Raw genomic sequence first — 72089 nt, forward strand, 5'->3', positions numbered from 1 at the left:
CATAGCTTTGATAAGATGGACCTTTGTTGGCAATGTCTCTGCTTTTTAATAAGCTCTTTAGATTGGTCATAACTTTTCTTCCAAGAAGCAACTGTCTTTTAATTTCATGTCCGCAGTCACCATCTGCAGTGATTTTTGGAGCCCCCCAAAATAAGGCTTGTTACTGTTTCCACTGTTTCCCCATCTATTTGCCATGAAGTGATGGGGAAAGATGCCATGACCTTAGTTTTCGGAATGTTGAGTTTTAAGCCAACTTTTTCACCAAGAGGTTCTTTAGTTCTTCTGCACTTTCTGCCAAAAGTGTGGTGTCATCTGCATATCTGAGGTTATTGATATTTCTCCTGGCAATCTTGATTCCAGCTTGTGCTTTATCCAGCTCAGCATTTCTCATGAGGTACTCTGCATATAAGTTAAAGTAGCAGGGTGACAATATACAACCTCAATGTACTCCTTTCCCGATTTGAAACCAGTCTGTTGTTCCATGTCCAATTCTAACTGTTGCTTCTTGACCCTCATACAGATCTCTCAGGAGGCAGGTCAGTTGGTCTGGTATTCCCATCTTTTTCAAAATTTTCCACAGTTTATTGTGATCCACACAGTCAAAGGCTTTGACATAATCAATAAAGCAGAAGTAGATGTTTTTCTGGAACTCTCTTGCTTTTTCAATGATCCAGCAGATGTTGGCAATTTGATCTCTGGTTCCTCTGCCTTTTTAAAATCCAGCTTGAACAGGCGATGGTCCATAGAATCACAAAGAGTTGGACATGACTGCAGTGACATAACAGGCACACACACACACACACTCTTAAGTTGCTATTTTAATTGAAATGCATGTTGCTTGTAAAGTTGAGAATATTTTGATTTTTTTTTTGGTTTTTAGTTAAGATAAGGTGTCTGTGAATTTGACCTCTTAAATTTGCAAAATTCTAAAATGAACTTACAGTTGTATATTTCTATATAGCTTTATCATAGTGGAAAGAAGCTAGGATTTGTTAATATTTTGCTTTTTGAGTTTTTTATCTGTTTCATTTTCCTTCAGCCTTATGAGAGTCCTAATTAGACCATTAAATGATTTTAATACCCTTTTTAATAATACAGAAAAGCACTCCAACTGTGATATCTATTTTTGAAAAATTAGATTTTTCACTAAGATTTGAATTGAACTCATATTCTGCAATGAATCAATAAAGATTTTAGTGAATATACTGTATGTTTTTTTCCCAGCAAGTCATAGATTGAAAAAGAGTTTAAAAAGTAATGCCCAAATTCTCAGAGAACTAGGGCATCATTGTGGTTGTGGGGATGAGATTTATAAACTGAGAATGATTAGGAAGCAATCGGTCTCTGAAATCTTTGGGTTAGTAACCCAATCTCCTAAGGCTTCAGTTTTCTCACTGATGGTATAAGTGAGATATAGGATAATAATTTTACCTTACTGACATGCCATGAAGATTTAATGAGATAATATGTAAAACATTTCTTCTGAGTTAACCAGATGCATAGTTTCCTCTCTTTTATTCCATAAGGTGGAATACTGTCTCATGTGTCGTCCTCTTAATAGTCTTGGAGCCTAACACAAATTTTGTTTAGGCCAGGCACTAAATATGGGTTTAGTGAATAATGCATTTTCCTGGAGGATACAGTGCAGACCACAGTAGCTTTAGGAATTTTTTTTTTTTTTAAGCCTGAAACAGAGCAAGATTTGTGGTTAAATTTAACTTTTAGTTGGCACTAGAGGAAATGTAGTGTTTTTATAGGAGAAGATGAAAAGGAAAGAAATTCCAGGATGAAGGTATATCATAAACAAAGGTACAGAAATGAGAGGAAAATAAGTATAGATTAATAAAATGCCTTGCATCCATATACAAGAAAATATTTATTGATAAAATAGCAAATTTTAAAATTAGCCCTAATTTTTTAAATTGTATGTGCCAAGAGAAATTTCTAAAGCTTAGAGCTTCAGGTTTCCTGCTGGCCTGTAACTGCAGATAAGAAACTTAATATATTTTAGAATAGCATTGTTGTCTTTAAAAGAGAAATGAGAAAAGTTATCCAAACTGATATTCTTTATTTTTCTATTTGAAAAATTATTTGCTACTTACAATGATTGTTGTTCAGAAGTGGAAAATTGATTGGCAAACTCTTTTCAGTTTCCTTCTTTTGCATCACATTAACTCCTTGCATAATTTTAGTTCTAAGTTGAATATCTATGCCTCTGACCAAATTCAAAGTGATGGTTGTTGTTCAGTCACTCAGTTGTGTCTGGCTCTTTGTGATCCCATGGACTGCAGCATGCAAGGCTTCCCTGTCCTTCACTGTCTTCTGGAATTTGCTCAGATTCCTGTCTGTCGAGTTGGTGATGCCATCCAACCATCTTATCTTCTTTTGTCCCCTTCTCCTCCTGCCCTCAGTCTTGCCCAGCCTCAGGGTCTTTTCCAGCATCAGGGTCTTTTCCAATGAGTCAGCTCTTTGCATCAGGTGGCCAAATTACTGGAGCTTCACCTTCAGCATCAGTCCTTTCAATGAATATTCAGGTTTGATTTCCTTTAGGATTGACTTGTTTGATCTCCCTGTTGTCCAAGGGACTCTCAACAGTCTACTCCAGCACCATAATTTAAAAGTATCGATTCTTCAGCGCTCAGCCTTCTTTATGGTCCAAGTCTCACATCCATGCATGACTACTGGAAAAGCCATAGTTTTGACTATATGGACCTTTGTCAGCAAAGTGATGTCTCTGCTTTTTAATATGCTGTCTAGGTTTGTCATAATTTTTCTTCCATGGAGCAAGTGTCTTTTAGCCTTTTAGATTGAACTGAAATGGAGGACCACAGCCTTGATTTTATTAATACCATATAGATTCCATTTTCCTTTTACATGCAAATCTACAATTATATAGTTAAAATCTCTTTGTTTCTGATTACTTTATAAATTAGCAATTGTCAACACAATGATTTTGGAGCAAGAGAATAGGCATAGCCATCTAAAATATGCTGAGGACCAATGAATGGATTAATGGTCAAAGTAAAATCAGTAATGAGCTTGAAGTAGGACCAGAGATTGCTCTTCTTAGGCCCTGATTCAGAAAGCTTTTGGTTTTTAGCTTTAGGTGACTTTATGGTCACTTGCTTTCTGATCCTGCTTTGTGTGAGTCTGACACAAACATTTTGCATGTCAAAAGTTGACTGACACTTTCTCTATATACATTTTAGTGTCAAGGCTAAACCCATCAATGAACAGAAAGTCTTTCTCAAATAACAGTGTGTTTGTTTACTGGTTTCTGCTGTCTACTTTGAGAATGTTAGATTATCAAAAAGATATTAGAAACCTAACTTTAGTCATAGAAATAAAATAAAACCATGATTTATTATTTTATAAGGTTCAATCAATATGATGTTGGTAGTGACAATTGAATAAATTGTTAGAGAACTAAAGTATCAAACTTGGCATGATCTATTAATGATGACTGTTGATGGACATTCATTAGTCTTATCTGCATATAAAATTTTATGCAAGATGTGAAATCATTGTTATCAGAAATCTAATGTGTCTTGCATAAATTTTCTTTTAATTCTTAGTAAAATCCATTGTAAGATATTCAGGAATGTCTTTTTGACAAATACAAAAGGCGTAGAAAGATCACATCATATTGCTCCATCATTATAATACCATATTCTTTATGCATGTCATAGCTTTCAAAGCATTTTTACTACATTATCTCATGGAGGAGAAGAAAGATCACTGGACAAGAAATTGAGAACAATGATTTAATCTCGGTTCTGCTATTAAGTTGACTGACCTGGAGTAAGTCTCTTAAGTTTTCTGGGCCTTTATTTTCTCATTAATGAAATGGAAGAGTTTGACTAGATCATACCTCAGGTTTTTTGTATTGCAAAATAGTTGACTTTTAAAAATCACTCCTAAGGTAGCCTTTTGCAACAAGGTGAAGCAGATATTTTTGTCCTACTTTGAAAACAAGAAACCTGAGGTTTGGAGTTTGCTGAATAGTCAGAAAATTTTGGAGCCTGGCTTCAATACTAGAAATCTGAGTATTTTACTACTATAGAGGGTCTTTCATAAAATTTGTGTACTTAAATGTGATTTGGCTAATCTGCTAAGTTATTGCTCTGAATACTTTAATATTTACACCTTAAATGTCATCAACAGTTTTCAACAAAATAATTAGAAAGCTATTAATATATGTGTACTTATGTAACCTTTTAGTTGCCTCTATAATTAACAAGGAGTAATCATATATGGAGAAGATTTTGGACTTTGTCATGGAAAACTAGTTATGTTGAGGCATTGATAGCTAAAGCATAATTATAAGTCAATGGGAGCTAAAGTTGAAAACTTACTCTTTGCCCCTGAAGAAGTATTACTCTCTTTTACTCTACCCCATCAAGCAAAGTGAGAGGAAACAAATATATTAGTATTGATAATTGGGTACATACATGCTAAGTCATTTCAGTTGTGTCCAGCTCTTTGCGAACCTATGGACTGTAGCCTGCCAGGTTCCTTTGTCCGTGAGATTCTTCAGACAAGAATACTGGAGTGGGTTGCCATGCCCTCCTCCAGGGGATCTTCCTGACCCAGGGATCTAACTCATGGCTTATTTGTCTCCTGCATTGGCAGGCAGATTCATTACCACTAGCGCCCCCTGGGAAGTCTTAACTGAAAATTAGTTAGGCTAAATTAATCTATGAATGATGAAATTTATTTGTTTCCCAGTGTACATATGCCTAACACCTAACACCTCTGAGGCTTCCCAGGTGGCTCAATAAAAAAGAATCTGCCAAGTAGGAGATACAGGTTTGATCCGTGAGTTGGGAAGATCCCCTGAAGAAGGAAATGGCAACCAACTTCAGTATTCTTGCTTGGGAAATCCCACAGACAGAGGAGCTTGGTGGGCTATAGTCCATGGGGTTGCAAAGAGTCGGACATGGCTTAGCAACTAAACAACACCTCTGAAGGTAGTGGGAGATCTTGATTTTTATCTTCCCTGAGGTTTGTTTTGATCCTGTTCTTAACCTTTGAAAATGTTCTTTAACAATTAACTTCTCACAATCCCTTTTATTAGTAATTAACATTATAATGTGAGCTTTATGAGGACAGAGATTTTGTCTTTTTTGTTCTTCTTATATTCCCAGTGCCTAAACCGTGTCCGGCACGTAGTAGGTGCTCAATAAGTATTTGTTGAATAAATACATAAAAATCACCTCCAAGTTAGCTCTTATTATGAAAAGAAAAAAGAGACCCCTAGTGTCTTTTACAACCTAGAGAACTGCAAAAACATTTGTGAGTAGAAGTAATTTAAATCTGAGAGGTTTCTTTTCTTTGTTTTAACTGAGTTTTTTCCTCCCTAACAAGTTGATATGCAATATTTGAAGCTGAACTTTTTGTTGTTATTTCAACATATCACTTGGAAGTTAAAGTATTTAAAATAAGAAACACATTTAATTTAGGTAATCATAATTTTGTTCTCTAGAAAGTTTGTGTCTCTTCCTTCATTATTTATATGGCTTTCCCATTGTTACACTGTTTGCAGAGAAGGCAAATTTAGGAATGACATTTTTTCCTATCTTTTATAACTTCTCAGGTGTACTAATTAATCTTTTTTCTCTCTTCCTTCCCCCCAACTCCCACTTGTACTTCCTTTTTTTCTGATTGTGTGCTTTCCCCTCCATACAATCAAAATGAAATTGACGTGAATGATGAAAAATATAACTAAAGGGGTGAGGGAAGGTCAGGTACCTGGGGACTTGAACCCAGGTCACCATCTTTACACTGCAGTCTGCGTTTCTGGATTTACACAGGTGAAGTGTTGACCTAGAAGTACAGTGTATGGAACAAACTACTACAGCTTTAAGCTGTAGAGGTTTATCAAAAAAGAGCAGGAACAAAGGCAAGCAGATGGCTAAAGATGAAGGTCACATCAGATTGAGAAGTTTGTCAAAATGTGATGACATAGGTAATCTGTAAACTGTTATTGCGCTTAGCTGGAGGTGCTGAAAAACATTTTGAAATTACAAAAAACACTGGAGTCACCAGCATAGAGGCAGGAATGATAGCCTGGAGTGGTTCTGGTCTATGGATGAATGCCAGATGTGGAAAGCGACATATCTGGAATTAATGATATTAAACATGCTTTTCTTTTATGCTCAATAATAACTCTATTATGATTGATACAAACCGCAGACACTTTATCTAGTACAAATGGAATCGTCTGTCATTGACTATATTAAATCATCAATTTCTGCATGATGAGGATCGTTTAGGGTAACTAATCATCTGTCTCGTTCTGAAGTCTTTAAGGCTGATCAGATAACGTTTGAATACTGCCTGAGCAACCATGACAATCTAACCCTTCCATGTAAGGATTGAGAGGGGCCCATTATGCCGTCAAAGCCTGTGGAAATATCACAGCTCTTTCTCTACATAATACCCTGCTGTAAATAAATCACTCTCCACCGCAAACTTTATTGATCACAGGCACTTCCATGCTTGTGTCTAGTGAAGTCTCTACAGAATAAAATGCTGCTTTATATTTTGTCTTGTCAAAATATTAAACGGCTCTGTCAAGCGGAGTCAGGCTAGCGGTGATGGTGTAATTCTGCTGTAGCCCTTCTCATTCCCTCCTTCTATCTCAGCTGCCAAGCTTACAAAGCAGGATTTTTTTTTTTATAAACTTTCCAATTATAGTCGTGTAAGATTATGAAGCCTTAAGATAAAGTGTCCTAATTTAGAGTGGTGTGGTACTGAACTGCTAGGAGAGCAGCTGTTAGATAAAACAGCATTTCTCACAAGGAAAAAGATAACCTGGCTTATTTATATACACAACTTTAATAGGTAGTTGAGATTAGGCTAAAAAAAAAAATCTCTTTAATTTCACTTTCCAAAATGGAGGAATCAAAATTAATTTGCACCAAAGCACTTATTGCTTATACTTAAAAATGATGTGCTATGATTTAAACCAGCTTGAGGGGTCGGGATTGAGTTAACATGGAAGTCCATCATTAATACAACACGTTTTCCAAAAGACATGGATAGGTTATCCAGCCCCTAAGCGGTATTACATACTGCAGTATGTTTGTGGCAACACCCAGGAACAACAAACGGATTAAAAGTGTAATTTACTGCCTGCTAATGTTGAATTTCCTGGGCAGCATATGGTTTTAATGCAATGTAAAGTAGTTTCATCCTTTATCCTTTTTAAAGAGGTGGGATTTTAGTCTCAATAGGGAAAAAGAAAGAGACTGAAGTCACTTAGAGAAGAGTAAAAGATTTAGTGTACTGGGCCATTAGTGCCGCTTGGAGGACACCGAGTTTGATCTTTATTCCCTTTTGGAAGATCATTAACTCTTTTAGACGTTTAGCAAATAACCTCTTCAAGGCTTGGAGGAGTTTATATACCACCATAAGAGAACATTTTGCTCCTGTCTTGCCTGTTTCCAAGCCAGATATTTATTGAAGCTTCTGTGTGGCCATGTTTAAAAAGAAGTTAAGCTGTAAAATGAATTGATAATCCTAGACAGCAAATTTATTTTGGAGCCATAAAAATTGGGTGCCACCAAAAATGAGTGCGAGTCTAACCATGGACCTCTGTGTACACCTCTGTTCCTGCCTAGAAGAGATTCTAATGAAGAGAGAAGAGAGCTTAGCTTTTAAGCACAGGGCTAAACCCACTGGCATATTTCAAAAACGTAAGTAAACAGGTTTTTTGATGGTAATAAATTTGAACCATCAACAACCTTAGCTTAATTCAAGTTCTAATTCATCTCTGTCCCCTAACCGGTATTTTTTCAAGTACTATACAACAGGCAGTAAACATCAAAGATATTGGTATCCATCAGTACTTTTTTTTTTTTTTTTTAACAATAGGAAGCCCATTAAATCCTACTGAATTCTGTAGTCGTCTTCTAAGTAACTATTGCTGCCTAATTCTTGGGAGTAAAATGAAACGTGCAAGTATTTGTAAATGTATTATTGAAAGTCGTTTGAAGTTGGAGCCACTTTTCCCATATTCAGCAGACATCTACTAAATCTCTCCTCTTACTAGATACTCCTTGCCTCACTAGAAACAACTTCTGACCTTGAGAGGCTCAGGGTTTATTGAGAGAGATACACTTGTAAACAAGCAACAACAATACAGAATGAGAAAACGATGTGGGTGCCGACTCTGTTAGTGTTCATTTTGTATTTAACCCTAAGATGCGTGTTAGTTGTCCACAGTGGTTTAAATAGATGTCTGTAGTTTTTGCCTACTCATTTTCTTACAACAGCTGCTTGATTTTTTTTTTTTTTTCTCTTTACTTATCTCAGACTAGAAGGAATGGATCTCACTTCTACTGTGCCTGCCCAGGGGTGGGGACATAATGCAGGCAGTCTAGAGTCTTCTGGCTGCAGTTACTCATTCAGGGACTGACAAAAGTCACACAGTCAAGAAGGGGCAGAGCTGGGTTTTTAATCACCCGTAAAGACCCTGAGCACATGCTCCTAGCCACTATGCTTTACTCCTTTCTGTCTATCCAGTGTAGAAGACAAACTGGGCGAAATATTGAAGGTAAAAAGACTCTAGCCAGTTGACAGATTCATTGCTGGGACTTTTACTAAACCATTGTTTTTTGCTGATTTGCTAAGCTGATATGCCTGGGGCTATAAAAGGGCCACCTTTATGAAGAAAGAATCTACCAGAGAATGAAGCCAAATTCAGAAGGGGAGCTTAGAGGTGAAGAAGCGAAGTAAGAGTGGAGAAATTGAAATGAGCTGGCTGGTATTTGATCCCCTGACTCCATTCTAACATCTATCCCTGAATTTTTTAGTTAGGAGAGCCAACAACAATCAGCTGCTTGTGCTGAAGCTAGTTTGTGTTGGGTGTCTCTACTAATTAATAATGTGGTTAAAAAGATGAATATATGTCTACTTTTAAGGTTCAATTAAAAAAAAAGTAAAGAAGCACCTTTAAAAGATTTCAGAATACCCTTTGGTGGTGGTGGCAGAGACTAATAGGGAGGACACTTACATGGGGAAGTTATCATTTATGATCTTCAAAATAGGACTTTAATTTTGTGCTGACTTTAGTATTGGATCAGAGACTTTTATGTAATGAAGCTCTAACTGATAAATGTTCGCTGTAATTTCTGTTAGAAGACTTAAAAAATCTATTATCTAAATATTTGCCTTCCTTCTATTTAGTGAATAGTTTCTCCTAGTTTCTGAGTTCCCCTGGTTTGCACAGCAGACACTTTAGTATATGAAGGTATCTTTTAATATCCTGGGAGGTAGCTCATTTTAGTCACCAGAAAACCAGTTATCATATCATACCTGAAAGTGTTAATGCAGTTTCCTCAAGTACCTAGCATACTCCTGGGGAGTAGCTTACACTGTGGGAGAATCTAGGTCAATGTGTATGACTGAAAATAGCTTAACAGTGGATCCAATATGAATTGAAAAAATAATGAGATGAGATCCTAGCCAGGAGATACCCTGACTTGACTGATACTGGGTCTAAAAATCAAGCATTGTAGGTATTGGAACAGGAGGACTGGTCAGCACAATTGTCTTTTATGGCCTTACTGAACTATTTTAAAAGAGCACCGGATGCTTAGATTCAAATTTGGTCAAAGATGTTACCAAAAAGACAAAAATCCTGCTCCATACAGAGGCAGGTTGCAGTTTGGAAAGGGGGAAGTAAAAACTTCTAGTTAAGTGACACTACATCTCTAGGCAATTTCAAGTTTTTGTTCAGAATCCCATTACTATCGCCTGAAGATATTACATTTCCTCAGGTTAATAATTTCACTGTAAAGAAAAAAATTCAAACTTCTCACTGTTCTGAAATTTGGCAAACGGAGGGATTATGTAGGAGAGTGAACAAAGCATTCTTTTTTATTTTGAAAAAAAGAAGGCTTAAGAATGCTTTGTCAACCTTTATAATATAAAATGCTTGAATGATGGTTATCATATCCCTGGTTTTTATTATTGGGAAATAGTTTACTGATAAGATAAATATACATAATGTAAGATAATTTATCTTAAAATAGAAAGTATATATATATATATGTATATAAGTGTATATATATATACACACAGAGAGAAATATTAAAATAGAGTATGTATGTATTACTATATAATATATATATTATATACTTATAATTTATATATAATTATATAAATTATGTATATTTAGCTTATTTATATACACCAATATAGCACCTTCCCTAGCGGGTCAGTTAGTAATGAATCCACCTGCAATGCAGGAGACCCAGGTTCAATCCCTGGATGGGGAAGATCCCCCTGGAGAATGAAATGACAACCCACTCCAGTATTCTTGCCTGGAAAATCCCATGGACAGATGAGTCTGGTGGGCTACAGTCCATGAGGTCTCAAAGAGTAAAGCATGACTTAGCAACTAAACCATCACACAAATAGATATATAAATATATGCATATATTTTTAATATACGTATATATGTATTTTTTCCTTTGGCCATGCTGTATTGTGTGCAGGATCTTAGTTCTTCAACCAGGGATCAAACTCGCACCCCCTGCAGTAGAAGCATGGAGCCCTAACCACTGGACTGCCAAGGAATTTCCAATAATAGTTTATATCAACAAAACATTTAAAATACTGTTTTTTCACCAATACATGATTAAATAGTTGGCAATAATGTCAGTAATAAATGCTGGTCTATCATTATGCTGTCTAGGTAGTGTCTCTGAAAAGGGAAAGTGTCTTATTTTTTATCAAATCTAACTACTCAATTCCTTTTCAGTTAAACTGAGCAAATAGCGGTTGAGTATCTGCTTTTCTCTGGTAAACTTGCCAGATAGCACTACCAATATTGTATGATATACAAAGGTGCTTAAGACGTGGTTGCTATGTCGTAGAGCTTTCAGGCTTATTGTATCATTAGGGGTGGTTGGTAAGGGGGTGAGGTAAGGAAGCAGAAAGGACTGAAATGAATATAATGTAAAGCAAACCAAAATAAGTGCTAAATAGAGGCACAAGTGCTAGGGGAGACACAATAAAAAGTAATTAATTCTGACTAAGAGAGACATTGCTTTGCTGACAAAAGTCTGTCCAGTCACAGCTGTGGCTTTTCCAGTAGTCATGTGTGGGTGTGAGAGTTGGACCATACAGAAAGCTGAGTGCCAAAGAACTGATGCTTTGGAACTGTGGTGTTGGAGAAGACTCTTGAGAGTTGTTTGGACTGCAAGGAGATCAAACCAGTTAATCCTAAAGGAAATCAGTCCTGAATATTCATTGTAAGGACTGATGTTGAGGCTGTGGCAACCTGATGCGAAGAACTGACTCATTTGAAAAGACCCTGATGCTGGGAAAGATTGAAGGCAGGAAGAGAAGGGGACAACAGAGGATGAGATGGTTGGATGGTATCACCAACTTGATAGGCATAAGTTTGAACAAGCTCTGGGAGCTGGTGATGAACAGGGAAGCCTGGCATGCTACAGTCCATAGGGTCGCAAACAGTCAGACATGACTGAGCAACTGAACTGAAGAGACACAGGGATACCCTCACAGAAATAGCCTTGACATTGAATGTGTAAGTCTTTAAGATGTGGAATAGGTCTCCCAAGTTGAAAATATAATAATCAAAGGCATGGAAACGTAAAAGTAAATGTTGTAATTAGGGACACTGAATTAATATGGTATTTTTAGAATTTATGAATTGAGAAAAATTGAACTAGGTAGTGGTAAAGATAGGTTGAGTTCAAACTGTTGAATGTCTTAAATAGGAAGGAGTTCAAGTATTGTTCTGTTGGCACTGGGGAGGCATGGATGGGGAGTGACATGATTTAGTCTGAATTTTTAGAATATTAGTCTTAACAGTAAGATAGCACTCCAGTGTTCTTGCCTGGAGAATCCCAGGAATGGAGGAGCCTGGTGGGCTGCCGTCTGTGGGGTCGCACAGAGTTGGACACGACAGAAGTGACTTAGCAGCAGCAGCTAGCATTTATGGAGTGCTTAGTAAGTGTTGAGAAGGCAGTGGCACCCCACTTCAGTACTCTTGCCTGGAAAATCCCATGGACGGAAGAGCCTGGAAGGCTGCAGTCCATGGGGTCGCTGAGGGTCGGACACGACTGAGTGACTTCACTTTCATGCGTTGGAGAAGGAAATGGCAACCCACTCCAGTGTTCTTGCCTGGAGAATCCCAGGGATGGGGGAGCCTGGTGGGCTGCCGTCTATGGGGTCGCTTAGAGTCAGACAGGACTGAAGTGACTTCGCAGTAGTAAGTGTCAGGTATTGATGGGCATGTGTTAGTTCAGTCAAATTTGGAAAATTCAGCAGTGGCCACAGGACTGGAAAAGGTCAGTTTTCATTCCAATCCCAAAGAAAGGCAATGCCAAAGAATGCTCAAACTACCACACAATTGCACTCATTTCACACGCTAGTAAAGTAATGCTCAAAATTCTCCGAGCCAGGCTTCAGCAATATGTGAACCGTGAACTTCCAGATGTTCAAGCTGGTTTTAGAAAAACCAGAGGAACCAGAGATCAAATAGCCAACATCCACTGGATCATCGAAAAAGCAAGAGTGTTCCGGAAAAACATCTATTTCTGCGCTATTGACTATGCCAAAGCCTTTGACTGTGTGGATCACAGTAAACTGGAAAATTCTGAAAGAGATGGGAATACCAGACCACCTGACCTCCCTCTTGAGAAACCTGTATGTAGGTCAGGAAGCAACAGTTAGAACTGGACATGGAACAACGGACTGGTTCCAAATCGGAAAAGAAGTATGTCAAGGCTGTATATTGTCACCCTGCTTATTTAACTTATATGCAGAGTACATCATGAGAAATGCTGGGCTGGAGGAAGCACAAGCTGGAATCAAGATTGAGCATGTGTAATGTATGTTAACTCAATTAACCCTCACCATAGTTCCTTATGCAGTTAATATTATTAGCCTCCTTTTACAATGAGATACAGGAAGGTTAAGCAATTTGATAATGGTAGAGTTAGGAAAAAACAGAGCCAGATTTTTGTCCAGGCATAATGTCTTCAGAATCTGTGTTCCTTAACCATTATGCTATCTCAGTCTTTCCAATGTAGAAAGTGAAGTGACTAAATGAAATACTGGAAGCAGAAAGGCCATTCAGTGAGTCTAAGAGAATGATGGTAAAGGCCTGAATGGAAAGTTAGCAATAGAAATGAAAGTAGAAGGAGAAATCTCAGAAATGCCACAGAGGAAGAAGTGAATGACTTGGGCAATTAAATGGCTATCAAGAGAGAAAGAGAGGAAATAAAAATGACTTGCAGATTTCAAAATGGAAGAAGGTGATGAATGCCAATAACAAAGATAGGGAATGCAGGGAGCAGGTTGAGAGGGGACAGATGATATGTTTGTTTGCTAACTTGCTAAGTTAAGGTGTTTTTATTTCTGTGGATATGTCAAGTAGGCATTTGGAAATGAAGATTTGATTTTCAGAAGTGGGATTAAGGCTAGACAGAGATTCTAGACATTTGAATAGTCATTCAATCAAAACATACATTGAGTACCCACTACCTGCCTAATTCTGCATTACAGAAATGGTGGTAAACAAATAGACATGGTCTCTGTCTCCATGGATCTTACCATGGAAGACAGATATTGTACAAACTGACATATAATTTCAATGGTTGCTGGTTCTATGAAGAAAAAGTTAATGATAGAATTAGGCATTATAGCAGAGATCTGACTTTAATTATGGGAAATTGAAAGATTTTTCTGAAGATGTTTATATAGAAACCTGAAGAAAAAGAGACTTACCTGGGCTAAGGATGCTGGATATATAGTTCAGGCAGAAGGAACAGCATGTATGGAAATGCTGAGCTAAGAGAAAGTTGTAAGTATTCATGGAACTCAGAGAATCTGAGAGGAGCTGAAGGTTAGAGAATAAAAGGGAGATAAACTCGGAGATGAAATTGTAAAGGGAGTGAAAGACTAGATCATACAAGGCTTTTTAGACCATGCTAAGGATTTTAGGATTTAAGATAGTGGCAAATTATAGATGACTTTTAAGATTTGTATTGTGTGTGTGTGTGTGTGTGTGTGTGTGTGTGTGTGTGTGCTTTCTCAAAGGTGAGGTAGATAATGGAGATCAAAAAAGGAGATGGTTTAATTAAGAGCTTATATCAGTAATACCAGTGAGAGGAAATTGTCTGGTATTCCAGTTGTTAGGACTCTGCGTTGTTACTGCGGAGGGCCCAGGTTCAATTCCTGGTTGATAACTAAGATCCCACAAGCTGTGGCGGCATCACCAAAAACTATAAAGAAAAAAAATAATACCAGTGAGAGATGACAGGGATTGGATTGGATGGTAGTTGTGTAAAGGAGAAGTAGAGGTAGAGTTGGGAGACTTGGTGATGAATCATAGATAGAAAGTAAGAGAGAAGGAGGTATGAAAGTGGATTTCTTTCGAGAATAATTGAGTAGATGGGAATGCCATCGTCCTAGGCTGGAAAAACTTAAAAATAGAGCCCAGTTTTTGAAAATGTAAGTTTAAGGTACCTATAATAATTCTGACTGGAGATAATGTGTAGATGGCTTATGCAGTTTTTTGAGCTCAGAATACAAGGTGTAGGCAGTTACAGAGATATAGAAATATCTAGCACACAGAAGGTATTTAAAGACATACCAGTTGATGATATTGCTAGGACAAGGTAGAAGAGTGAGGAGACAGATCTGAGCCCAGACTTGAGGCACATCAACATTTACAGATAGGGTAGAAGGTAAGGTGACACTAGTCAAAGTGGAGTTAAAATTATGTAGAAGAGTCTGAGATGAGCCAAGAGAGTCCAGTGTCGTGGAAACAAGCTATGTAGGCCAGTATTTTACTTATATTTCTAATAAGTCAGGAAAGATAAGTGCAGACCAGTGTCCATTAGATAGCATCATGGGTATCACAGGTGACCTAAATGAAGTTTGTTTTGGTCTATGGGATCCAAAGTCAGGCTGGATTGAGCTGAAGAGTGAATGGGAGATGAGGAAGTGGAGGAAACGCAAACAGGCAATGCCTTCCAGAAGTTTAATTTTAAAAGAGAAAAAAAACCAAAAACCATATATATATATATATATATATAAAGCATGTGCTGGAAGGAGATGTAGAGAAAAGGGAAGCTGCTTGTTGTATTTTGTTTTAAATGGAAGAACCATAAAACATATTTCAACGCCTAGGGAAAAAATTTGGTAGAAAGGGAAAGATTAAATAGAACAGGAGATGAAAACAGATGTACAAAGCCCTGGAGAAGGCTGAAACTGATGAGATCTGTAAAGATGGAGGAATGGGTCTTTGTTTTTTTATAGGAAAGATACATACCTATGTTGTACAGGAGTGTTAAAATAAGGACAGGGCAGATGCAGGTGGGCTTAGAGATTGATAGGGGGAGGGTGCTGGTGGTGGTGTTCATTCACTAAGTTGTGTTTGACTCTTTGTGAGCCCATAGACTGTAACCTGCCAGGCTTCCCTGTCCTTTTCTATCTCCCAGAGTTTGCACAAATTCATCTCCATTGAGTCCGTGATGCTATCTTACCACCTCATCCTCTGCTACCCTCTTCTCCCTTTGCCTTCCGATACTTCTGGCCACCTGATGTGAAGAGCTAACTCATTAAAAAAGACCCTGATGCTGGGAAAGATTGAAAGCAAAAGATGGAGGTATTTCTGACCTAAAGCTTTTTTTTCCCTCTGAGATATATGAAGCAGGGTTATACATGATGATGTAGAAATGCAGCCTTTAAGAGTGCAAGAAGTGGTCTAAATCTAGAAGGTATTGAGGGGAAAAAAATGTTTTGAGATCAGAAATTTAGAGAATCTCCACATTTAAAGGATCAAGGGGAGAAAGAGAAATGTGTGCAGAAGAATCAGATTGGATGGACACAGAAACAGGAGAGAAAAAAGCCTAGGTTGTAACTGAAAAAGTTCCAGAAGTCTCCAGAAGGAGCTGCCTGCTGCCAAGTCGCTTCAGTCGTGTCCGACTCTGTGCGACCCCATGGACTGCAGCCTACCAGGCTTCTCCGTCCCTGGGATTCTCCAGGCAAGAACACTGGAGTGGGTTGCCATTTCCTTCTCCAATGCATGAAAGTAGAAAGTGAAAGTGAAGTCGCTCAGTCGTGTCTGACTCTTAGCGACCCCATGGACTACAGCCTACCAGGCTCCTCCATCCATGGGATTTTCCGGGCAACAGTACTGGAGTGGGGTGCCATTGCCTTTTCCCCTCCAGAAGGAGAGTCAATATTAAATGGCCTGACACAAACTATTGGGATGATAGTATTTTTTTTTAAAGTTTGTGTCATACAACCAGAACCGTATTAAGTGTTTCACATGAATTAGTCCGTGTCAAAGGCTATGGAGAATGTAATATTACCTGTAGATGTACCAAGTGACTTGTCTACGCACAAACAGCAAAGCGTTATAGTGGAGCTTTTAATGTGAGGATGATAGAACCTGAAGCCTCTGAACCTACCCTTCTGGATACTGTCTCAAAAGGCTAATTAATATATATTGGGACCTCGCTATTATCAGATATCTTACTAAACATTTTATTTCTGGAAGGGTTTATAACCCTGTAGATAAATAAATAGAGCTGTACAGCATAGGAACTTACATAAGGTAGAAGAATATTATATGCTTCAAAATGATAGTAAAGTGTTTTACTAAACCCATAAATAAACAGTATGATTAAGTGCTTATTCTTTACATTCAGAATTGAAAGATGGGATGGGGGTCAGTTAGGGTGAGACTAACATATTCTCTTACCTGTAAGAGTTTACAAGCGAAGACTGACTCCATACAACTAAAGAACAATGGAACAATCATTAAAAATAAATATATGAATAAAATATTGATACTAAGTAAATGCAAAGGTAGTGCTGAGCAAATAGAACAGTTTAGGAGTTGTTGTTCAGGTAGGATCAAGATTAGCATACCTCTGCCCTGAAGTAGGGCCACTTGATGGAATTCCTGGAGCACTGAGATATTTTTGCCTTGTCTTCCTCCCTCCCCACATCCCCCTGGGCCCTATACCCGAACCCGTACCCCCACCATCATCTTAGGGCAATTGCTTATTATCCTCTAGGGAGTTCTGATTCTAAACAAGGCCAGATTAGAATGAGAATATATGATATTGCTGATGCCTCATAAGGCAAGCCAGGGTGGGTAGTTCAAAGATGAGTATGAAATACTGGTGTTTAGGGCTGAGGTTAAGAACATTCTCACTTGCTGGTTCCAGATTCAAATATAGGACCTTTATGTGCTAATGGCACATAAGAGTAAAATGTGAGGAATATTTATCACTTTATATCTAGTTTTTTCTATATCTTAATCAATATCTACTTAGTATCTTTATCAATCTAACTAATCTATCTTCTGCCTATGATTTTTCGATCTACCTGAAATCAACTTATAAAAAAAATCCCTTTATAGATATATCATCAATGCCTTATAAGAATTGCAGGCAATATGTTGCAGTTTCTGTTAGAAAATTATCTCCCTGTTTAAGTACATGGATCATATTCACAAAGCTTGGTTGATTTGACTAAGGCAGATAGTCTATATTAAGAGTCTAGGACAATCTGCTAAGTTGCCATCCATTTGACATTTCTCTTTATGAAGGAAAAGAAATCCAAGTTAATGCTGTTTGAAGAAGTATTCTTATTTGTTAATCATTGTAAAGTAGAAATTTCAAGTCAGTAGTAACTCTAGAGTGAGATCCTTCACATTTTTGATTAGTAACTGCTTTTTATAATTAAACAATTTAAATGCCTTCCGCTTTTCTCTCTAATAAGATCCAGGCACTGAGGGAAAGTAAAAATATATTGTGTATTTGTGACATAAACATAGGCTTTCATGCAGGGAAAAAAATCTGTCTTATTGAGAAGACTTTTCTTATTCATTGCTAGCCTTTTTTTTTTTTTTTTTAATTCTAGAAACCTATGCATGATATAAAAATCCACAGTGGAAGGTGTTGTGAGGTGCAGTGCAGTGGATTTACCTGCCATAAGAAGCACTCTGAGGATAGAAGGATTCTGATTTAAAATGAAGACAGCACTCTGGAAGTGAGTGGAGTTCCAGGTAGACCGTCTGCCCCTGCCACATGGAAATATCTCTTCCTATGACCCTTGGTTCTCCTACTGAGACCTTCTTGAATTTAAGGCTGTGGTTTCTGATGGCTGGGAATGGCTAGCAAAGGGATCCTAGGTGATTTTCCTGTCCTTTCAAAATATTCTTTAGAGTCTGGACATGTCAGGCCACTGCTAAATCTGGCTGGCATGCATTCCTGACAGGCAAAATTACTGTCTTGGAGTTTGTCTTCACTAGGGCTTCTGTTTGAACTCCCTAGAAGCTGACATCCCCATAGAGTATGAAATCCACCACACCGGCTGTCAACAAGCTGGCAGCTTACTGACTGTGTGTATTACCTGCTGGGCTGTTCTTCCATAGTAAAGACTCCTGTCAGATGATTTATCCCAGCAAAGAGTCTTGCAGATTAACTGGGAATGAGCAAACGAGAATGATTCTAGCTCACCTACTTGTTCATCTCCTATTTTTCAGCGTCTTTAGGACAAAAACCTAACGGGCTACCTTCTAGCAACACATCATTTTCATTGTCTTACAGCCAAACTGAAGGTCCCGAAGCAAAATAGATCATCTGGGTCTACTGTGTGAAGTGGCAATAGTGGCAATATTGCCAAGAGCAGCAAATCAATAACTATTTATAAGTAGATTTATCTGATTCATTTATCATCTAGAGTATGTGACCCTATTTATGTATGTATACCTAGCTAGTTGTGGATGAAATGCTGAAATATGAATTAAAAAATAAACTCAAATGCTCTCCATGAGAAGTCACTTATAATTTATAAATGCATAGCCAGTTGGAAGGTAGGTAGGTAGGTAAATAGGTATCTATCTACATTAACACATGAAAAGAGATTGACACTGAACGGAAACTTGACTAAGGGCTTTGGGGAAGTACACGTTTGTGTATTATAAACAAGATTTTAGTGCTTCCTTTTCCCCCAGCCATGTCCATTTCTTCCCTCTCTCTTCTCCTTTTCCCCTCCGCGGCTCCCTTTCCTGGTTCTCTGTAATACTTGCTCAGCCCCTAGGAGACTGCCGAGTGACAGGGCTGGCAGCAGGGAGCAGATTAGCAGCAATGTCTGAGAGACAGACTCCGGCTGCTTTCCTTCATCACTTTGCTCTCACTTCCAACTTCATCCCTTCCCCCCATCACCTGAAAGGCAATCAGAGATTAAGTGAAAGAGAAAAATGTATCAACATTTTTTTCTTTGAAAAGAGGAGTCTATTTATCTTACAGCTTGATAAAATGCCCTAATAGGTCATGTTTATTTAAGTTTTTTTTTTTTTTTTTTAAACTTGTGATTGCTGGTCCTTTGCTTCTGAAGCATTTCACATAGACCCCACAAACTCTGGCTGCAACCACTCCCAACAGTTATCTAGGATACAGCATGACTACAGTCTATAGAGTTTTACCCCCCTCTGGTTATCCCCAGCTAGTTCATAGTAGGTGGCTTTGTGTAACAACATTGATTTTTAGGGAGAGACAGGGATGGAAGCAATATTTCTCTCTTATGTCCTACACTTAATGCAAAAAAGAACCAGTTTTAAAATATTCAGTTTCATTGTCACCTTAGTACTCAAACTGATTGGAACATGTAACTTGGCTTTTTAGGTATCCAGTATAATTTTCTTTCTTTCTGGTGATGCTTCTAGCTATAGAAAATTTCTGTTATAATCTAAGAGTTAGGTAGCCTTGAGCAAACACTGAGCCTCTCAGAACCTTGGTATTTTGATCTGTAAGTTGGGGTTGATGGTACTAGTTTGGGATAAGTGCCATCTATAAGTTAACTGAAAATGAAAGTGAAGTTGCTCAGTCGTGTCCCACTCTTTGTGACCCCATGGACTTTAACCTACACCAGGCTCCTCCATGCATGGGATTTTCCAGGCAAGAATACTGAAGTGGGCTGCCATTTCCTTCTCCAGGGTGTAAGTTAACTGGCCTCCCATAAAACCCAGTACATAGGATGTGTTCAGCCAGCATTAGTTTAATCAGATGGCATCATTCCTACAGATTCTAATGAATTACCGCCATTGATACTAACCAAATGAAGAGTTACTACTATCATGCATATTTATGCACAGAATAGCCTTTTACTGGGTCAAATGCTTTAATCCTAAATCTTGATATTAATTATAATAAGCAATCTTTATATACATAGTTCTTTATGGATATCAAAGGTGTGTGGTATCTATTATCTCACTTTGCTCTCCCAGTGATCCCCAAAACTATGTAAATATGATTTACTGAAACTCCTGGAGCTTGAAAAACTCATTAGATATGTACATTATGTGATAGAAGAGGGTCTGGAACTCAGAGTCCAGAACCCATTTAAACTGAATCATGTCTGTTGATTATAATAGGGATCAAGGAAGGTAGGAAATAAAATATGTTTACAGCAATCAAATCAGGTAGATGTCTGTCTTCTCTAGCTTTAGCAGCAGCCATGTTCTTCTGGGTCTACTAGAGCTAACATTCTCTGGGCTAAGATGGTTTTCAAGTAAGCGAATGTCCATTCGTATATATTGTGGCTTTTAATTTCATCTCATGATTTAGTTCACATTCAACTATCTAGTTGAATTGATAGCATTTTTCTCTGTGAATTTTGGACTCTACATTTTCTTCTTAATCATTTTTTAAAAAACAGCATAATGATGACATGTTTAGATAATACAATAGTATTTTCAAAAGACTGACTCATTGGGTAAGAAAACTATGTTTCAGTGTTAATGTGTGGCTGGCCTATATGAACACTTCACCAAAAATACAAGGTTTATCATTGTTTTTACCTAGCATCAACCTCTGAGAAACTAGGGTTTTCCTATTAGGGATGTAAGTGGAGCCCCATCCAGCACTCTTTGCATTATCCATCTGTTAGAGTTTACAGTGGTAGAAAGAAAGTGGTGTTAGAAAAAGGGAAACTATGAAATGCATTTTATAATTTATCAATATCTGCATATCAGCCTCTAATTTTTGACAAAGCTCCATGTTGAATGATTAAACTTTGTCTGTTTTGTAGGATCAATAAATTAGTTAAGACTTGTTGTCATATAGTGTCAATTCTGAACTTAGAAAGAAATGTCTCAGTAGGACATTTATTCAATATGGCTTATCCCAGGAATACATTTATAATGTTTATTAGGATTTGTAGCTTTTGAAAAGAAAAGAAAATCATCATTTTATGATAATTTGTGTTAGTGTGAGAGGAAAAAACCTAGTGTGTAATTACATTGTCAAATTCCAACAATGCTCAAATTAATCTTCCTATTTGGTTTTGCATTAATCATATTTTTAGTAAAGATCACCTGACCCATTGCAGAAATTTCAGTGCTCTGGCCTGATACCTTGTCTGAAAATGAACTCTTTCTATAGTGAGCCACATACTTGATTGTTCTCACATCGATGTAGCATGCATTGACAATCCTTTTACAAAAAGATCTCAAAAAAGAAAGTGGTTTGGGGTTGATTGTTTGCTTTTGCTACAAAAATAAATAAATAAATAAAGGTGTGGTTAACATGAATATCAACTCTAAAAATCTTGAACAGTTGTGAATACTGCAAGACTAGAAGATTTCATCAAATGTCAGTCACTTCATATCACTGGCCTTACTATAGCCCTTTGGAGTGTTATGAGACTTTTCTTTTTTTTTTTATGGAACTACATCAGGAATTACACTAGGAATTATGTCAGCCCTGCAGCAATTTTCAAGAAGCCACAAGTCCATGATCCTGAAACTTTGACTGCTGACAGCAAGTTGCTTAGAGCAGCAGTGTTATTAACAAGCCACCTTTCCCACACCCCATCTGCACTGGAAGCCATCCCCAGCTCATCACCTCCATCTGTCTCTCTGTACGATGGGGCGTGCACACCAGCAGGCTCCGCCACAAGGTTCAGTTTGCTGCTGAGTTACTCATCAAACAGTGTGCGCTGAACGGACTCCTCGTTCTCAGGATTGCAGGCTGCAGGCAGCCAGTCTGTGAGTCTGACAGAAGTGTACTTGCTTACTTTCTTTTATAATGAAGGCTCTTTAGGCAGAAATATTGATGCCTTTAGGAATGAAGGTATTTTATGTATGTGCCCTGAGAGATCCATTTGGTGCTGCGGGCATCTCCTGAGACTTATTACCACCTCTTACAGGGGTGGGATCCCTTGATTTGATGCCTTCCAGGACTTTGTTCTTTGCACAGTGTCCTCTGAAACCAGCCCTGGATTCTTCTTCCACCTTTTAAAAGGCCTCTGAGAACTCATAAATTCAGTGCTTCTGGATTAAAGCATAGGATATACATGTGCCTACTATTTAGTTACCCTCTGGTCTTTTCCTGGGAAAAGACTCTACTTTCCCTCTTGCTGCTGGTTATCAAGTGATGAGCAAATGACTTACTACCCACTAGGTTTTTCTTTTTTTCAAACTAGTACTGTAACTGTTGTTGTTTAGTACTGAGTTGTGTCCAACTCTTGGGACTCCATGGACTGTAGCCTGCCAGGCTTCTCTGTCTATGGGATTTCCTAGGCAAGAATACTGGAGTGGGTTGCCATTTTCTTCTCCAGGGGATCTTCCTGACCCAGGGATTGATCCTATATCTCTTGTGTCTCCTGCATTGGCAGATGGATTCGTTACTGCTGAACCACCAAGGAAGTCCTAACTGCTACTTTGCTCTAAAATTGTGAATTATCAGAGTTACTCTTGAGAAAGTTAATTTTCATGTTTTTGTTGTTGTTTGTTTTGCTTTAGTCTTCCTGTTCGGGTAGAAGTGGAATGGATGAGGGGCATTTCTTCTTGTAGTATTTGTTATTTCAGATCATTGTGTAGTACTTCGACAATGCAGAGAAATCTCAGTGACTGTTGTCAAAACACAATAGCTCCTGGAAGTTATTTTTTTCTTTTGACCCAATGTAGGAGAGAACACATGGACAATAGAAGGGAAAGCATTATAATGTAATGGGTAAGAGCAAGTTATGAACATTGTGGTAAGAAACGAATTCAAAACCCCGCTTTGCCAATTACCAGTTGCATGACCTTCAGTAAGTTAAATGATCCAGGCCTCTGTTTTGTCATCTGTGAAATGGGGGAAATGACAAGTCTCCAATTCTTTGATTACTTTGGGGTGTGGTAGTAATGAAAGTAGGTAGTGCATAAACCAGGCTAAACACAGAACATGGTATATAGTGAATACATCAATGTTAGATTATGCTACTGTTACGACTGAGAACACAATGTTCTAAAGTGAAAGTAAAAGTAGCTCAGTCATATCCGACTCTTTGCAACCCCGTGGACTGTAGCTGGCCCGGCTCCTCTGTTCATGGAATTCTCCAGGCCAGAATACTAGAGTGGGTAGCCATTCCCTTCTTCAGGAGATCTTCCCGACCCAGGGATCGAACCCAGGTCTCCTGCATTGCAGGTGGATTCTTTACCATCTGAGCCACCAGGGAAGCCCCAAATACTCTAAAAGCAGAGGAAAAAAACTGAATGATTTTTTTTTTCAATTTTACTGTGTCAATACTTTCTGCTTTATTACACTGCACAGTTTTTAACTCACAAGTGGAGAAACAGTTCAGTTCAGTCACTCAGTTGTAACCGACTCTTTGCAACTCCGTGGACTGCAGCACGCCAGGCCTCCCTGTCCATCACCAACTCCCAGAGTTTACCCAAATTCATGTCCATTGAGTCGGTGATGCCATCCAACCATCTCATCCTTTGTTGTCCCCTTCTCCTCCCACCTTCAAACTTTCCCAGCATCAGGGTCTTTTCAAATGAATCAGTTCTTCACATCAGGTGGCCAAAGTATTGGAATTTTGGCTAAAACATCAGTCCTTCCAGTTAATACCCAGGACTGATCTTCTCCTTTAGGATGGACTGGTTGGATCTCCTTTCAGTCCAAGGGACTCTCAAGAGTCTTCTCCAATACCACAGTTCAAAAACATCAATTCTTTGATGCTCAGCTTTCTTTATAGTTCAACTCTCACATCCATACATGACTACTGGAAAAAGCATAGGGTTGACGAGACGGACCTTTGTTGGCAAAGTAATGTCTCTGCCTTTTAATATGCTGTCTAGTTGGTCATAACTTTCCTTCCAAGGAGTAAGCGTCTTTTAATTTCATGGCTGCAGTCACCATCTGCAGTGATTTTGGAGCCTCCCAAAATAAAGTCTGTCACTGTTTCCCCATCTATTTGCCATGAAGTGATGGCACTGGATTCCATGATCTTAGTTTTCTGAATGTTGAGCTTTAAGCCAACTTTTTCACTCTCCCCTTTCACTTTCATCAAGAGGTTCTTTAGTTCTTTTTTCTGCCATGTGGGTGGTGTCATCTGCATATCTGAGGTTATTGATATTTCTCCCAGAAGTCTTGATTCCACCTTGTGCTTCATCCAGCCCAGTGTTTCTCATGATGTACTCTGCATATAAAATAAATAAATAGGGTGAGAGTATACAGCCTTGACGTACTCCTTTCCCGATTTGGAACCAGTCTGTTGTTCCATGTCCAGTTCTAAGTGTTGCTTCCTGACCTGCATACAGGTTTCTCAAGAGGCAGGTCAGGTGGTCTGGTATGCCCATCTCCTTCAAAATTTTCCACAGTTTGTTGTGATCCACACAGTCAAAGGCTTTGACATAGTCAATAAACCAGAAATAGATGTTTTTCTGGAACTCTCTTGCTTTTTCAATGATCCAACGGATGTTGGCAATTTGATCTCTGGTTCCTCTGCTTTTTCTGGTTCCTCTGGTTTTTCTAAAACCAGCTTGAACATCTGGAAGTTCACGGTTCACATATTGCTGAAGCCTGGCTCGGAGAATTTTGAGCATTACTTTACTAGCATGTGAGATGAGTGCAATTGTGCGGTAGTTTGAGCATTCTTTGGCATTGCCTTTCTTTGGGATTGGAATGAAAACTGACCTTTTCCAGTCCTGTGGCCACTGCTGAGTTTTCCAAATTTGCTGGCATATTGAATGCAGCACTTTCACAGCATCATCTTTCAGGATTTGAAATAGCTCAACTGGAATTCCATCACCTCCACTAGCTTTGTTCATAGTGATGCTTCCTAAGGCCCACTTGACTTCACATTCCAGGATGTCTGGCTCTAGGTGAGTGATCACACCATCGTGCTTATCTGGGTCATGAAGATCTTTTTTGAAAAATTCTTCTGTGTATTCTTGCCACCTCTTCTTAATATCTTCTGCTTCTGTTAGGTCCATACCATTTCTGTCCTTTATTGTGCCCATCTTTGCATGAAATGTTCCCTTGGTATCTGTAATTTTCTTGAAGAGATCTCTAGTTTTTCCCATTCTATTGTTTTTCTCTATTTCTTTGCATTGATCACTGAGGAAGGCTTTATCTCTCCTTGCTATTTTTTGGAACTCTGCATTCAGATGGGTATACCTTTCCTTCTCTCCTTTACTTTTTGCTTCTCTCCTTTTCACAGCTATTTGTAAGGCCTCCTCAGACAGCCATTTTGCTTTTTTTGCATTTATTTTTTTGGGGATGGTCTTGATCCCTGTCTCCTGTACAATGTCACGAACCTCTGCCCATAGTTCATCAGACACTTTATCAGATCTAGTCCCTTAAATCTATTTGCTACTTCCACTGTATAATCAGAAGGGATTTGATTCAGGTCATACCTGAATGGGCTCGTGGTTTTCCCTACTTTCTTCAATTTAAGTCTGCATTTGGCAATAAGGAGTTCATGATCTGAGCCCTAGTCGGCTCCCAGTATTGTTTTTGCTGACTGTATAGAGCTTCTCTATCTTTGGCTGCAAAGAATATAGTCATTCTGATTTCGGTATTAGCCATCTGGTGATGTCCATGTGTAGAATGTTCTCTTGTGTTGTTGGAAGAGGGTGTCTCCTATGACCAGTGCATTCTCTTGGCAAAATTCTCTTAGCCTTTGCCCTCTTCATTCTGTACTTTAAGGCCAAATTTGCCTGTTATTCCAGGTGTTTCTTGACTACTTACTTTTGCATTTCAGTCCCCTATATTGAAAATGGAGAGAATATCAAAGTTGCCATTTGGGGATTATATTCAGGAGGTTTCCAATAGGATTCAGCCAAGAATTCAGGACTTTGGGCCCTCCACTTTTGTCTCTAACTGTAAAACTCTTTCCTTTCACTCATATAGAACTATATACCCAAAGGGCACTCAGTAAAATAATGACAAGTCAACCCTTTAGGAGTGAGCCTAAAGATTATTTTAGTTTTCTTCAAAGCACCCGGTTTTTGGGGGAAAAGTAAGCCATGTTATTTGCAAGCTTTTATGTCTTCTTGTTTAACATTTGTCTTGGACTATGCTACCATCACTGTTATGCAGCAAATCCGTTCTTAAAGTTAAATTTGATCAGACGTACAAAGAACCAAGGGAGATAGTTAACTTTAAATTCAGGCACCAAATGGCACCCACCCATCACATACTTTAACAAAGTTTAATAAAAATAATTCTTATGTTGGAATATTGAAATCTTTAAAATATAAAGTGACATATAAATGAGTGTAAGTTAAACTGGAGAAGTCTGGACAGGACTGGTGGATTGTATCAATGTTAATTTCCTGATGGTGGTTTTGTACTATAGTTTTGCAAGATGTTGCCAGTGAGGAAAACTGGGCAAAGTATGTGTCTATGCTATTTCTTATAACTGCATGTGAACCTACAATTATCTAATCTAAAATTAGCAAAATTTTTAATTAAAAATATGAAAGATAGGCATTGTCTTAATGGCCTCATATTTATAAGGACTTTTCCAACACACCTTCAGCTGCTCATTACTGAGATGTTTCATTGGTGGTATTTTCTATAATCATAACTTTTAGTTGGTCCATGGCCTTTAAATTTCATAGCAACATGACATTTAGTGACTGAGCTACTACAGCTTATTCTTTCTTTCGTAAGAGACTTAGGAAATTGGGACAGTCCTTACTTTTGGACTTCAAAAGAATTGGCCAGAAGATAAATAGAATCCACAAAGAAATTTGTGTGTAAAGCAGCACTGAAATGTCTTCGAAAGAAGAGCATCTTCCTCTGGTCTATTTTTTAAAATAGAATGGTATATTGTGACAAACTCTGAAACTTTAGAACAGCTTCCATCTTTCAGGTCTGCAGTGTATTTATATAACTATTAGCTTATAGCCCTGCTGGGAGCTTAAAAATAGTTGTTTTCTGATTGTCCTTTGGGATATTTAACACCTGATGGCTCTAGGGTATTATACCTTTGTTTTTTCATGTCAGATTTTCTTAATAGCCTTGGTAAAGTCCTAGGGTACAGATTCATATTTCTCATGGTAACAGATGATTTTGATCTACTCATGTCATCATCAAGGATTGTTATCAATACCTAAAGATCAGAATGATGCTGGATCACTAATGGTGGTACACTTGAGTGTTAGCATGGCAGGAGCCAGCGACAATACGTCTTTGTCTTTTAGACCTCATTAAAGCCTTGCTGATTTTAGCCATGGGAAAAATTGTGAAAAGGGAGCAACTATGACTTTCGTGTTTCTGTAACTCAGATTTATAACTGAAATAACTAATTCTCTTGCCTTTTTTGTTTGTTTGTTTTAATGAAAACAATAAAAGTACATAATGTACAAGACCAGGTTTGATCATGGTGGAGTGTTAGGTATGTTTGCTTTGACCTATGTTGTAAGAAAAGGAGGTGGCGGGAAACGCTTTATTTTGGTTACCTAGCAGTTATTTGTAGATCTACTTCCCATTATCTCATGTCCCCAAACAGACTCTAGAGATCAGGACAGATAGTAAATTTTACATTTTCAGTACTTCCAAGCCCCACTCAGCCTTAAAAAAACCAAACAAAAAACAACTGAAAATCATATTCTGAAACTCTGAAGCATCTCTATCTGTTAACTTAGGTTGTTAAATAATGAGTTAGAGAGAAGTGATGGCACACACATCTTTTTCTCCAATTGTAGCTCAGTGCCTGTGGATATGATTGCACAGAACTTTAATAAAATTCATAGAGTCTTCACCTACTTTCCATCCAATCTGAATGTTGGTTTTTTCATCATTCACTCTCAGATTCAGTTGGAAATCTCCCAAAGTGTAGTTCATGTAACCCTTCTTGAAAGGCAGCTGTCCAATCAACTGTACTCGACTTCAAGGAAGTTTTGAGGAAACTAATCAGAGTCATGATAATCCCCAAACTCTTAGGTTAAGTAGGAAACCTGTGGAACTGTGTGGTTGTACTAACAGCTTATTTATGGAATACGGTCTTTATTTTGGTGTTTTTTAATGGTTTCACTCTACACCTTTAAGAGGCATGAGTATGCATTTGCTGCTCATTACATGCTGTTGTTCACGGGCAAAGCTGGGTACAAAGAGTCTCTGCAGGACAAACTCGACCGTTCTCTGTACACGTGTACCATGCTGACTGCTGTGTGTGGTAGAAAGAGGCTTTGCAGATTCTCCAATTGGAAGAAATAATGAGCTTAAAGCAACAGCTCCTCTGAAAACAGTTGGCAGTTAGATAATGATGTATGTGTTACAAATTCTAGAGATATCAGCCAAGAAAGACAAAGAATGGCACATTAAAGAAAGGAAGGTGAAAATCTACTACCTTTCTTTTAAAGATAAACATATAAGATGCTTTTCAATATGATGACATTACCTGAGCTATATCTTGCTGCATAATAAATGACACCCATCACAAAACCTAATTCCTTTTGAAGAAGGTTAATAAGAAAGAAATTACACATGATGGGAAGAGCTGCAAAATGGAAGTTAAAATTCTGGCCTGATGTTGAGGTTTTCATTTTTGCTCTTGAAATAACTTCACAAATAGCAACTTGGTTCCTCTTTCATACAGTGAACATGGGCTGTTTTGTGGACATCAATACCATTGATTACAAAGTAAAAGTTCTGTCAAACAGCAGTTTGATCTTCATGACAGCAAACAGCCTGTTTGATGTTTTTATTGAATTGATTGATTTTTTTTCCCGCTGAATTGATTGGTTGTTTCACTGTCATGTGGACACTTTCTAAATCAACATGTGCCTCTATAGAAGTGCTTTATTGAAAAGTTTGAATTCATGGATGTTTCTAGAATGTCAGGCTAACAGAATCTTAACCTCAGATTGCATGAGTACTGAGAAAAAGTAATAAATGACATCCGTCCTGAGAAAGTCTTTTTTTTTACCTTTCTTGAAATTAGATTTGAATTTCAGAATTCAAGTAACTCAGTGTTAAGACTGATAAAAAAGGTCATTTTTAACCTCTTATCTTGTTCAAGTATGTACTTTGGATGTTGACCAAGTTGTTAGATAATACTTTATCAATAAAGGGAAGTTGATTTGTCATAGATTTTTGAGGGTAAAAGAAAAAGGCAGCAGGATCCCACCCCCTCTCTTCCTTATTCTGCCTCATCTCTTTGAATAACTAGGTTGATATATTAGCCGGGTTTTCCTGTCCTTGCAAAGGGAGTTGTCAAATCTATTGATTCAAGGCAAGCTTTGTTTTTAATGTCCACAATGTGAGTCCTGCAAAACTTATTTTCCTCTTTGATAAGTTTAGATTTACCTGTGGGCTTCTGTTTTAAATGATGGAGTTTAGGCATCAGGACAAAATCTGCTATATTCTGCCTATGAGAGCAATGTACTGGCCATTTACTCTGTTTATGGTGGACAGAGAATGTGGCTACAAACGATTTTATCTGTCTTGGTTTCAATGCAACATATTAAGCACTGCATCTCACAGAGGCCAGATTAATGCTGTTTGTGCAATCAGTGTGTCTCTCTTCAACTAGGGCTGCAACAGGATGCATTTTCCAAGGTGGACTGTGATAGCCCTAGAAAGGTTGGCTTGTAACACCTCTGACCTATCAACTTTGAACACACATAGAGTTGTTCAGGACTCAAGTTCACTTTATAATGAGATTTTATTTGGTGAATCCTGTTCCTTCTGATACTAACCAAAGTGTGTGTCTAGATTTTCTCCCATGTCATTTATTTATTCATCCATAGTTGTTGGGCCACCAGATTTACTTCAAGACATCTTATTTACAGCAAATACTTTTGTCTTTTGCTTGACTGATCAAAGGTATCTGACACATTTTCCTATTTTCTGTCTCACTCAAACTTATATCTCTGTATAGAGATATCACAAATACCTCTATACTTGTGTCCTTTATACCACTTCAGTAAGTCTATATAATTTTAGCTCTCTTTCCTTTCTTTCTTTCTTTTTTTTTTTTTTTTTTTTTTACCATTTAAGTAAAGTTTTACCAGGGAGAGATTTCCTTTTCCTTCTGCATAACTGCATTTTGTAATTATGCCCTTATTTTTCTGAATGAACATTGATTTCTAGTGGCTCTGTCACCACTGTCCACAAATATTTTTGCATCTTCCCTAACGAAACAAAAAGGTGTCTCCAGCCTGTGGTACTCTGGAGTTACTACTTTACTGCCAAGTTTCTCCGAAGGGAAATTTACTATTGCGGCCATCATTCCCTCACCACCCCCCTCACTGACAGTTTGGCGTCTGGCCTCATCACTTTACAGGAATTCCTTTTCCCAAGGTCACCAGTGTCTTCCTAATTGCCAAACCCAACAGCGTGTTATCAGTCCTAATTCCTGAAATCACTGTAGCGTTAAACACTACTTGACTTCTTTGACTCTTGCCTCTTTTTTTTTTTTGGTCCCTCAGAGAACTTGTGCATTCTCATTTCTTCAATTTTGAGTGGCAGGGTTGGGTGGAAAGAGCTTTGATATGAGGCAGATAACAATTCTGATTCTATGGGACCTCCATTTTGAGGTTATATGAACTTGGACACATTTCTTCACTTCTTGTAACCTCAGTTCTTGCATCTCAAAAGTAGGAATGACAGTACCTTCTTCATAGGATAAACAGGATTAAGTGAGAAGGAGCAGCACAGTGATGCTCAATAAATATTAGTTTCTTTGACCCTTCTAAATAATTTCTCGAATTTCTAAGTTTGGGTCATACTTATTTTCTTGGCTGGTCCTTTCTTCTGGAAGCTCCCACTCCTACTTCATTATGAATATTGAAGCACACACCATGTTTTCTCTCCCCATGACCACCACCCCAAATGTTTCTTCTAAAATTCTCTTTTTGTTTCAGAGTCATCAGGGCCTTCACAGAGGCCAGAGACAGCTGCCAGGTCTTTGGAAGTTCTTGGTCTGCTGCCTCTCAAGGGTCACAGACAAGATTTTCTGGGGGAATCTCTATATGTGGGGCTGCTGTTACCTCTCCTGACACCACTCTAGCTCTGTTTTAAGCCTTCTTCTTTTTCTTGCTTGATGAGTTAGCTTTTCCTCAGCTTCTACCCTTGACTTTCTTCTGGACCCAATAGAAATTCTTGGTGCTGGTTAGGGTTCATTATTGGCTCTCACATCAGCATTAATTAGCTTTGCTGCTTCCCCTAGGGGTTATCAAACCAAATTCATGGTCTTCCAGGCCTCCGGAGTTGCCTGTCTGGATGGCTCTCTGTTGCCCTCATCTGACACAAATCCACAGTTATCAAAGTCACTTCATTAGAACCTGCTTCCGAGATTCACCCCTTCAGGGTGTGACAAGTAATGTCATCACTTTCAGTCTCTCAGATTGGAGCCTTAAATTAGCTTTTCATATTTATTTCCCTCCTGTTTCTCTAAGACAGCCCCCCAGTCCATTCAGTCCTCAGTTACTTTAGCTTTGCACTGCTCCAGACATGAGTGTTTTTTTAATCAATATTACTCCTTTGTTTATTCCCTACTGGAGTGTGCATACACTTTGGTCATGTCCTCTTTCCAACCTTATAGAGTATAGCTCTCTACACTCCTCTGTCCATGCGATTCTCCAGGCAAGCGTATTGGAATGGGTTGCCATGCCCTCCTCCAGGGGATCTTCCCGACCCAGGGATCAAACTCATGTCTCTTATGTCTCCTGCGTTGGCTGGTGGGTTCTTTACCACTGGTGCCACCTGGGAAACCCTTAATATTATTTATACCAATAGAATAACAAGGCCACTAATAATAATAACATGAAAGCAGTAATAACAATACTGATAGCTAACATTTGTTGAGAGACTATTATGTGCTAGGCATTCTGAAGGACTCCATAAGCCTTAAATATTATAGAAGAGAAAATTGAGGTTTAATGAGTTTAAATACCTTACTCAAGGTCATAGTGAGGATAGGGGCTAGGGATTTAAGCCCAGGTTTGACAGCTCTTAATCATTGTTCTGTATTCTTTGAAATGACCTTGTTCCCTTGATGGAAGCATTTATGTGTTTTTCATAATTGTTTCTCAAGTTGAAAGGCTTTCAGTCATACTCCAATATAAAATAAAATGTCAAGTGACAGATTTTATGCACTGATTGAGTGATTTCATGGATTTAGAAATAAATGGTAAATAAATTTTATTTTAGTAAAGGTTTGCCCAGTTTGGTCAAAAATAAGGAGAATCCCAAAGAGAGAGGGGCATTGTGTGATATGAAGATAGCATGTGGGTGGAAATTTGATCTCTGATTCATCAACTTAAGTGGAGACACTCTCTGGCCAGGAAGACTTCAAAGGGGGTGTCCTTGGAAAGAGTCAAAATGGAAGCAGAGCTAATGGTTTCAGGAAAGAGGAAGTGGAGGGAGAAGAGCAGCGGTGAGCTTGAAAGGACAGCTTACTGCTAAAATACTCTCCTTAGCTGTAAGCCCTTGAACATGCTCACTGTAACGTCAGAACAGTTGTATGGAAATTCTAGTGCTCATTGTACTCAGTCTTACACAGAGTATTGGACTCGGTATCTAAACCCTGAATTCTCTTCTTAGCTGTATCGCTAAACTGCTGTTTAACCTTAGACAAGTCTTCCAACCTTCTTGGTCCTAAGTTTTGTCACCTTTAAATCCCTGGGAGTGGGATTGGATGAGCTCTATGCTCTTCTCTGCTCTAGCATTCTGGTATTCTGTATGTTCTAAACGCGGCAATGATTTATGGCTTAGTTTTGTGGCCTGAGCCCATGCTACTCACTTGCTAACATCACATATGGATGTCGTGGGTTGCACCGGTCACTCAGAATGTGGAGAAAATTTAAAATCATGATGAGAGAGTCCCCAGATGGGGGATAAGCACATGACATCAGAGGTTACACACCTCTTGTAAAGTAGCAGAGTGCGTTAGCACTCTGCTCTGCCACCAAGGTCCCTTTCTGATTCTTGAGTCAAGCCCTCTTCTGCCCCTTGGTGCATGTATTTCATCACAGCTGCTGAATATAGCTTTGATTAGCATGTGCATGGGAAGTCTGTGGATGAACATGTGAAGACTAAACATGTGAAACCACAGTTACAACCGAACAAGGGAGTAATTTAATTTGGTCGGTAATTTGGTATCCCAAGATCTAAAGAATGATCACCTTTGGCTAGACTGGTAGACCCAAATTGCCCTTTTTATTGCTTCGCTAAAAGACACCACTTTGCCCAGTTCATTTATTGACTTTTACATCTCAAACACAAATTCTTACCTAGGTAGAAGTTAAAGGTCCACAGCACACTAATTGTAAAAGCAAAAGTGCCAATTCAACAGAATTCCAAAACCACAGGAAATGCCTCTGAACTTGAGAACTCCAGTGTAAATTAAATCTTAAAATAGTTCCTTTTTTTTAAAGAGGCTTTGGATGTTTCTTTGGACAACTCTCCCTCCCTGGTACAGGAGTGTGTTTATCTATGGGAAAAAAGAACTTAGCATCAGTTACAGAAATGAGTATGAAACGCTGTTGCTTGTTGGACACCAACCAAAAGTTAGTAGCTAGGGTTTGATTTAAATCTTACCGCAAACACATCCCCCCAGCTTCCAGAAATATCCATCACATATCATTTGTATAAATAATCTAACTTTTCTCCCCCGTTAGTCAGCAGAAAGCAAGCAAGAGTTAAAACACAATAGCAAATTTTAGAGGAAACCTCATGACTAGCAATCAGTGCTAATAAGATTCTTTTCCTCTTGCAAGATTCACAGAAAGCCCTCGATCCATGCCGAGCACATTCAAAGGCAAGGGACTAAGAGCTCCCCTTGCAGGTTCATTAGCATTCTCAGGTTATCCCAAGCCAAGTGAATCAGGAAAGCAAATGAATTAGTAAGAATTAAGAAGCCTCTATGGTCTGAACCCACTCCAAATCTCAGCAAAGATGAAAGGTAGGCGCTGATGTCTTATGTCCCAAGGTTCTCAGCATTGGAGCCCCAGTGCCAAGCTGTTCCTCGAGAGCCTCACAGAAACGTGCAGGCAGTTAATGTTGCCTAACGTCTTCTGACCGTGGATTCAGCCATGTGGGAAAAGTTTTATGAGGCTGCAAAACCAAACCCCCTTTCACTCACAATTAACTACAGAAGACTTAGTATAGCACCTAGCTGTCAATGGGTCTAGCATGGGCACTTTTATTCTTATTTTGGTCACTTACTAATAAAGATACCAGAGTAATGCTTCATTATATGAAGATATCAAATGGGATTTTTGAACAAGAAATTGATGAAATATTTGAAGTGTTGAATATGCTAAGTGTTACGCTTCTTTGGAAGAAATGCCTTGAGTGGAGCAGAAAGATTTAATGTGAATTAAAGTCCTTGGAATTACAGAAGTTTTGGTTGTTGTTTTTACTGTTGTTTTAAACACCACTGGCGAATAGGGATGGGTAGAGTGGGGGGAGGGGCTTGCTTTTGTACTTGTGATGAAAACAGTGATCCTTGGAGCATCTGTGGAATTTACACAAAACATATAGTAAAGGTTTGGAAGTAGCAGTTTGTTTTCATTAAATACTTGTTACTGCTAATTATATTTGATCACTATAAAGAATACCGTTTAATTAAAGAAACACGGTGGTTAGGAAAATATTTGATTTCCAAAGAAGAACAATTTATCTTTGCATTAGTAAGTAGAGAAAAAAAAATTAATTGGGACTGTATGTTATTTTTCAGTATGTTTTTATTTTTCATGGAGAAGTTTTATTTATTCATGGGGGAAAAAGTCTTATTTTTGTTCCTGAAGTTGCAGTAAAGTGCTAATTTCATATCATGCTGCTTGCATGCATGCTTCAGTTTATTTAACATAAGTAATTGCTTTAAAAATGAAACAACATTTGGCAAATGACATTAAACAACATATTCGAACATCAATCTGAGTCAACATATCTTCTTTCTCTTTGGAGATAGTTTCAGTGTTAACTCTTTCTGTGAATGTTGAAATATGCTCTGACATTGTTTTCCCTGATCAGCATATGGTTTCCATTTTAATTTTGCAAGGTAATATTTCAGCAGTGGTCTGGAGGAAATTAATGCAAAATGAAATCAGAAAACTATCCCTGTAACTAAAAGTTAGTTTTCATGTTGTTGTGTATCATTGTATATAATTGTTCTTTTAAGCAATTGGACTAAGAACTTTGATTTTTAAAAATGCATCCTCTCTACATCAAATTGGTTTGGGTAAATTCCCTGAGTTCTACACATTTAATGAACAGTGGTGTATCTTAGTATAGCTGGTATTATCTTAACAAAAAGCACAAATCTAGTATTGTGTTTATGGTATGTAAATTTCAGGGATGACTCAAACTTAGGAGAAATTCCTTTCTTTGGAATCTTATCATCAAAAATAGTATTTTTTTTAAAAAAATAAGTACCTTAATAGTTTAAAATCATATTTAAAAAATAATTTTTATCTTTCTGTTTTAACTTTATTCCTATAAATTTTGGAGAATATTTTGTTTGTAAAGTCTTTAGACTTTTTGCTGATTTTAGCCATTATTCTTGTAACCCTCAAACACTGCATAATTTACTTATTACGTAGTTTATTCTTATAACCCTCATATATTTATATATTATTGTATTTGGATAATTGTATTTTTAAACAATTTTTCTTACCTCATTGAGAAAGGTGAGCCTAAAATTCCATGCTTAAAATATAGCTTAGATGTACATGAAGATTTATAGCTTGTTTTCTTATTACGTTGCAATTTAAATGTTTAATTTCCCTTTAATTTTAATATATAAAAATTAGATCAACCCCCCTAAAATAAATTCCCAATTATATCCAGGTAGAAAAGAGACATACTCTTGTTTTTGTGTTACATTATGTGTGTTATTATTTACCATTATCATCCCTTAAATATCCTCTAAAAAGTTTTTTCTTTTCCTTTTTTTTTTTTTTTTAGTAAAACTAAAGTAATTTGACACTTTTAGATGGAGGAGGGAAACAAACTTTCAGCTTTTTGTTAAATTATATTAATGTGTATGAATACCTGCATGTTCCAAAGTGCTGTCTGTAAGCAATTTTGCCTTGAAATCAGTTTTTACCAGATTTCTGACTAAAGCACAGGAAAACAATTAGAGCAGTTTATGATATACAGTGGACAGCCTAAAGAGCAGCTTTCTGCATGCTTCCATCAAAGAAGAAGCATACCCTTGCTAATAGAAATAGTATTCAAAATGCTCTGAATCGGCAGCAGCTTGCAGCAGTGGCAGCAACCAGCAGTCCTGTGTTAGCACAGAGGCCTTCCCTGCCCTTGTGTTGCCCACAAATGACCAGGGAAATCCCAGAGGTACTCTTGGATTTCTGCATTCTCATTTTTAAGTCTGTAAAATATCTGTCACTCACATCCCACACTGGCCAAAGTGACACCTGCCAGTCTAAAGAACAAGGACAAATTATTGTCCATCTGCCAACCACATCTCAGCAATGAGAGCAGAGCAGTGGCAGGGATGTGCATGTGATGGTGTGTGGTTAAACTCAAATTTGTTTTTCAAACATTTCTTTCAAGGAGGCTAATTTTCAGCATATTGTTTTTTATTCAGAAACTGCTTGTGTGGTCCATTGTATATCTTAATGACACATTTAAAAATCTTTCCAAACATGTGGCAACATAGACATTGAATAAGCTTAGGCGTCGCTGTGCAGGGCACCATGATATTATTGTCATGAAAGACCCATGGCTTTGGTCATCATCACAAAGCCTCTAGGATCCTTTTAGGGCCAAATTCAAATGTATGCCCTCAGACAGAACTTCTAAAAGTTTTGTGGTGTGGGTGTGTGTGGTGTGAGAGAGAGGAAGAGCGAGAGAATCTGTCATCATGTCACATGAAGTTATGCAACATTCTACCCGTTGTTGACGAAACGCAACATGTCAGGATGTAATGTAACGTAACATATCAAAAAATGTAAATAATATACTTTGCGGGATTAGATATCTGCTGTCAATTCCTATCCTAGGGGTCTGAACAGAACCTACCCAGGCGGACAGAAGCTCAGTGAACGCCAAACTGGCCGTGGTGTTGGAGAACTGGCACACTCCACAGTTCACTGATTCCCCAATTACTTTGGGGTAGTTTGGCATGTATAGAAATGTTCAACAAAAGTTCTCTTGTTGGACACTTCTGGGAAGTAATTTGATTGTTAATTACAAACGCTCAGGGTGATTGCTCTGCATAATTGTTTTACTCCTTCAGTACTCTGTTAGAAGCCTCTCTGCCAAAGGTTTATTTTTAGATCTCTGAATTTTTAACATCTTCCTTATGTCACACTGATGCAATATAAGTGACCCCTCCAGATAAAACCTTTTTAACCAGTCAGGGTAATCTAGTGCCTCTGGTGAGAGGTAGAAGAAGGGAGATAGTATGACTATGTATATTTTATCTCCAACAGCATCTGTAATCAAGCAACACACATTTCCAAATTCTTTGCTTTTTGAGAAATAACTTCAGTTATATGCTCTACGTTGCTTGGAAATTGTTAAGAGCAAAAGACATATCTCAGAATTAAACCAAATGCATTCCAGATTCCAGATACTATTTCTTTTTATTACCAAGCTTCAGTCTCTGGCTCTTAACAATAGACAGCACAAAACAAGTCCACATTGCCTTAAAGGTAAGTGGGCAGAAGCTCATTTGATACTGCATTCCTGAGAACACAACCTTTTATTTGCTGTCATAGTGATGACTTTTAATTGTCCTAATAAATAAGCTTTTTAAAAGCTTCTAAAATGTTCTCTAATAACACACTTTGGTCTTTAGCCATAGAAATGCAGAAATAATTAGAAGTGGCATTGTGTACACTGCCTTCTGGACTGGGCTGAAGGTGAAGGAGAAAGTCTCATGCTATCCTTGTCAGCTGCAAGGGTAATTACTGCTGGCTGAAATTACTCAACATTTGTTTATAAGCTCCCCAGAGCATGCTGTAAATAGATTGTCTGTTATAGTCCAATCACATTAAAACGCTGCTCCTTGCAAACTGCTACCTCCTGTTTTCTGTAAGCTAGACAGAGAAAGCCTGCTGCTCACTTACTGAGCACTGAGCAGGGAAGAGCTATGTTTAATGTGATTGTTTTCATTAGATTCTTCTCTGGCCAAGATCACATTTGTTGTTCTCAGGGTCTGTATGCTGGTGGGGTACATTACTTTCATTAGGACATTTTCACTTGTGTTGTGGAGGATGCATTTCTTTATTATTAGACTGTGCATGTCACAGCTTGGAAAGAAATGTAAGACAATACAGAGGAGTGACCATATACTTTCCCTTCCTCATGGGGGATTTGTTTATTTACATTGAGTTTTAGAGAGTTCATAGCATTTACCGCTTATGTCAGTTTTATTTCATTTAGCAAATATTTATGGAGTCCTCACAATACACCTAATATTGGACTCAGTACTATAATGACAAATATTTATTGCTTTTAGGGAGACTAAAATCTAGCTAAGGGAAAATGACTTGGATATGTGATAAGGTTAAAGACATAAGATAGGTGATGAAGTACAAATTTGAAATATAATGAGTACCAAATGGATATGCAAGGTATGCCTATGGATAATCAGCAGCCTTTTGTATTTGGAGAGTGAGTAGAATTTACTGTTTTCAAAAGGTAATAACAATTTATGAATAAAGTTATTTGTGTCCGCTTCAAAAGGGACCAGAGACAGCTCAGAAAGTAGTTAGCTCATCTTTTTGGTGAACCTTGGTTTTGGTTCACCATTTTCCATGGAAGAGATATTATTGACCCTTTTGGTTGGCTTTCCTGAAAGGTTTTGAATATAGAAGAGAACAGGAAATCAAAGGTAGCCCAACAGAAAGAACCAGGACGTTCACTGAACCAAGTCCTATGACAGTCCAAGTTTAATCCCTAACTAGTAAATAAACAAGTTCAGCTTTTTTTTTTTTTTTCTTAATGGGAAAAGAACTGGGAATAATTTCTGAGTTGTTCCCATTTGTAATTGACCAAGATTTCCAAAATCTGGGTGTTTGTATCCTTATAGCAGCCTCAAATAAAAAATTGCATTTGACTTCATCAAGAGAATGAACTACTCTATAAATCATCTTGAAAAGGGACAGACATTGGAAGAAAAATATGGCTGAGCAGGGATATTACTCAGTGGATGGGAGGCATAGTAACAAGAAATATAAATAGTGAAAGTTCAGATCTGAGAGACAAAAGGACTAAGTTGTGAAGTGGAGAAAAAGTAGGTACATGGTTTTACTGTCCAGGAACTATTTAGCCTTTCCCTTCTTTTACAACATTCCAAATGTTTCTCAGAGAAATTTCTTCCTTTTTATCTAATCTGGAATAGATGTGGGGTTTTGGAAATTTCCCATTTCCTATTATGTATACTGATGTCACTGGCAAGCGGTACAAGAGAGAAAGGATGATTCAATTACATTTTGCAATAATTCCTGAAAGTACCGTATTCTAGGCTTTAGTACAGAAAGGAACATCAAAGGCAGATCAGCTTTTGAGTAGGCATGTATCTTGCCACGGGAAGCAAGAGATATTTAACATAGAAGGCTAAATGAACATGCAAATGCCAGTGGTGTGTTCATTTCAGTGTTTGGCTAAATTTATTTTGAAGAGAAAAGTAAATCTAAATAAAATCATTCTTTAGGACTAGCACACATTGCCTTAAAATAGACCGAATCCATTTGTAATCTAGGTAACATTTTTATATGCTTTCCATTACTCACTTTATGCCATTAGGGAAGCACTGAATCTTTAAAGAGAAACTTCCTACAGCTAAAAAAGACATTAAGGGGGGAAAATGCTGGGAGCCATAGTGACAGGTACAACTAAGCTTGTATCCTTCGGTTCCCTGGAAACCAGTCAAACACTATCTCATCTTGCAATGGTTGTGTCTGATCCTCTGCTTCAGACATCTTCTTAATAATGGCAACTGCAGAGGTGACTCTCTGCAAATAAGGGCTTGCAGCCACTGGGCATCCATCACATTTCTCCAGAGCAACATTAGACCACCCTAATGGGTACTCCCGTCTTCATTATGATATTAATTCTCTAAATTTCCGAAGTGATTTCATTTGTAATATGACAAAGGCTGGCTGCTCAGGAGACAAACTGTTTTCATCCCCCTCCTGCATGCTCACAGAGGCTTGCTCTCTTTAGTCTTTGGGGGAAAAGGAATTTGATAGCATCAGATCTCCTGTGATACACAAGGCTGGCTAACAGCTACACCACCTGCCAGCACTTCGAGCCTGGCCATCCAGCCTGAAGCTTTCTAAAGCGGTGGTTGATGAGTGGAGCATGGATGGTGGTTTGGAAAGAAGCTATGTAGAGAGAAAACAGCAGCAGAATAAAAAACTCGGCATGGAAGCTGAGTGGGATTTGAGGGTAACAGTGGGGTCAGAGAGAAGCTAGAAACGGAATCAATTGCAACAGGGCCGGTTTGGTAGATGCTATCTAACGCTGTTCCTTTTCTTCCTTGTACATTTGTGGTCTTTGTTGTGGCTACAAATTCCAGGGCTGCCGACTGTATACAACTCCAAAATATGGTAATTCATTTTCCTTTCAATTGCTAACCTCTGTGGACTTAATTCAATCTACCTGTATCAGAATTAGCTTCTTTTCTACAATGTTTGCTAGATACATAAAAACATACTGTCTTGAATATTGAGGCTTTTCTTCTCACAGATCATTGTTGTTTCTAACTGGATTTAGCATCATGGACTGAATGTCTAAATTGAGTGACAAAATGCTGAATTATTGAGATATCCAGAATTAGTCAAAATATTGAAGCAGATTAAATGTTTCTCTCCTCTTCCTGCCTTTTTCTGGCAGTTTCTTGTTCTTAACTGCAGATACCCATTTTACTTAAAACATTCTTTTTGGAAAAGTCTAAAAATGTTCTCATTTTTAATAAGGTACAGGCTAATCAGTAGCCTGTTATTTAAAAACTCAGTACGCTAATTAGAGGTAGCACAGTTTACCGGTAAGCATCAGCAAAAGCTGAGTTCTCTTCTGCTAGTAAACTATGCAGTCTTGTGAAAGTGAGTGAAAGAAATTACCTGGCTTTCTGTTTCTTCACTTTTAAAGTAAAGGAGCTGGACTGTATACTCTCAGAAGTTTTAGTATTTTATATCACTTCATATTACATTTGAGTTAATATTTTAAATATATATCTGAATTTTTGTCTGTGTTCAAACATCTGGTGTCCTTGCAGGATACATTTAGGCCATGTCTCATTATTAAAATTTTAATTGAATATTTATATCACTGACCTAAAATTTCAGGATATTTGCTACAACTCACACTCCATAAGCCATTATTATATTTAGAAAAATTATATAGGTTTTTTGCTTGAGTATATTTCTTTTTGATTTTATTATTTAGAAATATCAAAATAAAGATATATAGATTTTTAACAAAGTAAAGCAATTATTTGGCAGTGATGAATTATATACTCTTCCCCAGACCACAAATTCTTTAAAAGAAAGTTCTTTAGGACAAAAAAACACTACTGGATATTTCATCTCTCCATCCAGTATTTCAGTTTAAAGACTATCGTATCTTAAAGTTTTTTTTTCTTTTTCCTTTTTAAAAATATATTCAACACTAAGCTGTTTATTTAATCTAAAACTTCTGTATATGTTGCAATGCTTTCCTTCAGAAACTGAGAAAGAAATGATTGTTTTTTCTATTTAGTTTCTAGAATAAATCAAGTTGCCGTGTTTTGCTTCTCCAATATTTACAGAGGATAAAGGGTATGCACTAAAACTTAATATGAACCCATGTGAATATTTGCATAATATGTATTCAGACCATTCCCGAATTAACAATGTCTGATTTCAAATGGCTCATATATACAATTGCCAAACACTTTTGATTTCACTGCTGCTAGAAACTTCCCTGAATCCTGTTACTTTTCTCATCTCTTCTGTAGCACTGGATTTTTGGAACCCCTGTTATGTCAGAGGGGTACACCATGGAGATTCCTGATATTCTTAAAATGTTTCACTGTAAGAGATGTCTTCCTTGGTTACCAAGTTGGAACAGAAGAACTGAGTTGCTGGTCAATCAGGATTTTATTGAAAGCCTATTATATGTAAGCCAAAACTTCTCTCCATGTGTTCTTTTCAGAATGTAGCATGTCCCACTTTCTTCAAATGAATGGGATTATACAAGTCCATGCTGCTGCTGCTGCTAAGTCGCTTCAGTCATGTCTGACTGTGTGCGACCCCATAGACAGCAAGCCACCAGGCTCCTCTGTCCCTGGGATTCTCCAGGCAAGAACACTGGAGTGGGTTGCCATTTCCTTCTCCAATGCACAAAAGTGAAAAGTGAAAGTGAAGTCGCTCAGTCATGTCCGACTTGTAGCAACCCCATGGACTGCAGCCTACCAGGCTCCTCCGTCCATGGGATTTTCCAGGCAAGAGTACTGGAGTGGGGTGCCATCGCCTTCTCCGATACAGGTGCATAGCATATACCTAAAGCATAAGGCCTGTGCTGTTGGGTTAGTTTTGGGTGGGAGATTCACTATAATCTAAATAAAATATAAACAAATAAAAAATTATCAGGCCTCTGACATCTAACTGAAACGCTAAGTCAAATCTAACTTCTTTGAGTTCAGGGATCATTTCTATAATATTTTTATTATAATATAGATATATATTATTTATCTATATTATATCTAATATAAAATAGATAATATTTTTATTATCTATTTTATTAATATTCTTAGCACATAATAGAGGAGAAGGAAATGGCAACCCACTCCAGTGTTCTTGCCTGGAGAATCCCAGGGACAGGGGAGCCCAGTGGGCTGCTGTCTGTGGGGTCGCACAGAGTCAGACACAACAGATGTGACTTAGCAGCAGCAGCAGCACATAATAGAAACTCAATATGTATCCAATGAACTAAGCTGAACCTATACTGGGATTCACAACTGATACATTTCTGTGAGTTTACTATATAGATATTGAAACTAATGATTTGAACATTTTATGTTATTAATAGGAAGTTTGCAAAGAATATCATGCTATTATGCTGACAGTAAAATACATAGCGTTTTTAAATAGTATCTTACCAGTGATAGGGATTTTTAATGATCAATAATTTAATTTTAGGTGTCAGCAAAAAAGTAAGTAGGTAACTTTGCTGCTGCTGCTGCTAAGTCGCTTCAGTTGTGTCCGACTCTGTGTGACCCCATAGATGTCAGCCCACCAGGCTCCCCTGTTCCTGGGATTCTCCAGGCAAGAACACTGGAGTGGGTTGCCATTTCCTTCTCCAATGCATGAAAGTGAAAAAATAAAGTGAAGTCGCTCAGTTGTGTCCGACGGTTTAGGTTAATCTTGAAAATCAAATTAACTTAAAGAACTCTTTAAAATTATTATATATTGATGTTTTGTAACAGTTTTCAACTAATTTATTTATAAGATATTTCATAGATATGTTTTTTTCACTTAAAAGTAAGAATATGAGCAAAGAAATAATGAATGACTATTTCTGCAGTAAATTGACATATTAAACATACACAAGATGGAGATCAGAGTGGACTTAGCAACCAGTGATTCTGCATAAACTGAGCCAGCTAACTTGGGTTCCTTTTCCGCATGATCACCATCTGCAAAGACCCAGAACAGGATTTAGACTCTATTGAGTGTTGTTACTTAGACATCTGTTTTTTCTGATCCAAGAGGCTGCACTAATGCCTTTCTAAAGTATCTGTGAAACTCCTAAACTAATCTTTCCCTTCACAACCAGAAACTGGGGCTTGGGGTGTTTGATACAGAGAAGTAAAAATTAGCCTTCCTGATAGAACATGCTTTCACATTCCTGTAGTCAAGGAGTGGAGGGCATAGCGGATACACTGAGAAAATATCAAACTCATTGCAGTCATTGTGTGTTAGCTCACAACATAGAAGATAACAAGTCTTAATAGTAGTTTTTGATTTTTTAACTTCATTAATGGAATGAAATATATACAGTTGTAAGAGTATCAGTCTAAAAATTAGGAACCTTGGGTTCAGATTCTAGCTTGACCAATAAATGATTCTTTGTCCTTAGACAAGCCACTTAATCCCTCAGAGCTTTAGTTTTCTTATTATTCAAAAGTAAGAAAAGATTTTTCAGATCTCTTTAGAAATTTTTGCTATCTTAAAACACAAAGATTATGCTTCCTTAATTACTCATTTACAGCCACTACTTACTCTTTCTTTAAAAAGGTAGAGTGTTCATTTCTTTCTATTATTTAAAAGGTACTCGCCAAAGGAATATGATTCTTTTTGCATAATTATGCCATTGTTTGTTAGTCATTATTGCTGCTGTTTGAAGTAACCTTGCAATCTTTAGTGAGAGAGTTTTCTAAAATCAGTTTTTTCAATAGACACTTTCCTTTAGTAAATTTCTATTATCCTTGTTTCGGTGATAACAGAAGCATCAAGTCAAGTTGTAATAGTGAAGGAAGAGTTTGAAAATTACTGACTTATTTTTCACTTCATTAAAAAAAAAACTAAATGTAAAAAATACAAAATTAAGTAAAAAACCACTGGTGATTTTCTTCTATAATCAACCGAGGAAACCAAGAGTTATTCCAGAGTTAGCACTCTTACCTCTAAGAAGGCAACACTCTCTCTAAGAGGAGACCTCTGCTTGGGAAGTTCTTCCCACAGATCTGCCTGTGGTTCATCCTACAACTTGATTCAGGTGTGTGCTAAGATGTCACCTTGACAGAGAGAATGTTCCTAACACCCGGTTGAAAATAGCATCCACATGTCATTCTCAATCTTCTTCCTCTGCTTCATTTTTCTTTACATCATATTTCTCATCACCTGAAAGTATTTATTTTTTGTCCATATGCACTCTCATCCCCATCAAGAATGAAAGCTCTGTGAGTGTGGGCATGACGCATCACCAGTAGACACTGTTGCACAATGCCCAGGTTAGTCCTGGACATCTAAAAGAAGCTCAACAAACAATGAATGAATGTTTGTGAAATTTTAGTGCTAAATCAAATCAGTCAAGAGAAATATGAGAACAATGTGGAGAGGAATAGCATGGAATAAAGAATATTTCTTGCATCAGGAAAGCTTAGACTCTAGCTAGCTAGGCTAGGGCTTCCCAATCAAATGTCTTTAGAGACTAAGAAGTTAATTGTAGATATGTGGGTAAAAGCATTAGGGAGTGGTGAGAACTCTTGCAAACAGGAAAACATATCCACATCTAAAGAAATCTATTAAACATCTGGAAGCCAAAACAAACACAGCCATATGCTATATTTGGCTCATGGGCCACATGCTTCTAATGTGTGCTGGGTAACCTTTGTGGAACAATGCAGGTGGGAATGACCTTGTGCTCTATTATGAGGGGAAAAAATGTAAACCAAAATAAATAAAACCTGAAATGGAAGCCACCTGAACATTTGAATAGCTATTGATGTAGAAGGTCACCAAAAAAACCAGGCTTGTGAGCCCTGGGTATTGAACCTGATCGTGACATCGGGGTGTTTATCAATAATTAATTAGGTATTTACAGCAGAACAATGGTTAATGTGATTCTAAGTATTCACTTTAAATCAATGTTTCTCAAGCTATACATCCCTAGCTTCTATGAAAGCTTCTCTGTCTGCAATCGGATTCCTTTCAGAAAATGAGATCATTACAGAAACCATATTTCTGATGTTTCTTTTTAAAGCAAAAATAACACACTTGGACATTCTAATTGCCATCTAGTCTTTCACTGTATAGCATTATTTAAGCCTTCTTATGCCTTTCAGAACTCTTTCCAGAGTACTATATTAAAAATAAAACATGCAAATATCCAGAATATAAGTTACAGAGAAGTTTCTGCTCACAGATATGCTGCATTCCAGAAAGCTGTGCTGACCACAGGGTACTAACTACACAATTTCAAACTACACTTAAAGGCAATTTAAAACCTGGATTTTCTTCTGCTTGTTTATAATTACTCCACCTTTCTCTCACCAAGTAATAATTGTTCAGATACCTCATTGCCCCCATATCTAGCTTAGCTTTGAGATAAATCCAATATACAAATATAGTATAGAGAAAGTTCATCTTGGGTACAAGGAGTTCCTCTGCTTAACTCTGCTGACACTTTGTGCTTCTTGGATCTTCTTAATGTCTGCCATAGTGGTTAATATTAAAAATGACCTTAAAGGTCAAAATAGGGGTAGCCTGCTCCTAAAAAGCTGCCTACTTATAGGAACCTGGAGGGTTCAAACTCAAGGGCATGGAATTGTTTATAGAATTTTCTTACCTCACTAATGATTTTTCTTCCCTGATGCTCATCTAGTTCTTGGGCTGGAAAGGCAAATCTTCTTAGATATTCCCAAGTGAAAATAATAAACAGAAGAAAGGGGAGTCAAACTCCCAATATTTAAAGAAGCTGCTGATGTTGCCAATGAATTCTGTAGACATTTATAGAAAACCTCCCATGTTCTGGATGCTGTGTATGATTTCAGCTGCCAAGGTGTTTACAGTCTGGAGAGGGGATGAAAGCCCCTCAGAGCACATTATATATATAGTGGTACAAAGGACACCACCCAGGCATGCCAGTGGAAATGTTGCATTTGACCTTCTGAAGGCATTTTTTTTCCTTGAATGTGTAAGGTGGTGTATCATCATATTATATATTTTCTGTTTTTTAGTTTTAAGAATTCCAGACTTTTGGCAACATACCCATCCTAAATCCCAATTTAAATATTGACAAAAAGGAAAGAAGTGGTCAAAGATACTAGAATTTTTTAGCTGGATGTGCTAATCAGAAAGGATGGGTTTTGTGGTGTTCCTCAAGCTTTATTCATCTATGATGAAAATTCCAGAGGTAGCCTAGTTCCCCAGAGTTCAAACCTGGAAACTATTGACACAAGTGCTGATCTCAGCCATCTTGAGGGTGTTAGGAGGAAAGGGTGCATCCGTGGCACTAAATATAGATTTACAGAGTTCCCATCAAATGGTGACATTCTGCAGGAACGAAGACAGGCAGCAGATATCTGGGGAAGGAAAATGAAGTTTGAAGAAAGCCAATGTGGATGCTGCAAAACAGGCACCATTATCCATTATACACAACTGTGCACATACATGTACTTTGTAGCCAGAATGCAAAATGCATGAGTACCAAACTGGGCACACTCTGCCCTCTCAATACAGTGGAGGCAGAGCTTCTAATGCATCCATGATTGTGGGTCAGTTGATATATACCTGGAGTCCTGTCAGTAAGAAATGGGAAAGTGCATAAAGCTCCTGAATTCAGTGCTGGAGGTGGGTAGAATGAGCCACTCATCTGCTCTTTTCCCCTCCTTCTTGCTTCTCCATTTCTCTTTTTTCTCCCTCCGCTTGCAAGAATTTATGGTTCAGATATTATTCAAGCTGACTTCAAGCTCTGTCATTTCTTCATGGGTGTTTTATGCCTGTTTTTGGATGTTCCTCTTATTGCTGGGTCCAGAAGCAGTGGTATATCATTACATTAAAATGGTAAGCTGTGCTGAATCTGTTGGCTTGGATAACTGCAATGTGGCAAAGCCAAACCAAACTTTTGAAATGACACATTGGATCTTTTCTTCAAATATCAAATGGAGAAAAAGAGTTTCATCAGTGGAGCGAATGTTACATTAAAAATAGAGATAAATTTATCTCTTTAATTATGATTTTGTTTATATTGCTAACATATTAGTTTTGGAGGTGCTTCTTCAGGAAGTTGATGTAAATGGAGATCGAATGCTGTTTGATTAATGTTTTTTTATCTTGTCTTTTTCGTGGTCAGATACTCCATTCATTCTGTTCTCCCAATTAATGACTACACTTGCTGTATGTGATTTTATACACATACACACACATAAAGTTATTTAGTCTTTGCGATGTAATCTTCAGAACCAGGTAATAGGAGTGCAATTATCTCATCTTAAATAGTCTTAGAAAACCTTGAATATCTGTTCACTTTTTTCCTTTCCCTCCACCCCAAGTTTGTATATACTTGTCTTGAGATAACTGTCTCTTCTCAGTGAGAACAAGATGATAACTAACTAGCTGGGCTACTATATATGTTTAGCTGCTTGTCTTTAGCGCTGAATGAAAGGGTTTCCTGTAGTAGTTTGCTAAAGTAGTTTGTGCAATGCAGATAGCAATTAGGATTGCTACTTTAGTATATGTCATCACACCCTGCCACTTGAGTACATTTTAGGGCATCTGTAGGAGTACATGGAGAAGGCAATGGCACCCCATTTCAGTACTCTCGCCTGGAAAATCCCATGGACGGAGGAGCCTGGTAGGCTGCAGTCCATGGGGTCGCTAAGAGCTGGACACGACTGAGCAACTTCACTTTCACTTTTCACTTTCCTGCATTGGAGAAGGAAATGGCAACCCACTCCAGTGTTCTTGCCTGGAGAATCCCAGGGACAGCGGAGCCTGATGGGCTGCCGTCCATGGGGTCACATAGAGTCGGACACGACCGAAGTGACATAGCAGCAGCAGTAGGAGTACATAATATAAGTCTGAATTCTGAGCAAAACTATATGATAGGTTCATTTTCAAACTCTATTATATATAAAATTAAAACCCTGAAAGTTTAAAATGACAGGTTCATTGTCAAGTATGCTGGACTTTTTATTCTGAAGGCACAAAAGACTTTGTATCTATTTAAGTCTTCATGAAAACTCTCCCTGCGGTCCTCAGAGCAGCACTGGGCTGGCGACACCGCTGCCTCAGGTTGCTCTGTGGTCCTCTCCATCTGGATGGAATAGGAAAAAGCTTGGTGCAAGAAGGAACCAAAAAAATTTTGTTTAAATCACCAGAGTCTTAGTTCTCTGTGTGTGTGTGTTTAATTTTATAACTTCATTGTGGGTGGTCTTTTGCAATCATACCTGAGAACTCCGATGTTGAAAAATAAATCACACAAGTGATGTCTAGAGAATCATTTCCTGGTTAAATGGCCACTTGTGACAACTCTGAATTTGCTCCCTGTATGTGGAAAGATGCTATTGCTCACCTGGGAGCTTTACTATTGGCAGGTCTCTAGCAAGTCTTTCCATGGAAAGGTGTCATGGCAATTTGAATAGAGAGGGCTGCATTTCCCAGATATACCTTCTAAGATTACATGAGTTTTGGGGCCTCCAAGAGTGAAGGTTATACAGTGTGTCCTGGAGGTGGGCAGCTTCAGAGAGGAAAGAACATATCAATATTCTTAAATACCCCTACTGAACACAGAATCTCTTAATGTAAATTACAACAAAGTTAAGTATTATAATAAACTCTAAATTAATCTGTAATTAATGCAAGGATATTAATAATTAATTATCTGTATTAATGCAGGGATATACATCTCTTAAGAACCATTTATATTAAATTTTGTCAATTGGCAATGGGTGGGTTGCATCAGATTTGTTATTTAAATTATATTGCTCCTATGCTAATATTCGGAGAAGGCAATGGCACCCCACTCCAGTACTTCAGCCTGGAAAATCCCATGGACGGAGGGTCTGGTGGGCTGTAGTCCATGGGGTCGCCAGAGTCGGACACGACTGAGCGACTTCACTTTCACTTTTCACTTTCATGCATTGGAGAAGGAAATGGCAACCCACTCCAGTGTTCTTGCCTGGAGAATCCCAGGGATGGGGGAGCCTAGTGGGCTGCCGTCTATGGGGTTGCACAGAGTCAGACATGACTGAAGCGACCTAGCAGCAGCAGCAGCATGCTAATATTAGAATCTTTGTGGTCTGCATTTCCTGTGCAGGCAGTAATCAGGGGAGAAGGTGCAGAGCTGTATTTATGGCACTGGCAGGTGGAAACCACTCTGATAGCAGTCATTTCTAACAGATAAGCCACAAGCAGGTAATTTACATGCAGGTGATCTGTAGATTACTAGAAAGGACTGTAGGTGTATATGCTTAGCATTCATGCTTAGCTGTACATTACCATCAGGTTGATTCCTGAAAGGAATGTCAACAGATGAATAATGTTAAGGTAAGAGCATGTCACCTAGAGCTAAAGGACCTAGATTTGAATCCATTTCTGATCTTACTAGTTTTTCATTGTGACTAAACCCTCAACATCTCTGAGGGTCAGTTTCTCTATCTACACCTGCCTATCTTATCTAATGTGTTTTGTATCCTGAAGTTAGGTAAGTAAATTACAAAGATGGGTAAGACACAGTCTTGTCCCACAAGGGTATCAGGGGATAGGCAGGGAGTAGACAAGTAAACTGGAAACTTCACTAGTGCAGGATGAGTTCTAAGGGAGGTTGTGTTGACTAGTTCCATAGCTTGCCTTGTAATAATACATATATTGTATATTTTGACTCTGAGCTATATCTTATGGGACAATGAAATCCTTAAATTTCATGTCTTGTATAATTCACTTTTGAGTCGTCAGAAACTAGTTCAAGCTTAGGCAATAATTGGCACACACAGTACTTTTGTGAAATGATTCTTAAATTTCTCAGCTTAGGCAAAGCTTATAGTCTAGTTAGAACCAAATATTGTCTGTATTCTGCTGGGTGTGCATCAACCTTACAAGTAGGCAGAGGAAGTTGTTTAATGAGGTCCTTTTCCATATATACCTAGTGTAGTATCTGGGATGGAGCTCACTAAATAAAACTATTATGTGTACTATGATATAGGGAGTGGAAGTCACCGAACTATCACTCCTGGCATCCTGTGTTATTGGTTGGTTGAAATTCCTACCATTAGACATTCACTCTGACAACTGGGAAACTGCATTCCTGGAAGTCTTCCTGGAAATGTTGATGTCCCTGGGGAAAGATAAAACTTTTAAACTATGGTGAATTCCTAACACTGTAGTGTGAATTAATTTTTGATGTCAACAAACCTAATATCAGAACCTAAATGGTGTATAAGATACAGTAGCAAAGCTTGATAAGAAAGGAAGAAAGAGGGAAAGGTCTGTGGTCTGGGGCCTGGTTAGTGAGAGCTTGGGCATTAAGGTGAATCCTGGAGTGGTGTGAATTTTTCTCTTCAGACAAGCTCAATGTGATTCTGTCAACTCCTCTGAGCTCAGTACTTGGGAAGGGTTCTGCTCTATCGTGCTGAGAGGAATCTGACTGCTATTCAATTGTGTGACCCTGGCTGTTTCTCTGAATCTGCCCACAAGATAGAGAGAGAGGGTGAAGGAACTTCACATGAAAACTTCCTCCTTCCACCATAAGAAGTGAGAAATAATCTTAAGAATTCATCAGAGTGGGGACTTCCCTGGTGGTCCAGTGGGTAAGACTCTGTGCTTCCATTGCAGGGGTCCCAGGTTCGCCAGGTGGCAATGCCAAAAAAAAAAAAAAAAAAGAATACATCAGAGTGGGAGTTTTGATACAAGGTAATATGGCCACATCTGTAAATTTCCTTTGCTGTTCCTAAGTTACCAGGAGAAGATATTAATTACTGAATTAGAAGAGTTGGTGTGGGGTAGGAAGCAAATACAAAGGAGCTCTGTAGACACTTCGATTACCCACTTCCACTTGCAAGTCGGGTGTCAATCATTTAAGCATTCTTGTGGAGAAAGAGCTATCAGGCTAAGTCTTCCAAGGAAAATACTAAAAAAAAAAAATTCAGTATGCACTTTAAATATTGAATGGAAGTCAAATACTGGTCATAAAGATTTTTAAGCAAGACTAAGGAACAAAACTCCAAAGGCTGTAGGTAGAGATAAATCCCGTACTTTTCTAGGTTTAGCAGTTTGTGATTTTTCTCTGTGCTAGAAAATAATTTATTTTATTAGAGTGTTTGCAGCAGATACATGAATGGCATAAATTACATATTACAATTTGCCATGGAGATCTTACTGTCTCAATTAAGTGTCAGTTAGCACATTCTGCAGTGAGCTCTCCTTCTAGGGTCTGGTGGTATTTCATGGTACGTCAGTCAATAACCCGTGTCCCCAGCCTAATTGCCAAGGGGCTATATCCTGACTCCTAGCTAGGGGTTGGCCTTGGAAAGTATAAAGTTATGTTTGTTAAATGCAAGCCTCATGATCTCTGGAAAGCGTTAGCAATAATCTTCCTGCCCATTGCACAAATTCCTTCCTGTAAATGCCAGTGATCATGGTGTAGACAAGCATGGGCTCCAATCCCATGATTTTACTAGAAAACTAAACTTCCTGTCAGCATCTTAAGCCTTGATCGCTCCTATAATGTTAGCATTTTATTAAAGTAAATGGAATTAGAGATAGAAATAAATCAGTTTAATCACACATGAAGCACGATTTTTCATGAGCACTTCAATCATTTTTACTTGAACAATGGAAAAATGAATGTGTTAATTTGCAGCCAGATTGAAAAATTCTGAAAAATATTTAATTTTAATTCCAAATACTTGTCTCGTTATTTAGAAGTAAGTCCTTTTTAGATTACTCAACTCAGAGTCTGGATTTGAATAATAAATTTTCTCTAACATTACGTATTCTAAAGAGAAATAAATTACTGTTGTGCATATGTATGCATATACATAAATACATGTTTTGTAGCTTTTGAAATTCAATCATAAATGTATCTAATTCATCTCTCAGTACAGTCTGTCAGTGTAAGACAGGTAAGGGTTTACATGAGTAAATTACTTTTTATTGAGAGATAATAATCAAAATAGTCACTAAGGGTAAGTCTCCCAATATTTATCAGAGTTTCAATTTCATGAGCACTTATGTGATTTTTATAAAAATAAAGCCTGAGTGAGAGTAAAGATCCCCCTAACTACTGAATGAAATAAAGAACCTACTCTTGAGTTATTCTGAAATTCTCATTGGATTTACTATTATTTTGAAAAGTGAATCCAGATAAATCATATTTATTTACCCAATTTACTATCTTATCTGAGGATGGTAATGTACTCTATTAGAAACAACATGAACCCTTTGAAGAAAAGCTTTACATGTTATTTAATTCTTTGCTCAGCCCCCCAAAAAATGATTCAGTGCTGCAGAAGATTGTGCATTTGTATACTGCATGAAAATGACTGAAGGTCTGGGCGAAACTGTGATTCCAGCCTTTTCTAAACTGAACAAGTCATTGCTTTTGGGGAGGCATCTTCCACCTTCTGTAATACCCACGGAGATGTCTTATAGACACTGCATAGTTTTAATTCAAGTTTAACTTTCAATTATAAAGGAAGCCTTCTGAGACTATATCTTTGTGGGACAGTTAGGTCAAAGTTTGAAAAAAGTAAGCAGTAGAATGAAACTGACAAATTGACCGATTTCCTCCCTCTGCCTCCATTTTGTTGACTTAAATTACATCTTTGTCATAAAGTCACAACTTCAGAAAAATCAGCCAGGATTAAGTTTTAATTTTTTTCCTTCACATATTACCCCCTCCCCCGCTGCCACCAAAGGTGAATAATTTCATTTGGAGAAACTTTCGCCTTTCTCTAATATCGGTTTATAACAGACATTTATAATAAATCCTTAGTATAACTCATATAAATTAATAGTTAAAGAAAGCAGTAGCTATATATTTTTAACCTGAATATGTGCTACAAAATTATCTATTAACTTTCTACCATTTTTTTTTTACTAACTTTCTGAAAAAATAAATATTAGATGAATAATACTATGAGTTATGGCTGAGTTGAGGTCTGAGACTTGACTAACATTTCATTTATGTTTATTTTAAAACTAGGTACCCCTTTAAATTATGATGAATGAAATATAGTATCTGCACTGACAGAAGTTAAGAATATAGCCATTTACCCTAATGATACAAGAAGTGGAATGAGACGTCAGGGCATAGAGTAGTCACTTTCAAATTCCATCCAACAGTGTGTTAAGCAGAGACTTGTTGAAAGGCCATTTTAAAATGACAAAATGTCAGGGTTAGAAGGAACCACATTTACCATATAGTGTCATCCACTATTGAATTCCGGAATATTTTCTATTGTAACTGTGACTAACTCTGAATACTAAGAAAGTGCAGTAGGTTCATAAGAGTGATAATTCTAATACTGATTGGCTATAATGTTTATATGATTCTGTGGCAGAAACTTCTAACTTCTCCCTTCTTTGTGTTTATTCTCCACTTCTCTCTTTAATTAATGTTCACACCTCCCTCCCACCCCAACAGATTGACTTTGGGCTGTTTTATGCTGATGAATCTGGGGACCACATTTCTCGACTTCTCTAACAGTGAGATCAATTCAGTTCAGTTGCTCAGTCATGTCCGACTCTTTGCAACCCTATGGACTACAGCACGCCAGGCCTCCCTGTCTATCACCAACTCCCAGAGCTTACTCAAACTCATATCCATTGAATCGATGATGCCATCCAACCATCTCATCCTCTGTCGTCCCCTTCTCCTCCTGCCTTCAATCTTTCGCAGCATCAGGGTCTTTTCAAATGAGTCAGCTCTTCACATCAGGTGGCCAAAGTATTGGAGTTTCAGCTTTAGCATCAGTCCTTCCAATGAATATTCAGGACTGATTTCCTTTAGGATGGACTGGTTGGCTCTCCTTGCCGCCCAAGAGACTCTCAAGAGTCTTCTCCAAAACCACAGTTCAAAAGCATCTGTTCTTCAGTGCTCAGTTTTCTTTATTGTCCAACTCTCATATTCATACATGACTACTGGAAAAACCACAGCTTTGACGAAAAGGACCTTTGTTGGCAAAGTAATGTCTCTGCTTTTTAATAAGCTGTCTAGGTTGGTCATACAGCTTTTCTTCCAAGGAGCAAGCATCTTTTAATTTCATGGCTGTAGTCACCATCTGCAGTGATTTTGGAGTCCAAGAAAAGAAAGTCTGTCACTGTTTCCATTGTTTCCCCATCTATTCGGCATGATGATGGCACTGGATCCCATGATCTTAGTTTTCTGAATGTTGAGTTTTAAACCAGCTATTTCACTCTCCTCTTTCACTTTCATCAACAGGCTCTTTAGTTCTTCGTTGCTTTCTGCCATACGGGTGGTGTCATTTGCATATCTGAGGTTATTGATATTTCTCCTAGCAATCTTGATTCCACCTTATGCTTCATCCAGTCCAGCATTTCTCATGATGTACTCTGCATATAAGTTACATAAGCAGGGTGACAATATACAGCCTTGACGTACTCCTTCTCAATTTGGAACCAGTCTGTTGTTCCATGTCCAATTCTAACTGTTGCTTCTTGACCTGCGTACAGATTTCTCAGGAGGCAGATCAGGTGGTCTGGTATTCCCATCTCTTTAAGAATATTCTACAGTTTGTTGTGATCCACACAGTCAAAAGCTTTGGTGTAGTCAATAAAGCAGAAGTAGATGGTTTTCTGAAACTTTCTTGTTTTTTTAGTGATCCAGTGAATGTTGGCTATTTGATCTCTGGTTCCTTTATCTTTTCTAAATCCAGCTTGAACATCTGGAAGTTCACGGTTCACATACTGTTGAAGCCTGGCTTGGAGAATTTTGAGAATTAGTTTGCTAGCGTGTGAGATTAATGCTATTGTGTGGTAATTCGAGCATTCTTTGGCATTGCCTTTCTTTGGGATTGGAATGACAACTGACCTTTTCCAGTCCTGTGGCCACTGCTGCGTTTTCCTAATTTGCTGGCCTTATTGAGTGTAGCACTTTGACAGCATCATCTTTTAGGATTTTAAATAGCTCAACGGGAATTCCATCACCTCCATTAGCTTTGTTCATAGTGATGACCTCACATTCCAGGCTATCTGGCTCTAGATCACTCGATCACATCATTGTGGTTATCTGGGTCATGAAGATCTCTTTTGTATAGTTTTTCTGTGTATTCTTGTCACCTCTTCTTAATATCTTCTGCTTCTGTTAGGTCCATACCGTTGTGTCTTTTATTGTGCCCATCTTTGTATGAAATGTCCCCTTGGTGTCTCTAGTTTCTTGAAGAGATCTCTAGTCTTTCCCATTCTATTGTTTTCCTCTATTTCTTTGCACTGATCGCTGAGGAAGGCTTTCTTATCTCTCGTTGCTATTCTTTGGAACTCTGCATTCAAATGAGTTTATCTTTCCTTTTCTCCTTTGCCTTTAGCTTCTCTTCTTTTCTCAGCTATTTGTAAGGCCTCCTCAGACAGCCATTTTGCCTTTTTGGCATTTCTTTTTCTTGGGGATGGTCTTGATCTCTGCCTCTTGTACAGTGTCACGAACCTCTGTCCATAGTTCTTCAGGCACTCTATCAGATCTAATCCCTTGAATCTATTTGTCACTTTCCCTGTATAATTGTAAGGCATTTGATTTAAATGTGGCTGTGCAACTAAGTTTGGGCTAGCAGGATGTGAGCTAAAGTAATTTGTGGAACTTGCAGGTCATCTGTTTATAGACAAGACTACTTGTCCTGAATATCTGTGGCAACAACTGCAGAGGCAGCTTTAGACTTAAGGATGGAGCCATATGTTGGAGATGACTGGCTGATTTTCCCATTTAAATACCTGGATAAATCATAGAGTAGATTTTTTTTTCCTACCTGTCTAGATCACCTTCCTACCATGGACCATTCCATCTCCTTCCATCACCACTGTATTTCAAAGTTTCTTCGTTGAAGCAGTTTAGTCTAAACCTTGACTAATAAATTTACATGTGGCAACATCTGCCTCCTCTTCATTCTTTTGATTCAAGTTATGGCCTCTAGAAAGGTACAGAATTAGTGGACTACCTCTTGAATATGATACCGTTTTGACTATAGAGGGATAATAATGAAGTGTTGCACATTTATTATTTCTTTTCTTCTTTCCTGCCTACATCTTCCTCAGACTTCATTCATTCCTCAGTGGTTAAGATGTTAATCTCCTTAATCTGGATGCTGTATCTTCATTAATACATCTATGTTTACTGCCTTATCCTATTGTCATGTTCTTTTCACGTGAAGAGAAGTCTCAAGTCTCACCTGTAATAATCTCCTGTTTAGTACTTATATTTATCTCTGATAAATTTCATCCTGTTGATTTTATTCCCCCCATTTCAGCAAGTCAAGATAATTTTGAGTGAGTGAAGATTTTCCTAAGGCCATTTGTAAATGCAAACAAGTGATGTGACTGCTTTTCCCAGTAAATCGAAGGACTATTCTACCCATATTTTTGTACCCAAGATGAAATGCTGCATATTTTAAAATGTTTAATATTACTGCCACCATTCTTCCTAATCAATACTCGTTGCCAGATACTGTAAGGCTTTCATAAGTATTAGGTCACAACAGACCTATTATTATTTCCATTTTGTTGATGAGGAAATGTTTCTTTGAGGGAAAGGATGACTTGTCTACACAGGTAGGAAATATAGCCAAATTCAAACCCAAGCTGGCATGACATCCAGCTTAATTAACCACTAGACTGCTGTCATTTGATATGCTTCACTTTTCTGCAAGGTATAGGTTCCTGCCTTTTAAGAAGTTCTGTGTCTGGAAAGGATAAGACATATATTTAGCTGTGGTCACAAATGCATATGCTCTTCCATGTTCTTCTTTGGTCATGTTCTTAAAAGTAAGAGAATGAAAAAATTCAAATGATTTAGATAATCAGACTTATCTACACCATGAGGCCTGCTTCATACAGGCATGATTTTTGTATCTTCACCAAAAACACAGGATGTTTTCTCCTCCTACTCTTGTTGCAATACACTTTCCACAACTAAGTTCTTTTTCTAATTTAATTCAATTAAAAAAAAAAAACTATTGGGCATAACTGATTTACAATATTGTTCTAGTTTCGGGTATACAGCAAAGTGAATCTGTTATACAAATACATAAATCCATTCTTAAGATTCTCTTCTCATATAGGCCGCTACAGAGTATGAGTAGAGTTCCCTATGCTGTATGGTAAGTCCTTATTAGTTAACCTATTTTATATATAGTACCATATATGTGTCAGTCCCAATCTTCTGAGTTATCACTCCCCTCTTACCCCCTGCTAACTGTGAGTTTATTTTCTATATCTGTAACTCTATTTCGGTTTTGTAGATAAGTTCATTTGTAGCCTTTTTAAAGATTCCACATGTAAGTGATATCATATGGTATTTATCTTTTCTCTGTCTGACTGACTTCACTCAGTATGGGAATCTCTAGGTCCAGCCAGGTTACTTCAAATGGCATTGTTTTATTCTTTTTTATGGATGAGTAATATTCCATTGTATATACTTCACAACTGAGTTTGATCCTGAAAAAGATCTTGGTTTCTTCTTCTGTTGGTTTCAATGTTTTGCTCCAGCCAGAAAGACATTATTGTGATTCTCAGAATCACAGTGGGTTATCTTATTTTTTAAAAAATTTTATCTATTTATTCATTTTAGACTTTATATTAGAATATAGTTGATTAACAGTGTTGTGTTAGTTTCAGGCTTACAACAAAGTGATTAAGTTATATGTGTATATGTATATATTCGTTTTCAAATTCTTTTCTTATTTAGATTATTACATAATATTGAGCAGAATTCCTGTGCTATACAATAGGCCCTTTTTGGTTATCCGCTTAAAATATAGCAGTGTGTATATATCAATTCCAAACTCCCTAACTATCCCTCCCCTGCACCCTTCCGCCCTGATAATTATGTTCATTCTCTAAGTCTGTGAGTCTATTTCTGCTTTGTAAATGGGTTCCTTTGTATCATTTTTATTAGGTTTCACATGTAAGTGATATCATATAATATTTCTCTTTCTTTCTCTGACTAATTTAATTTAATATGACAATCTCTAGGTCCATCCATGTTGCTGCAGATGGCATTATTTCATTCTTTTAAATGGCTGAGTAATACTCCTTGGTGTATATTGCACCACATCGTCTTTATCCATGCCTCTGTCAGTGGACATTTAGGGCGCATCCGTGTCTTGGCTACTGTGAACGGTGCTGCAGTGAGCACTGGGGTGCATGTGTCCTCTAGGATCTCATTTTTCTCTGGATATATGCCCAGGAGTGGGATTTCAAGATCACAGAAAACTTGTTTTTTGCTTGATGTCTTTTTTCTTTGATAAGTTGGCTTGGAGATTTCTACATACCCTAGAATGCTTGTCAGTCCTTGGAGTTGATGTGATGTATGTGTAGTTTTTGTTTAGGGGCCCTCATCTCCACATTAAAATAATGTTCCCCCTGTTCTGTAAATCTGATCATTTTCTCTTTATGTAACCCCTGTTGTTATTCAGTCATTAATTCATGTTAGACTCTCTGTGACTTCATGGGCTATAGCACCAGGCTTCCCAATCCTCTACTATCTCCTGAGGTTTGCTCAAGTTCATGTCTATTGAGTTGGTGTTTCTCTCTAACCATCTCACACTCTGCCACCTGATGCTGGGAAAGATTGGAGGCAAAAGGAGAAGAGGGTGGCAGAGGAAATATGCCCTACTATTACTCTTATATTTTTCTCTGCTAAAGCTCAAGAAAGAAAAGTGCAAGCTAAGGAATAGATGTCATATTTCAGACATTTATATATAAGGATTTTAAAACTTTGCTTTATCTTTAAAAATGTAAGTTGTTACTGAATAATAACAAAGAATAACAATGAGATCAGGAAGAGTTTAAAAATCATCTTCTTCAATCTCTTCATTTTATAGGAGAGGAAATGGAGTCCCAGAAGCTTAAATGAATTGCTGACATGAATTGCTGATAGAGAGGCAAATGTGAATAAGAAAACTTTGGTTATACCCTTAAAATTATATCCAGTGGCTCAGTGGGTAAAGAATCTGTCTGCAGTGCAGGAGGCACAGGTTTGATCCCTGGTTGGGAAGAACCCCTAGAGAAGGAAATGGCAACCCACTCCAGTATTCTTGCCTGGAAAATCCCATAGACAGAGGATCCTGGTGGGCTACAGTTTATGGGGTCACAGAGAGGAGTTCCTTCTTTCTTGCTTAGAAACACATATATCTGTTATTTGGCCCTACATAAGTGTTCTTGCCTGGAGAATCTCAGGGATGGCGGGGCCTCGTGGGCTGCCGTCTGTGGGGTCGCACAGAGTCGGACACGACTGAAGTGACTTAGCAGCAGCAGCAGCAACAACCTATGCTTTGGAGAAGGCAACGGCACCCGACTCCAGTACTCTTGCCTGGAGAGTCCCATGGACGGAGGAGCCTGGTAGGCTCCAGTCCATGGGGTCGCTAAGAGTCGGGCACGACTGAGCGACTTCACTTTCACTTTTCATTTTCATGCATTGGAGAAGGAAATGGCAACCTACTCCAGTGTTCTTGCCTGGAGAATCCCAGGGACAGAGGAGCCTAGTGGGCTGCCGTCTATGGGGTCACACAGAGTTGGACACGACTGAGGTGACTTAGCAGCAGCAGCAGCAACCTATGCTTTTATTTGTAAACCAAAGTGTCTAATGATAGATATGAATTATTTAAACTTTACCTGTGCTTCTGTCTTCTGTTTCTTGTAGATGGTGATGTAATTAATAATGGTAACAACAGTAATACTTAATATCATAGAGAGTATTTATTGAGCACTTAATATAAACTAGGCACTATTATAAGTGGTTCATACTACCAAAGTATTTGATTCTCAAAAATCTTTATGAAATTGGTAAAACTTGTCATTGATAAATGAGGAGATGGAAATCTACTAGCTGTATCTGAAGTCACACAGCTGGAACAATGGCAGAGCCAAGAACTTTGGTTTGGAATCTGGCTTTAGGCTCTGTGCTCTAAACAACTGCAGCCTGTTGCCTCTGTTTCAATAATGAGTTAACAGATGTGCGTGTCTGTGTTTGTGTGTTTGTGTACCTGGTATCCACCTGCCAATACAGGAGATGCAAGAGACGTAGGTTTGATCCCTGGGTCAGGAAGATCCCCTGGAGTAAGAAATGCATCCCATTTCAGTATTCTTGCTTGGAGAATCCCTTGGGCAGAGGAACCTGGTGGGCTACAGTCCATTGAGCCACCATGAGTCGAACATGACCAAGTGACTGAGCACACTCGCACATATATGTATATTATTTATTATATATACCATATTGTATTAATATTTCAGTCTAGTCTTTTTATATGTGTGCAAGAGTTTTCAGAAAAAAATTGTTATGTTTATTTGTATTAATAGTTACTTCAGCATTATCTTCACAGGCTCAGAATTTGTTGAGAAAACTGAGTAAAACAGCAGAAGGATAGATTTTTGTTTAAATGATTTAATGACTACACTTAAATAAATTATTAGACTTGCGTAACCTCTGTTTAAAAACAACTATCCTATGTGTTTTAACAGTATTTGCTTATCAGAACTGTCAATCCATAAACCAAATGGATAGCAGGCAAGAAAACCTAAGACAGAAAGAAGAGATGAAAATCAGTGTATTCTTTCCATGTCCCTAAGCCCACCACATACTATTTTGGAAAGAAAAAAAGTGATACGGATGATGCTTTTGGTCAAGAATGTAAGGAGGTATTTTTGTCATTTTCACCCCTAAACCACCAATATTCTCAGAGGTCACCAGCCTCCTATCTCCTGGACCCATTTATAAATATATAATTTATTCTTCCTTTCCAAATGAAATCACAAAATTATGAAAGGAAAAGGGATTTTAGCAGTGTACCCTGTTGCTTCTAAGAACAACAAATCTAAGTCTGGATGTTGGAACCTCCAGTTAGTTTTAATAGTACAGCCAAGAAGTTTGTGTGCAGGAAATCTATTCTGAATTTTATAATTGACCATTTTGTAAACTGCATAACAAATAGGCCATATTTATGGCCTATTTGTTATTAAATAAGACTCGATGTCTTGTTTTCCAAGCATTTATACTGCTAATTTTAAGAACATGATCGCATGTCTAACATATTAGAAAATAAATACCTAATACAACATAAGCCTTGTCATATTTAGGGTGTTACCAAGTATCCAGAATGGAAATATTGTTCTTTTGTTGACATCCTGTGATTCAGTTTAACCAGCAAGCTTTTATATGATTAATGTTTATAGTCAAAGCTGTGTAGATTCTATATATTCCCTAAAAACAGAAGCATCCATTGTCATTGGTGAATCGGGAGAGACAAATGGGTTTTAGAAGAAAAATTAACAACTAACACTAGTTGTTAGTTTATTTTAACTTAGGACTTTTTTTTTAATTAAAAAATTCAAAATATGACACTGCATTCAGAAATATCAAATAAAGTTCAAACTGTATAACTTCATTTGTGTCACATTATATCAGATCAAATTTCTAGTTATTTCTTCAGTCAACATTTATAATATGCCTGTACTCTAATAAAGATCTAAGAAATAGAGTGAAGGTTTGATTTTACTACAAATGCATTGTCTGTAGTTATTATAGATATTAGCCTAGCAGACGTTTGCGTAAATTCATGTTAGTCAAACCAATGTCACTGTATTGATACTCTTTTTCTAATTGGGAAATGGAACTGAGGTGACATTTTTATCATGACGTCCTTTATAACTGACACATGTCTGTGCTGAAATACATTTGTGTGCAAATTCATAGTGTAAACAGGATAATTTGCCTTCAGATAAAGCCCTCTTTTAGAAGACTTAAAAATTCAAGAGAGGCAAAGGGATATTTGACAACATCCTCTTTGAAAATGGAAAAGGCAATAAAATACTAAATTATTAGAAGTTACAGTTTAGAAATATGTATCTGCTTTGTTTGTTATGATTGGAGAAGAATGGATTGAATTCATTTTTGAAGCAGAATTGTAGCAAAATATCTGTGTCGAACATTAACTGCGTTAAAAGAACCTATTATTTGTCTTTTGTTCTCTGTCCTTTTAGAAAAGATAAATGCCTCTTTATTATATTTCATTATCAAAGTTTTGTTTAGAGTTCAATATTTGCAAATTTGACAGGTTAAAAAATAAACTAGTCTACAGATGACATATTTGAGAACTTATGAATTTATGTCTCTCTAATCTAGATTTTATGGCATTCTCTAGATGATTTCTTTAACAAACAAAGGTTCTTTCAAGTCCAAACACTTATAAAATTGCAAAATTAATGTTCAGTTTGATTCTTCTTATTGTTAATATTCTTCCTATTATTCTATTTGTAATCTTTTTTTATTCACCTCAATGAAAAAAAGAAAAGCAATGACTTAAATCTACAAGGTAAATGAGTGCTATTGTTGAATCTTTAACCTTTAAACTGACTATAGAAAAAACAATCTGATAACCTGAATGCCTTCCATATTTCTAGAGATTAATAAGGATAGTTGTATTGTTACTCATTTAAACCAGTGCTTGTTGCAGAAATGCCTTCTCCAGTGTGTGTTTTGCTAGCATAAAATTAAAAAAAATCAAAGTGGTCAAATTTTTGAAACCAAGTCATAATAAAAATGAAAAAGAAGTTGCTCCCCTTTCCTCCACTGGTTTGCAATTAAGCCTCAATTTCCTAAAGTCCATGAAACCAACGGGCAGAAGTAAGAAGGAAAAAAGGACAAGGAGAGAAAGAAACACAGCTATACGTATAAAAACATGTACAAAACAAGCAAGAGAGAAAATGAAAGCAAAAATTAGTCCTATAAAGATGGATAGACTGAGCTGTAGAAACTGGTCACATAAATAGTCATGAAATGAAAAGTTTCAGATTTGTATTGAAGTTAAAAAAAAAAAAAAAAAAACTACTTAGAGAAAGGCCAACAGGCCAGACTAAATAATCCTCGACTTACCGTCCAATTCTGAATCCCATATTAGCTGCAGAGATTTTAATGTAAATATGCCATTACACTGTCATTACAGTGATCAGGCTTCATGGCTCACAGGTCACATCTCAGCCACTGTTAATTTTGCAGGCAAAAGCTTTTTTTCTCTTGAAATGTTAATAACTTTCTATTAGTTAATGTAGCGTGACTAAAATTCAGATTAGATATAATTCATTTTAATATCTGTGACTGGCTATCCTGATCATTTAGCAATGGTTTCCAGCTGAATACAAGATGCTAAATTGGACTCATTTGCATAGCTGTGTTAAAGCAATGCCATTCTAGAAATATAGGCATCTTCAAATTAATTTAAAATATTTTTTTCCTCCTGGTTTCGCTACTAGGATAAAATCTTTGGTTGGCAACTAATTGAAGTTACCAAGGGCTGAATATACATTCTTTTCTCTGTCCACCCTCCCATTTCCCAAGGGGAAAGAAAAACAAAACACTAGCCGGGAGTATTAATTGATGAGTGCAGAAGATACTCAGTGCCTCGGAACCTGGAGGGCGCAATTTAGTAAGTCTAATGTTGTTACACAAATCTGAACTATTGACAAGGTCTCTAACAACCAGGTCTTGGAGATTTAGTTCCACCTTTGCAATTTTTTTTTTTTTAACTCTCTCTTTTATGTAGATACACTATATCTCTACCTGTCCAGTGGAAGGAATCCAGTTTGTTGAACTGGATGATAAAATATGCTTTCCTAGGAAGCTTACACCAGAGTGGGAAGCATTGTTGTTATTAATCATAGATGGAGTCTGTTCTTCTCTTCCTTTGCATATGTAACACCCATTAATGCTAATGGAAAACACAGACAATACATTCATGCAACAGGGGCAACCAGACCCTTGTATTATCAATGCCAGTGAGTAGATGTTCACACAAACAGCACCTGTGGAAGGGATGAGGGATTCTTTGATTGTAACTTGATCTAATTTTTTTAACCTTAACACATTTGATGGTTTCTTTTCCTTTCAATTAAAATGCAAACAATTTATCACTTAAATATCTTCCCCTTTCTTTACAGGTATCTCAAACTTTCTGTAAAATACATGTAAATAAACTTTTACAGTTAGATAAAAAGTTTGATTCAGGAACACTAGAAGATTCCTAAAAAGTTGAAAGCTGAAACAAATTTTAAATATTTTTTTCTTAAATTTCACTAACTTAAGTATTCAAAATTTTCATTTTCAGGATTTAATCATTATACACTTACATAAAATATTTGTCTTTAGGTACTCACGTTTCTCTTTGAAATATAAATTTCAGGATAGTTATCTTTATCCCAAATCAAACAGTATGTCTCAGATAAAGAGAATGTTTATCAAAGTTTCTTTTTATTAATTTAAGTATTTCTGGAACACTAGAGAAAATACATGAGTTGGAAAAAAAAAAAGTATCTTTATCATTCTACTCTCCTGTCCCTTTCCTTCTTTTTTTTCCTCATCTTTCTTTTCCCCTTCCCCTGGGGTAAAATGTTAGATTCTCCTGCTGCTGTTCATAATCTGAGAAACTGAAGAACCGTTTTGTCATCCCTACTACCTCCCTCAACTGTTGCTGCTGCTGCTGCTAAGTCGCTTCAGTCATGTGTGACTCTGCAACTCCATAGAAGGCAGCCCAACAGGCTCCTCCATCACTGGGATTCTCCAGGCAAGAACACTGGAGTGGGTTGCCATATCCTTCTTCAATGCATGAAAGTGAAAAGTGAAAGTGAAGACGCTCCGTTGTGTCCAACTCCGTGCAACCCCATAGACAGCAGCCCACCAGGCTCCACCGCCGTCTCTGGGATTCCCCAGGTAAGAACACTGGAGTGGGTTGCCATTTCCAGCCTCAACTGTTACCCCTTGGTAATTTAATGAGAAGTGTATCATTTGGCCCCTGTATCTGTGGAAGAGATGGAGAAACTTCTAAGAAAAATGAATTCTAGTGGAGATTTTGAATAGACACAGAATCAATAAGATTATTCTCTTCTAAAATTTATAAATCATAATTTTGAGTTGTATGGTTCTTGTGGTAAATAAATGACTAGGAGACATTCGTAAGATGGCAGCCAAATATTAAACTTGGGTAATGACTGGCAGTTGGGCAGTTGAGTAGCTATAATGTCAGCTCCTGAAAATATTTGTAATTTTGTTTCATTCCCTCAAAAGAAAATAGTAATTATGAGCTATAAGTTTTGTTGGCACCTTTCAATTCAGCCTATAAACATTGTCAAATAGTGGATGTCCCTTTCTATATGCTGTCTCTCTAGGAGCTTATCTACCTCTTTCCCTTCACAGCTAAACTTCTTGGTGGTGGTGTTATTGTTCAGTCACTAAGTCACTTTGTGACTCCTTAGACTACAGCATGCCAGACTCCTCTGTCTTTCACTATCTCCCGGAGCTTGCTCAAATTCATGTCCATTGAGTCAGTGATGCTATCTAACCATCTAATCCTCTGTCGCCTCCTTCTCCTCCTGCCCTCAGTCTTTCCCAGCATCAGGGTCTTTTCCAAGGAGTTGGCTGTTTGTATAGGATAGCTAAAGTATTGGAGCTTCAGCTTCAACATCAGTCCTTCCAATGAATATTTAAGGTTGATTTCCTTTAGGATGGACTGGTTTGATCTCCTTGCAGTCCAAGGGACTCTCTAGAGTCTTCTCTAGCGTTACAATTAAAAAGCATCAAGTTTTCGATACTCAGTGTTCTTTATGGACCAATCCTCACATCCATACATGACTACTGGGGGTGATACCCATTCTTGAAAGAATGATTATTTCTATTTTAGTTTTTCTGCTCACTCCTTAGTGCACTTCCTACCTTCACCTTCCTTCTAATGTTCTACAGTCCCATCTCACCACCGAACCTTCTCATGATCTACTACTGATTGAATCAAATTCATGTCAGTGTCTCCATCTATAGTCTAGTCAGTCTGTCCAGCATTTGATCAGCTGCTCAAATGATCAGTGTCACCCAAATCTATAGCTTGAACTCGGGCTTCTTTCTTGCTGCTGCTGCTGCGTCACTTCAGTCGTGTCCGACTCTGTGTGACCCCATAGACGGCAGCCCACCAGGCCCCGCAGTCCCTGGGATTCTCCAGGCAAGAACACTGGAGTGGGTTGCCATTTCCTCCTAAGTTAAATATCTAATAATCCACTGGCTATTTTCAATAGACTGTAAAATATATCAAGAGAACAGTGTGAAAACTAGTTCCTTGTCCTTTATCTACCATAACCTGGTTCAGAATAGTAACCTTTACCTTGGTATCCAACTCAGAAATGTGGGAGTTCATACTAGAGTTACTAACTCTATATATCCAATTGGTCCCTCCGTGTGTGTGTTAAGATGCTTCAGTCGTGTCCAACTCTTTGTGACCCCATGGAATTCTGTTCATGGAATTCTCCAGGCAAAAATACTGGAGTTGCTGTGCTCTCTTCCAGGGGATCTTCTTGATCCAGGTATTGAACCCACATCTCCTACTTTGCAGGCAGATTCTTTACCACTGAGCCACCTGGGAAGCTCCTAGTTGGTCAGTAAGTTGTAATTATGTTTCCTTAATAAATCTCTTTTTTGGGTTTCCCTGATAGCTCAGTTGGTTAGGAATCCACCTGCAATGCAGGAGACCCTGGTTCAATTCCTGGGTCAGGAAGATCAGCTGGAGAAGGGTTAGGCTATCCACTCCAATACTCTTGGGCTTCCCTGTGGCTCACTTGGTAAAGAATCCACCTGCAATGTGGGAGACTTAGGTTCAATCCCTGGATTGGGAAGATACCCTGGAGAAGGGAAAGGCTACCCACTCCAGTATTCTGGCCTGGAGAATTCCATGAACCATACAGTCCATGGCCTCACAAAGAGTCAGACACAACTGAGCAACTTTCACATTAAATCTCTATTTTGAATCTATCTTCTTTATTTACCATATCAGGCCAGGTTTTTATTAATATAATTTTGACTGGGACTATTTTTACTACTCTTAGCTGCTTTCATTGGTCACCTCCAGTCCAATTTATCTTCATAGCCAGAGTTGCAGTCTCACAGTACAAATCTCATTGCTCACTCGGTTAAAAGCCTTTACAAGCCTCTTTGTCACTCTTAGGGTCAGAAGTCTCGGTATGGCAAATGTTTCCCTTGATTGTTGGCCCCAGACCAGCCATCCAACCCTACTCCCTGCATTGTCCACACTGTACTCTGTGCCTCAATCTGGATTAGTTACTCCCATTCCTGGAAAGGAACCATGGGATTGCTTGCTTCTCTGCCTTTGATCATACTGTTTCTCTTTTCTGAACCCTCTCCTCTCACCTCTTGTCCACCTGGGAAATTGTTTCTTATTCTTCACTACTCAGCTCAATTGTTATCTTCTCTAGCAAGCCTCCTTTCAGCCCTATCCTGTGTCTTCAGTTCAGTTCAGTTCAGTCGCTCAGCCGTGTCCGACTCTTTGCGACTCCGTGAATCGCAGCACACCAGGCCTCCCTGTCCATCACCAACTCCTGGAGTTCACTCAGACTCATATCCATCGAGTCAGTGATGCCATCCAGCCATCTCATCCTGTGCCTTCAGATAGCATTAAATACTCAGCCCTCTGTACCCCGTGGTATCTGGCTCATACCTTGAATGTACTAAAGTGAGAAATATATACATTATATACATACATACATATGGTATTTGTATAGTGAGTTCCTAGAGAATAGAGACAGGTATTGGCCCAGAGTAGACCCTTTGTAAAAATTTTTTTGAATTAATAAATGAATGGTAAGTGTATCCTTCCAGCAACAACTATCTAGCTTTTGTAAAATTGATTCTAAATTTATCTTGTCTCCCTGAAGTTTCATTTCACCAAAAGCATCCCTATCTGATCTTTGAGCATAAAATCTCTGAGGATGCTCAGGAGAAAATTCACTTTGAATAGGTGACATTTCAGACTGTTACGGAGATTCTTTAGTTGCTTCTAGACTTTTCCTAAAATCACCTGGAATTTCTAGGGTTTTTGTGCTGTAGTTTTATTTACTTATTAGAAATTTCAAAACTCTTTATGGATTTAGAGGCTATTTCCCTGAAAAATGATGTTGGATATTGTCTCTTAGAATAAAGTTACTTGATAATTAGCCTGAAACAAAGCTCCCCTTAATATAATTTTATTTATAAAGGCTTAAAAGGAAAAGCTTAGTTTGATTTCAAAATCACGGTTCTATGTAGGTTTCATTATTAAAAAAATTATTTTAAGACACTGGATAGTTTGCATTAGATTTTATTTATTTATTTTTGTTTTTGCATTAGATTTTAGAACTTCAAAATCTACCAGAGTCCCTTGGGAGAGTGTCCTTGATAGAAAATTCCTCATTTACTACTCTGAATCCTTCTTCAAATTTGGAGAAATACAAATCTCTTCCTCCTTTTATTATTTTAGGATTTTGTATCTGCAATATACAAATGCAGTAGTGTATATATACTGCACTAACATGAAACAATTTTAAAAATGAGACCTTAACATAAAAAGTCAGTCACAAATTAACAAAACAGTTCCATTAAAAAAGAATCTGCATTTTCCTCTTCTTGTTATATAAGTCCACTGACACCACACTTAGACACCAAGCATGGATTAAAAATAAGGAAAGGGTGGTTAAATGATGATTGACTGTTTTAATAAGGCAAAGTTTCTAATTTCAGAGAAAGAAATAACTTCCTAAAAGTGAGATTAAAATCATATGGTCACTTCATGATAGTTATCTTATTAGTTCACCCATTTATTTTTTACTTTTCTTCTAGATTTTCCTTGACCTAAATATTAAAGCATGACTATAAACATCAGTACTTGAATTAAAATATTTTTCTGTTTGTCACTGTTTCAAATTGCCTAATATGATGAAAGCTATTTGACTATATCTTGTGCAAATTTCATTTGTATACTTTCAATCTACTGACCTCTTTTCTTTATTCTAAGATATGAATAACATTTCTAAGCACTTGTACAATTACATGAGATTATAATAACATCAGTGTAAGGATCACAAGAAATAACCATTGGTTTCAAAATGCTATTGTGATCAAATTTTGTTGGGACAAACGTTTCAGAAAATGAATGGTGATAGGATTAAACATCCATTTAATTAGTGGTTATCTAGAAACTGAATGAGAAGGAAGTGGATATTATGAAGGTGGTAAGGGCTGGGGAATGGATTTAAAGTAATGAACTCTGAACAGCCAACTTACATGAAATAATTAGAGCAAAATTCAGTTAACTCCATAGAAGAAATCAATGCACAGGACAGAGATATCAAAAAAGGTTTTCTGGAGATAATTATGCATGATGTGGTCCTTGAAGATGGATAAGGAAAGATAAAAGATATTCAGGAAGGTGGAAAAACATAAGCAAAGGGAACACTGGTTCAAGCAATTAAGTTCAGAGAAACTTTGATTGTTCAGGGGTCTACATTAGAAGGGATGAAATCAGATAATAAAAAGGCCTGGAATGTAAGCAGAGAAATCTGGACTCAAGCATAACAAGACAACAAGCATATATAAAATGGAGATTATATTCATTATCTATTGCTGTGTAATAACCCCCCCTCCAAATTTAGCAGCTTAGAATATTAAATATTTATTATTTTACAGTTTTATAAGACCAGAAATTTGGGAGTATTTTAGCTTGAGGGTTCAGGCTCAAGTTATTTCACAAAATGTCAAGATAGGTCTGCAGGTCTGCTGGGGCTTAAATCTACTTCTAAGTTTTGTCATGTAGCTGTTGGCAGGCTTTAGTTTCTCATTGCTGCTGCTGCTGCTAAGTCACTTCAGTCATGTCCGACTCTGTGTGACCCCATAGACAGAAGCCCACCAGGCTCCTCCATCCCTGGGATTCTCCAGGCAAGAACACTGGAGTGGATTGCCATTTCCTTCCCCAGAGCAGGAAAGTGAAAAAGGAAAGTGAAGTCGCTCAGTTGTGCCCGACTCGTATCGACCCCATGGACTGCAGCCTACCAGGCTCCTCCGTCCATGGGATTTTCCAGGCAAGAGTACTGGAGTGGGGTGCCATTGCCTTCTCCTAGTTTCTCATTAGCTGTTGGTTAAAGACCTCCATTACTTAACACAGACTTCTATATAGGCTTCCTGAGTGTTCTTACAGCCTAGCAGATGGTTTCCATCAAAATGAGTGATTCTAGAATAAGAGAGAAAATAAGAGAGAGAAAGTAGAGTATCCTCAAGAAGGAAGCTGCAGTCTTTTTATAATGTAATACAGAAAGTTATATACTTTCTTTTCTTCCTTATTGTATTGGTCTTAAGACCAACTTTGGAGAAGGCAATGGCACCCCACTCCAGTACTCTTGCCTGGAAAATCCCATAGACGGAGGAGCCTGGTAGGCTGCAGTCCATGGGGTCGCTAAGAGTCGGACACGACTGAGCGACTTCACTTTCACTTTTCACTTTCATGCATTGGAGAAGGAAATGGCAACCCACTCCAGTGTTCTAGCCTGGAGAATCCCAGGGATGGGGGAGCCTGGTGGGCTGCCGTCTATGGGGTTGCACAGAGTCGGACACGACTTAAGTGACTTAGCAGTAAGACCAATTTTGATAATATGTTGAAGGAGTTACACGAAGGTGTGAATATCAGCTGAAGATCACTGGGGGGCCAACTTGAAGGCTAAAATCAGGACAGCAGCCATGTATTAGATCATTGAGTAAGAACATGATGGCATGGCAATGAGGACTGAGAGAAAAAGATAAAAGTATGAGATATTTACAATAAAAAATATTTAATAGTGAATTTGACAACATTAAGATATCAAGGGCTAAAAGAGGACTTCAGGATTTTAAACTTGGATGTTTATAAGAGTGACCTGGCTACCAACTGATTATTGGGTAGAAGTGGTAGTTGTTAAATATGAAATTGGAGACTTGTTGAGTTTGAGGTGGCATTTGTCTGCTTAAGTGAAGATAGCAGACAGGATTTGGAATAGTGCAGTGAAACATGAGTGACATAGACACAGAGAAAGTTTAAAATATTTATAATACAGCTAGATACTGAATTGAATTTGGCCAATAAGAAGCCAGGACAATCAGAAAACAGTGATATGGATAGTGTTTTGTACATTATTCACATAGTATATGTTTGATATAAGTTTAATTCTTGGTCTTCCCTTGAGGCTCAGCTGGTAAAGAATCTGCCTGCAACATGGGAGACCTGGGTTCAATTCCTGGGTTGGGAAGATCACCTGGAGAGGGGAAAGGCTGCCCACTGCAGTATTCTGGCCTGGAGAATTCCATGGACTCGGTAGTCCACGAGGTCTTGAAGAGTGGAACACAACTGAG

This window comes from Bubalus kerabau, chromosome 3, assembly GCF_029407905.1.
Source record: "Bubalus kerabau isolate K-KA32 ecotype Philippines breed swamp buffalo chromosome 3, PCC_UOA_SB_1v2, whole genome shotgun sequence".
NCBI lineage: Eukaryota > Metazoa > Chordata > Mammalia > Artiodactyla > Bovidae > Bubalus > Bubalus kerabau.